The 71,522-nt window shown below is 41.4% G+C and overlaps 4 protein-coding genes across 10 annotated transcripts in view; all 4 read left to right on the forward strand.

The window, feature by feature from the left end:
* Positions 1-4,502, forward strand: part of LOC311055016 (cysteine protease atg4da-like) — an 8,264-nt gene extending 3,762 nt beyond the window's left edge. For all 4 annotated transcript variants that reach the window (XM_084071084.1, XM_084071082.1, XM_084071081.1 and 1 more), the window contains 6 exons: positions 351-415; positions 814-959; positions 1,718-1,796; positions 2,201-2,277; positions 3,013-3,132; positions 3,614-4,502. In XM_084071084.1, coding sequence (XP_083927210.1) covers positions 351-415; positions 814-959; positions 1,718-1,796; positions 2,201-2,277; positions 3,013-3,132; positions 3,614-3,790 — 664 coding nt within the window. In that variant the 3' untranslated portion in view covers positions 3,791-4,502. The remainder of the gene's footprint in view (positions 1-350; positions 416-813; positions 960-1,717; positions 1,797-2,200; positions 2,278-3,012; positions 3,133-3,613) is intronic.
* Positions 4,503-7,631: 3,129 nt separating this feature from the next.
* smarca4a (SWI/SNF related BAF chromatin remodeling complex subunit ATPase 4a) lies at positions 7,632-34,099 on the forward strand. 4 transcript variants are annotated; one of them, XM_084071268.1, is made up of 34 exons: positions 7,632-7,765; positions 9,702-9,967; positions 10,974-11,106; positions 14,666-15,139; positions 15,314-15,412; positions 16,153-16,408; positions 16,895-17,021; positions 17,435-17,608; positions 18,568-18,741; positions 18,948-19,125; positions 19,227-19,270; positions 19,535-19,665; positions 20,227-20,287; positions 20,379-20,524; positions 21,104-21,257; positions 21,534-21,697; positions 21,969-22,035; positions 22,357-22,467; positions 22,745-22,987; positions 23,802-23,915; positions 24,180-24,287; positions 24,599-24,685; positions 24,874-24,920; positions 25,259-25,425; positions 26,875-27,038; positions 27,417-27,677; positions 28,370-28,447; positions 28,550-28,768; positions 29,090-29,343; positions 30,663-30,771; positions 30,946-31,047; positions 32,100-32,232; positions 32,360-32,499; positions 33,369-34,099. In XM_084071268.1, exons 2-34 carry the CDS (start codon positions 9,746-9,748, stop codon positions 33,399-33,401), a joined length of 4,974 nt encoding a protein of 1,657 aa, XP_083927394.1. In that variant the 5' UTR covers positions 7,632-7,765; positions 9,702-9,745; the 3' UTR covers positions 33,402-34,099. The 4 variants fall into 4 exon arrangements, with proteins under 4 accessions (XP_083927394.1, XP_083927395.1, XP_083927396.1 ...); XM_084071269.1 differs by having other exon boundaries at positions 18,948-19,115; positions 19,220-19,270; XM_084071270.1 differs by having other exon boundaries at positions 18,948-19,115; positions 19,223-19,270.
* A 6,577-nt stretch (positions 34,100-40,676) lies between these two features.
* On the forward strand, positions 40,677-57,250 carry ldlra (low density lipoprotein receptor a). The gene is made up of 18 exons (XM_084072037.1): positions 40,677-40,954; positions 46,520-46,645; positions 47,418-47,540; positions 48,204-48,584; positions 48,716-48,838; positions 48,956-49,078; positions 49,236-49,355; positions 49,826-49,951; positions 50,167-50,338; positions 50,457-50,684; positions 51,005-51,123; positions 51,272-51,411; positions 52,068-52,209; positions 52,743-52,886; positions 53,120-53,407; positions 53,788-53,865; positions 54,009-54,172; positions 55,141-57,250. The coding sequence occupies exons 1-18, from the start codon at positions 40,891-40,893 to the stop codon at positions 55,192-55,194; spliced, it is 2,715 nt and encodes a 904-aa protein (XP_083928163.1). The 5' UTR covers positions 40,677-40,890; the 3' UTR covers positions 55,195-57,250.
* Positions 57,251-65,620: 8,370 nt separating this feature from the next.
* Positions 65,621-71,522, forward strand: part of kri1 (KRI1 homolog) — a 13,617-nt gene continuing 7,715 nt past the window's right edge. Inside the window, exons 1-10 of the mRNA XM_084072570.1 lie at positions 65,621-65,801; positions 65,914-65,990; positions 66,614-66,719; positions 67,067-67,163; positions 68,552-68,618; positions 68,718-68,767; positions 69,525-69,615; positions 70,081-70,158; positions 70,718-70,827; positions 71,032-71,260. Of these exons, the coding sequence (XP_083928696.1) occupies positions 65,717-65,801; positions 65,914-65,990; positions 66,614-66,719; positions 67,067-67,163; positions 68,552-68,618; positions 68,718-68,767; positions 69,525-69,615; positions 70,081-70,158; positions 70,718-70,827; positions 71,032-71,260 (990 nt within the window). The 5' untranslated portion in view covers positions 65,621-65,716. The remainder of the gene's footprint in view (positions 65,802-65,913; positions 65,991-66,613; positions 66,720-67,066; positions 67,164-68,551; positions 68,619-68,717; positions 68,768-69,524; positions 69,616-70,080; positions 70,159-70,717; positions 70,828-71,031; positions 71,261-71,522) is intronic.

Raw genomic sequence — 71,522 nt, forward strand, 5'->3', positions numbered from 1 at the left:
CTTATTCGCGCAGTGGCACAAAGGTGACGCACAGTGATGTATTAATTGGGTAGCAGATGAACTATGGGCAGAGTGTGAACTGTATGTATGCAGAACAAACATGAAGGAAGTAACGTGACCAACCGTGGGTAAGAAGAAGAGCGAAGCATTCTGGGTATTGTATTATTTATTGTATGATCCAGGGAAAGTTCCTGCAATGGTGGCGAGTAATTACATAGAAGAAATGGCTGCTTTTTGTGTGCACTTCGTACAATAAATAAATGTAGATAAGCTTGGAAAATGGTGGATTTATCTACTTTGTTGAGGTACAATATGGTCCTTTAGTGATGCAGGATAACTTTTTGTTTCAGTAAAGCTGTGGCTGCGTCTGCTGACGTTCCCACTCTGGCAGTTTACGTTGCACAGGACTGCACCGGTGAGTGCCTTTCTCACTTTTACTTGTTTACTAGTCTGCTGTACCATTTATCACCATCCCCCAAAACAACAAACAAAATATTTTCCCTGCCACACTACACAGTAAAATGTATTTACAAATGGATATGTTGACACAGGGACAAATACAGGGATTGAAAACACTATAATCAGAATTATACAGAAGCTATATAATAGACGATATGATGATCAAATAAATCAGTTCAAATCTATTCATGTAAGCATTTTTGTTTTGATTTTAACCATAATTTGAGTCCTCTAATTATTGATGGTTGATCCATAAATATTGTCTTAATCATATCTGCTAACTCGTACCTGAACCCCACCTAAACACCATACCTCCTTTTTTAAATTGTCCTGGTTGCCACTGTCCCCTTGCAGTTTACAAAGAGGATGTGAGAGAGTTGTGTGAGCAACATCACACAGGCTCAAGAGGAACCAGTAAGCCCTGGAGGTCCGTCATCATCCTGGTCCCTGTACGTCTAGGAGGACAAGACCTCAACCCCAACTACATTGCATGTGTCAAGGTAACACAATCTCATGTGTAGAACCCGACCGATATTTCGGTTTGGCCAATATATGGGCCATTATTTTACTTTTTTGACAACATCAGCATCCGCAATTTTCCACAGCCAATGTTTCCAGATTAAACAGAAAATGCATTTTCAGGTCGGGATACCAATTTTATCCAATCAGGAGAGAACTCACACAGTATAAAGTTAATTGTTGACAAGTTCAGTGATGACACAAAGAAATGAGCAGAGAAAATTGGAACTGAAAAACTATAAAATTGAAGCTGATAAATGTGTACTTTCTCCTGATTGGCTGAAGATTGGCCACCCACCTTTATTGAGCTGGAGAGACGGGGAGATCTACTGAACAAACACACTATAGCAATCAGATGTGGTTTAACCTTTTTAACAAAAAACGTTTTGTTTTAACCAGAAAATATCACTTACACTATGTACCTTTTAATTATTTAAAGAAGTTATTTAAGTTAAATGTTCTTGAATAGAAATCGTACTCAAATCTATCTATTTCAAATTGATAAGAACTGACTTTTCACTTTGTCAAAACATCAGTCAAACATCGGTGGTCAAGGGCGTCGGACCCAAACATCTAGCATCGGTCGAACTCTAGTGTAGCCTATACAGTACAAGATTTAAAGTGTATTTTATTGCACTTTTTGGGAGAAACTATGATGCTCTATAATAGAGAATAAGGGTATAGTGAATGGACTGTAGAGCACAAACAATATCTAACCATTCCATATTCCTTTCTATAGAATCTCTTGGCATTAGAATGCTGCATCGGCATCATCGGGGGCAAACCAAAGCACTCCTTGTTCTTTGTTGGTTTCCAAGGTACAGTATGTGTGTACGTTTGTCTGTCTGTCTACACACAATCCCACATAGCACCCGCACACACTCCTACCTCTATATGACATAATACTATGCATATCAAGACTGCACACTGTTTATATATGTGTGTATTTATTTACACAAACATAGATGTGTAAATAGATATTTATACACAGCTACTGCGCAGTGCATACATACTTATATTGATCATATTTAGAAGTAGGACACAGCACATTCAAGCACCTCCATTTTTGTTTTGTTACTTCTGCTACAATGTTGAGGAACCAAAACCAAAACAATTCTCATGTGCTCGTATATATGATTGGTAATGTTGGTGTAATTATTATTGTGTTCAGTTATGTACAGTCAGAGTTGTCACTCTAGTTTCCTCTGGTATCTTGTATCAGATGACCATCTGTTGTATTTGGACCCACACTACTGTCAACCTGCCGTGGACATCACACAGGATGACTTCCCGTTGGAGGTAGGAGAAAGTGCCATTGTCTAAATAGTTCTGCTTTCTGGCCTGTTATATGTAATCATTTGCCTGACAATTGATATCAGCTGTGGTAAATAAGCCGCTGAGGAACCTTTATAGATGTGCGTGTGCGTGCACACTCGCTCTGATTGAATACTTTATTAATCAGAAACAGCACGTGGTACAGTAAGACATTAAAGCTAAAAGGATAACACAAAGTCCTGGGGACGTGTTTCCATTGTGGTCCTATGTATTCAATTCATCAACATAGCATACAAAATGAACACGATAACTTGTCATCAACAAATTCAAACACTATACTCTGTACTAAAGAGATGGGGAAAATGTAATTTACTTCCCTTTTGGTCTCCTGATGTTTTTTTCAGGCCAATTCTGAAAGAAACCAGAGTTACACATCCTTTAATGGATGGTGTCAGGGCATTCCACATTTTGTGTGTGTGTGTGTGTGTGTGTGTGTGTGTGTGTGTGTGTGTGTGTGTGTGTGTGTGTGTGTGTGTGTGTGTGTGTGTGTGTGTGTGTGTGTGTGTGTGTGTGTGTGTGTGTGTGTGTGTGTGTGTGTGTGTGTGTGTGTGTGTGTGTGTGTGTGTGTGTGTGTGTGTGTGTGTGCGTGCGTGCGTGCGAAAGGGGAAACGGCCATGTTTGCACAGGTATGGAAATGATTATCCTCTGCACTTAATTAGACCTCATTTGCAGTTAACTTCTCTTCATCACCTCTTGCAGTCATTTCACTGCAAGTATCCCCGGAAAATGGGATTCACTCGCATGGACCCCAGCTGTACGTTTGGCTTCTATGCCAAGGGCCAGAAGGACTTTGACTCACTGTGCTCAGCTGTCATTGCAGTATGTAAAATTATATGTGTGAAGCTTTGGCTGGATATTTGTGGTTCGTTTGGTTTTTCATATAATTCTATATTGATTTACTTGCCAGGATGCAACTGATATGAATAAGATTCATGTTTTAAAATTGCGTGCTTCTTGTTAGTTTCATTGTCATGTCATTTATTTTATGAATGGTTTTTATTGAAATGAATTCACCATATTAAACCTGGTGTCAAAATGGTGGGCAAATGTTTTTTTTCCAATTGCTTAATATGTTTTTTAATGTTTTATACATTTTTCAAAAATAGTGAAAATAGCAGATCTACAAGCTCACAACACGCTGCGAGCTTGTAGATTGACTATTTTGTCTATTTGTCGTATGGCAAAGTATATACAGGTAGGGCTTATGTCTTTAAAAAAATAAATGTTGGTAAGTAAAAACTGGATGGATTCTCTTGGAGGATGAATGTATTTCTTATTTATCTTCTTTGCTTCCTCCAAGGCTCTGTCAACATCTCCAGAGCAGTACCCCATGTTCACATTCGCAGAAGGTCACAGCCCTCCTGGCTGGGAGTTGGGGGGAGATGCTACGCCCACAAACATCACCCGTATCGTGAGGAAAGAGCAGCGAAGACGAGCTAACACCAGCAACAGCATGGATGAGTTTGTTCTATTATGAGCTGTGACAGACAACATTCACTCGCTGGCATAAAGTGATCTTTGTCTTCAGCTGACGTGCGGAACAGCTTTTTGTGGCAACTACTGACAAGCACAAGAATGGATGGACATTGTTGTCGCTTTCCACAAGCAATACCCTAAAGGGGAGGTCTTGGTAAAACCAATATTGTGAGCCAAGAACATTATTTTAATTTATTTATTGCTATTTTGATAAAAAAAAAAGTATGTTTTTTATTTATTGTTTTAGGGTCTTAGGTGAATATGAATCGAATGATGAGGCTTTTAATCTGAAATCTGAATGATTTTTATTTTATTTCCATTTCTATCTATTACACAATCCTGTCCCAAGATTATGATTATTTAGTCAACATAAAGGTCCCATTTCTGGGAGATATTTTTGTGGTTGTTCACCTTATTCAAACAAATTAATTTCTTCTGTAGACAATGAAGAAAGTTGTACTCCGGGGTAGTCAGTGGACCATGGGTTGATGTCATGTGACAGGATGTGCTGTGTTAAAATGGATTAGGAAATTAGATGCCTTTGGCCGTATGACTTGCACTTGTGAAAATTCCATTTTCATTCCTGTGAAAATGGTTTCTAAATATAGTGAAATGGTATGAGAATACTGTTAGATGTAATAAGTCAAGTTTACTCAAACTTTTACTATGCGGTGCCATTTTTGTCAAAGGTTCACATGAATAAACATTTTATAAATGCTAAATAAATATCTCATGTAATAATTCTATAAATTGGGTATGAAAAGGCATATAAAGCAATGTGCATTTGTTATTTTTGTATTTGTTTATTGAAAAATAATGTATCTAGGAGGCCGTTGCAGAATTTAGGCCCTCTTGTCTGCCATATTGCTGGAAATACAGATGGGCATGGTACTGAAGTTCAGGCAGCACCAGTTGCACACAGAACCTGCTGTGTTTAGGGAGCCTTCCACAGTGGTAACATATCAGTCTATAGGGCCTCACCGGGTCCTCCTGGTCATTGGGGAGCGTTCCTTCCCTGGCCACACATCTCTGTCTAAAGTTCTTGTGGAGGCCCTTAGCAGAGCCACCTCCTGGCTCATGTTCAGCCTCTCCAGGTCAAACTGCTTTGCCTTTGCTCAGAGCAGCACTTGGAGAAAGAACTCAAGAGAGCAGGACATCTAGGCTGTTCCAGGCTTGCATCCTGTCCTTGATGATGTCATCCAGGGGCTAGTTCTAGCTTAAGCAAGGCCCAGGACCACCAGGGGGCTGAAAGGCTGGAATTTGTACTCTTATGGTAGCATAATAGTCCCCTATTGATCCAGAGTATGGGCACTACTAGGGGGCCTGCCCTACTAGGTGAATGTGCCATCTGCAGGGAGCTGCAGGGACCACATGCCCCCATTTAGATGAACTGCACTCCAGTTGAAAGTGAACAGCTACAGTACAAGTTCCTCAGCTTTGGCACAAGGTGATGTGACTCACTGCTTGCTATCGAAGATGATCTACTCATGCCTGTAAGCCAAGTCTCTACTGGGTGTTTAAAACACCACAGCGCATCACCAGGACTGAGCTGACAGCCATGCAGGACCACCACACCCAGATGGTAGCAGACAGCAGAGTTAAGATTGTGTCATTCTGGCTTTCTCAATCATCAACAGAAATCGGGGGCAAGAGAATTAACGAGTTGATCTACCTGCCTCATTCCAAGGTCTAGTACGCTGCCTTCTCCAAGGGAAAGAAAACCACCCGTGTGAACATTTTTATTGTGGGATATGAAGAGGGAATTACTGACAACATTGTTTATATTGAGCTGCTTTAATTGTCTAAGTGATTCATTCAAACTAAGAACATTCTGCATTCAGAACAAAATCTCAAACAACTTCTGCTTTTCAGAAATAAAACTATGCTGCTACAAGTCCAATATCTTAGATCTTTGAGGTTTCACTTGGCGCTGCCAGGCCAACCTCAAAGACGTTTTAAATCCTGGCAGTCCAAGATGGACTTATACATGATAATTGCTATGTTACCATTAAACAATAAACACCTATAGACCATCAAGTGTTGCTGTTTTTAAATCAGATTCAGATCATATAAAATCATGAAGTGGTACAGTAGACAATTGCAAAGTTTACTGTATTATTATGAGGTGCTTCCTTCTGGTCCTCTGCAGACAAACAGGCGCACAGGATGACAAGAACTGTTCCTTACCCTGAAGGCTGTAGTGAATAAGTACCCAAGAGTATGGGCAAGAGAAGTCACCCCCAATGTCCCTGGGCGGCCTTCGGTATCTCCATTGGGTGGCATCTCCAAACAGATGATCAAAGCAAAGTTTGTTGTTTACCCAGGGTGTCGGACTAAGCACGAAGCTTGTTTCCAGCCGGACCCTGCATGGAAGCCTTGCTCAAGGGCTATTCAGCGGTGATTCATGATTGATGTGATGAATTGGGGAATCGAACTAGGGACCTTCCGGTATCAAGGCCGCCCCTCTAACCACTAGGCCACCGCTGCCAAATCAGATGATCTACTCTGTGACATTATTCTGCCAGCAAGCTGAGCATGGGACTCTGCTGTTGAGACTTTCCTCTGGTACTTATAGCCAGTAAGCCACCACTGTCAGCGACCTGACCTTACCTGATAGTCATAATTGACTGCTTATTTCATATATTACACTCTGTGTGTGTGTGTGTGTGTGTGTGTGTGTGTGTGTGTGTGTGTGTGTGTGTGTGTGTGTGTGTGTGTGTGTGTGTGTGTGTGTGTGTGTGTGTGTGTGTGTGTGTGTGTGTGTGTGTAATATATATGAAATTAATATATATACACATATATACACACACACACACACACACACACACACACACACACACACACACACACACACACACACACACACACACACACACACACAGAGCCTACTGTGCAAAGCCTGCATACTTTGTATATATGCTGTGTATATTCTTATTAATTGGCCACTAGGCAACTACTGTTTACATGCGTTCACACACCTCAATTCTTACATTAACAGATTAACAGAGGTATGCTAAATAACATATTAATATAACCAAATGCATATCTAGCATATCTACATCTTCACAATGTAGCCTACTCTCAAATGTAGTGTAAATAGTCCTATGATATTGTGTTATGGGGAGTGCGATTATTTATTGTTTTAGTAATTAGGTTTATTATTATTTTGTCTATCCGGTGGGGAAACCTTCCATTTTCCCCCCAAAAAATAAAATTCCAATTAACGTACACAGCAATAATCATCCCCCCCCCCCCCATAATAATAATGTGTGCTTTTCAACTGGACTGGAACACCCATCCCCCACGTCGGTCGCTGCATTCCTCTCTGCAACGCAGCCATCAGCGTTGCCAGATTTTGTGAGAGAAAAAAGCAACCATGTCTTAGAAAACAATCCCAAAAGAAGCGACTAGGCTACGGCTATTGGAAAATAGCTGACCTACAAGGGATCTCGTAGATCGGCTGCTTGTAGATCTGCTTGTAGATCTGGAAAAAAATGTTATTTTGGAAACATTTTAACAACACAAATCTTGAGTAGGGGGTCCCTGGCACAAAATATATTCAGATGAGGAGGGGTCTGTAGTGTGGACAAATACATATTAATGTGGGGGTCCTTGACTTGAAAATGTTTGAGAGACACTGGTTTAAGCAACATTAGGAAACAAGCCAAAATAAGCAACTACACTTTAGAAACAAGCCCGAAAAACCGTAACCACCAATAAGCAACGTTACAGAAAAAGAAGCCCAAAGTCGCTTCTAATAAGCGGACATGGCAACGCTGGCAGCCATCATCGCTGGGCATGCGGAGACAGATACGGCCAGGGGGGCGCTAGAGACTGCAGCCGAGTAAGAGAGGGGGGAGGTGGACGCAAAACACCAGGGCAGGTCGCTCTTTGTTTCTGGGCAGAAAGGAGGAAAAACCAAGAGACATTGCACCCGGCGAGGCATCATTTATTCACCCAGAAACTTGGTGCTCGAGTAAGTCCAGCGATATTTTGTTTCGTAACGTATGAAACAGCCAGCGTTTCACAGCATTATTCTTATATAACTGTGGGTTTTATTTGGCTGGTTTTGATGGCGGAACAATGAGAGACAGTGGCGCGGCAGCAGAGCGAGCAATGAATGAGCCTGATGTGTTTGTTGGAAATGTTTTTATTGTAGAGCAGAGCGGAGGTACGGGAGGCGCGTGGGATCAATCAGCTCTACGGTGAATGAATGACTGATGCGCTTCACCTTTTGATTGAATCGCCGCATTTGGACTCAAACGGCCGCTGAACAGCGTATTAAATTGGTCGCGAGAGCATGGTCGGCTAGGCTAGCTCAACTAGACCCGCTAGCAGGTGGTGTTGCCATGTCCGCTTATTATAGGCGACGTTGGGCTTGTTTTTCTGTTAAAAGGCTTGTAAATATTGGTTAGTTGCGGGTTTTTGGGCTTGTTAATAAAGTTCATTTGCTTATTTGGGCTTGTTTCCGTATCCTAATTGTCTTTAAACCAGTGGTTCTCAAACATTTGCATGTCAAGGAAAGGACCCCTAAAATATGTATTTGTACCAGGGACACCCCCATACAAGCTTTGTGTTGTTAAAATGTTGCACAAATAATTACACATTTTTCACATTTTCTTGAAGATTTTTTGAAAATAGCAGATCGGCTTATTTCAATTAGCCCTAGTTGCTTCCTTTGGGCTTGTTTTCATAGACCTGGTTGCTTATTTCTATTGCAAAACCTGGCAACACTGCTAGCAGGCTACCAGCGTTAGCATTCTCATCATAGCCAGCAGTCAGTCTATGTTGTGTTGTGGCTAGCATTAGCAACCCGGCTTCCCCCGCCCCAGCGCCCAACATGTAAAAGCAAAGGTTTTATTTGTGTTATAATCGTGTTGTAGCGGTTCTTAAGGGCTCGGCCACGGTGTCCCATGAGTGGCTCTAAGTTGTAGGACCTTTAAAAGGGGTTTAAATGAAGCAGAACATGAAGGGAATACGTTGACATAACAACAAAAGCTTTCTAGGCCCTGGCTAGTGATAGCTTAGCCAGTTGTCTTGTTTAAAGTAAACAAAACATTGTTTTGTTGGTAAACATTCGGTGATCTGAGCAGCAAACGACGAGTCTAATAGAAAGTGTTTATTTTCACGTTGTTATTAAAAACGACCAGCTCTGACTGTGTGGTGTTTTGTTGTTCAGCGCTGTCTTAATCTATGGCGAGCCATTCTTTCATTTGTTTTCCAAAGGGGAGACACCGTAATAAAATTGCAACAAATTGTTATGAAATAATAATCGATTACAAACAATAAATACATATAAAAGTAACATAACATGATTATATAAATAAAAAAAAGAAAATACGTATGAAACTGGACAATAATGATACAAAATATATAAAAAACGTTTTTAAATTCCCTAAAAATGAAATAACCATTTGGGTTACTATTACCTTCGATGTCCCCAGTCAGTGTAGCCTCAACCTCTGTTACATTAACGTGTATAGGCGACTTGTTTTACTTTTTTATGTATTATAATTGTAAACACCGCAATCAGTAGAAGCATTTAATTTACACTTCTGAAAGTGTCATATAAATAACATTTTTAATTACATTAGATTTTTTGTTTATTATTGGTGATGATGGCTGATGGGAAGAAACGTTATCCTTTAGCTTCCTCTGTCAGTGTTTGAAGCTGCACTTAGATATAATGGATAAATGTTTTATATAGTTGTCATTCTTTGTGTGCTTAATATAAATCAAGAGCTGGAAGAGCCACACATATTGTTTAAATCTATTTGCCCTGAACTGGATGTTTGTGTAAACTGTGTCTGCCTATGATGTCTGACTGAAAATTAAGTCAATATCACCTGGTTTGGAAGAATCTTACATGCTGTCTAGTGGTTCTTGAGTGATGAACTCTTGCCTTTTTACAGAGGAGTACTTGCTGCTGTTACACATTCCCGATCTCTGCTGAGAGATGTCCACCCCAGACCCGCCGATGGGAGGGACGCCTCGGCCAGGGCCTTCCCCAGGTCCTGGGCCCTCTCCAGGAGGCATGATGGGCCCAAGCCCTGGTCCTTCTCCAGGCTCTACCCACAGCATGATGGGCCCCAGCCCAGGGCCTCCTGGGTCCGGACACCCTCACCCTCCACAGGGACCCGCGGGATATCCTCAGGACAACATGCACCAAATGCACAAAGTACGAAATCAGTTTACAACAGTGGTTCTCAATACATTTTCATGTCAAGTTCCCCCAATTGAAAGGATTTTGTGCCAGGGACCCCCACAAGAGATTTGTCAACAATGTTTGAAAATAGTAGATCTAAAAGCCCACAACATGTCACGATGCGAGTGCGACACGTTTTTAACTTATTAGGTCTGCTTTTTTCGAATAGCAGTGTTTAAACGGTTACTCATTTTAATGGGGACCCCCTTATAGTCCCCGGACCCCACTTTGAGAACCACTAGTTTGTGTTGGTCAACCTCCACTAATTAATTCCCCGATATGGTACAGTCAATATTGTAAATGTACATCAGGGGAAAATCTCCCCCCTAAGATAAAAATCTGTAGATTTATTATGGAATTTGGAGAGCAATTATGATTAACTTCAAGAACAAATATTTATTTGTGCTTTATAGCTTCTACCTACTTGAGTGCCAGACAGTGTTGGCACATTGAAAATTGTAGGTCTACAAGCTTGTAGATCGTCTGTTTTCAGTGCGCAACATGCGTATGCAGCTAAGTATAACAGGCTTAACCGCATTTGGATCTCCTTTCTACTGATTGACTCTGTACCACTTGCTTGCCGTAGCTCGCTTCTGCCACAAAACAAACAATAATGACAACCAATGATTGTTTGAGATTTCAACAAATGAGTCGTCTGGCAATCCCGGTTCAATTTCAGCTCCTCCTGGCATCGCGTTGAAGTGTCCTTGAGCAAGACACTGAACCCCTAACTGCTCACGACAAACAGGTTGGCGCCTTGCATGGCTGCCCGCCGTTGTCGGTGTGTGAATGTGTGGGGGAATGTGAGGCATACGTTGTAAAGCACTTTGTGGCTGGAAAGTTAAGAGAACTGCAGTATACTAATAATAATAATGGCAGCTTTGTCGAATATAAAATGTTCTGCTTTCACCTCAGTAATTGGTTTATGGACTGCTATTATTTTGGCTACATTGTCATGCTTTCTGTCTTTCCTCTGTAGCCCATGGAAGGCATGCACGAGAAGGGAATGCCTGATGATTCTCGGTATGCCCAGATGAAGGGGATTGGCATGAGACCAGGTGGTCTCAGTGGCATGGGACCCCCGCCTAGCCCCATGGACCAGCATTCCCAAGGTATCAGACAGACTCCTGTTTATAAAGTTATTTCTTTTTTCCATTAACTGTGCAATCAAATATAAAACACATTCATGTCTTCATCACATCCCTGATGTTGAATATTTGCAAAGAAGTTGCCAGGGAAGCTCTTACTTGAAGATCCTAAGTATGCCACAATGCTTCAGATTCAGTACCAATAATAGGCCTTTTTGTGTTATTTTTCATACACAGACCACATTAGACTATGATAAAGGGAGATATTATAGCCACGTTTCAGATTGGTGAAACCTCAAAAATAGAATGTTGAATTGTGATTGATAAGGGATCTTTAGTGTTGTGCTGATGCTTAAAGAAAAATATGGTGTTTTTTTTTTATAGTCATTTTTTATAATGAGCAGACACAAGAATCAATAGACTGTACGCCTTCACAACAAATTGGAATATAGACAAGATGTTTGAGTGATCCTCCTGGGCCTATGGTTGCCCTCTTGTGTCTTTAAAGGCGGTGTAAATGAGTGTTTTGGTAAAATTAAGTGTTAAATAGCTGTATATTCCCATAATAAGTATTGCTATACAGTGTTTGTTTAGTAACTTCTCTTCAGCTTTTAGTAAACAGAATGTCAGGATACCAATTTCATCCAATCAGGAGAGAGAACTCATGCAGGAAACAGGATAAACAAATGCAATTGGAAGTGATGAAACACAAAAATGAGCAGGAAAAAAATCAAATCGAAACAATAAAAAATTGGATATAACTGAAAAGGAACAGGTGCATGCAATCATCACGCATTATATTGACAGGTTTTCCTGAATATAATTTTCTGTTAAAATGCTTGTAGATGTTAGCCAGCATTATGTTTTTAATTACAACGGCGCCCCCATTATATCCTTATATAACGCTAACATAAGAGAGAAACAAGTACAATGTGTGCATGTGAACCCATCCAGCCAGTTTGTCCTCTTTAGTTTGCCATAGGTTTTCTCAGTTAACAGGTTCAGCAGACAGCCAGGGGGGGCGGGGCCAGAGGGGGCTTCCCCTTTCACACAACAAACAGTCTCATATGGAACCACAATATCCACTCTGTCACCTAGGGAAGGGATGGGTTGGGAAAAGAGAACAGAGGGAGAGAAATGGATCATTGAATTAAATTAGGAGGGAACCACCTCCTGTCACTATAGGCAGCTGGTGTTATTTGTATGCGTCTGCTTATATAGGATATGGAATGGTTTGTTGAGGCGTCCGAGGGCACTCTTGCTGGAGGTTTGACAAATCGTTTTTTATTATGTCCACACAACATATTCATGCCAGTATTTGAGGCATACTGTGGTTGTCCTTTCCTTCATCAGATCAAAATAACTTTATACAAAATGTGAGGTTCATGTGGATTTTTATGTCTGGTGCCTTTGAGAAGTTACTGAGTGTAACATTGAACACAATTGACAAGGTCTTTACAGGGTAGGACTTTCACATTGGAGCAACATTATATTGTGGAATGCATACATTTAGACAGGACTCTACTTCTTTTTTTAGGCAATAGTTTTGTTATATTGGATTGAAGAGTATGGAAGGATGTGGGGCTAGACAGGACGATATGGCATTACAGGTCTCCAGCAAGAATTGCACTATCCAATCATCTACTTTCGCTCCCTGTGTGCTGTGCATATATAGAAATAAAAAGTACAGTAAGTAGGTCGCTATCAGCCCAACAAGGGTATTTTCAATGCAGTAGACCCACGGGAGATGGATTGCCCAGGTGGAGCTCAACACGTACCATCAGCTCTTAGCACTTACTGCACATCTTAAGGTACATTTCCACTCGGGTTTTGAGTTCGGTTCGGCAAGGTAGAAAATGAGTTCTGCTGGTGTTTCCACCTCAGCCTGGTCCGGTTGTAATCGAGCTGAATTGCACTGACCAGCCTAGAAGTTTATACCAGGCTGGCCAGATTTGAGATGAGGAAACGGGCTGGATGGGAGGTTTCAAATAACATAGGTAATCACTGATTAGTTAAATTACACGCGGAAGGGTTTTGATGAATTGCATCGTATGCCCGATTTAACGCCAGCTTGTCCTCCACTGACCACTGGATTATTTCTGCCTTAACTTTAAATAGAAATGAGAAAAGCTGCGAAGATGGAAAGTAGCGTAGCTACTGTGAAGAAGTAGCGACTATGCTATTGAAAATAGCCGATCTACTATTTGAAAATAGCCGATCTACAGGCTCACAAAGGATATTTATTCAAAAACAAGAAAAATGTGGGCATAAGGCGTCTGCCAAACCGCTACGCTATAGGCTATACAAACTATATAACAAAAAAAGTTATTAAGTTATTAAATTATTTTTTAGCTTGTAGGTATGCTCTTTTCAAATCGTTTTGATATTTGGGCATTTCTACAATTCAGCAATGCATTGACAAGTACTACATCATTTGAAAACGATCAAGAAGCAAGAAGGGTTTTATTTTTCACTTGGGTTAGGCTCTTCTCTTAAAGGCCGGTACAATAACAATATCTTAAGCAGCAATGTCAAACTGCATCTGCACATTATTAATCCTGTGTCTCTCATGAGAGAGCCTTCGGTAGCCGACGTAGATCTACAAGCTTGTAGATCTGCTTTTAAAAAAGACAAATCTTGAAGAAAATTTGAAAAAATGTCCAATATTTTTTAAACATTACACAAATCTTGTATGGGGGGTCCTTGGCACAAAACAATTTCAGATGGGGGTCCGCAGACAAATGCATATTAATTTGGGGGTCCATGAAAATGTTTGAGAACCACTGGTTTAAACAACAATAGGAAACAAGCCCAAATGCAACTACACTTTAGAAACAAGCCCAATTAAACAACTACACTAGACTTTAGAAACAAGCCCAAATAAACAACTGCACTTTAAAAACAAGCCCAAATAAGCAACTACACCTAAGAAACAAGCCCAAAAAAACTCAACCCGCAGCTACCAATATTTACAAGCAACTTCACAGAAAAACAAGCCCAAAGTCGCTTATAATAAGCGGACATGGCAACACTGACTGCAGCGTGTCACGTTGATGTTCCAACAACTGCCACACGGCTTACGCTGCATAAACGTTGCGTATGCATGTCGTCGTCATTGTAGTTTTTCCAAACACTTCCGGACTCTTCACTAATCCTCCCTCGCTAGTGGGAACACGCGATCTGCGGAGCAGTATGGCTCGCTACCTATGTGGAAAAGTACCTTTAGTTATCTTAGCTATGCTACTCATACGCTGAGGTGGCGGTGGCCAGGATGAAACCCAGAACCTTGTGGTCTAAAGGAAAGTGCTCTACCAACTGAGCTGCACGGACACAAATAGTTTCTCTATAGATATTGGCTGAATTTCTCCTCACAATAGAATTCAGGTTGCTTGCTTATTTACTGCTTATTTACCCTTTAAATCTAGAGTACATACTGTGGCAGTTGACATGTTTTGCAACAGTATACAGTGAATGAAATGCTGGCAGGCCACTGTTAATCCCCCCTGGAAGAAAATAAACAAACACATAATTTAGCTTATCCCTGGTCGTTTGCTGACCATATTTCCACTCTTGTTCATCCTAGGTTACCCCTCTCCATTGGGGGGCTCAGAGCATGCCCCAAGCCCTGTCCCAGCCAATGGCCCACCTTCTGGCCCCATGATGCCCGTAGGCCCCCCTGGCCCTGGGAGTGGACCGATGGAGGGCAGCGGGGACCCTGGCCAGGGCATGGGTCAGCCGAACCGCAGTGGTCCCCAGGGCCCAGGTGGGCCTGGCGGTGCCGGAGGCGGACCAGGTGGTTCAGGAGGACCCACTCCTTTCAACCAGAACCAGCTGCACCAACTCAGGGCCCAGATTATGGCCTACAAGATGCTGGCACGCAGTCAGCCTCTACCAGAGCACCTGCAGATGGCTGTGCAAGGCAAGAGGCCCATGCCGGGCATGCAGCAGCAACCCATGCCCAACATGCCACCTTCCGCTGGGCCTGGAGCTGTACCAGGAGCTGGTCCAGGACCAGCTCAAGCCAACTTTGCTCAAGCTAACTATAGCAGACAACATGGTGAGTTCTCTTTTTTTCCGTAATATGTTTTTCTACTGAATTATCGACAAAAGAAAACGCAATAGTTTCAAACAAAGAAGTTAGAAAATATGAAGGCCGAACAGAGACCCCTGGTGGCAAGATGTGGTTATGTTGGTGTGCTGCCTCCCCATTTTGAAACCGTTCTGTTTGCAGGCATGGTAGGTCCAAATATGCCTCCTCCTGGACCTGCAGGTGTTCCACCAGGCATGCCAGGTCAGCCTACCAACGGGCCCCCCAAATCATGGCCCGAAGGTAAGACTAGTCTTGACCAATAGACAAACTTGAACAATCTTTTTACGGTGTCGCCCAAGCCATGGCCTTTGGCGACACCGTGAAAAGATTGTTTAAGTTTCATCCGTATGTCCCAACAAAAGTAAAACCAATCACAGTTCATGCCATTACGTACATGATATCAGTTAAGCCGTGTATGTCCACAGACAGCATTATTTGAGCTGCCCGCCGCCTTTCCATCATGCATTTGTATGGTAAAGGCCCACTGCAGCGCTCCTCTTCCGAGCAACGAGTATCACATTTTAGCGCTATTGGCATCCAGCTGTTTTTGGCGGAGCGCCCTGGGCGCTTCAAGTTGTCAACAGCAGAGAACAGGCATGCATACCACGAACAGCACTGGAGCTAAACATTCTTCCACAAAATGCATGCGTAGAAACGGCACTAAGGCTAACAAGTCATCCACAAACTCAACTGCTTTTGATAGATACGTTTTAGAGAGGCCATGCTTTTGTTCACTTGTCTCTTTTAACCCATTTACACCAGGAACCCCTATACGTAACTATACCTTTCAATCTGGAAACCCCTTTGGGGTTGTTATTGCTATGTACAGTATATAGCAAAATACATTTATTTAAATGTTTTGAATAAATAAAACTAATAAAATGTTTTGATTTTTAGAATCGGCCTCGGGTCTAAATGGGTTAAAAACATATTTACTCACACAGCAAAAGTAATGTCCCATTGTGAATCATGTGTTTCAGGGCCCATGGTGAATGCTGCTGCACCATCCAGTGCCCCCCAGAAGCTGATTCCCCCCCAGCCCACCGGGAGACCATCTCCGGCTCCCCCCTCTGTGCCCCCTGCTGCCTCCCCGGTCATGCCTCCACAGACGCAGTCTCCAGGGCAGCCTGCCCAGCCTCCGCCTATGATGCTTCACCAGAAACAGAACCGTATCACCCCCATTCAGAAGCCCCGCGGGCTGGACCCAGTAGAGATTCTCCAGGAGAGAGAGTACAGGTCAGCATGTAGCCGGGCTCAATTAACCACTTAAATCCTATACTAAGTTGACCGCAGTCCCCCAGGGATTTCACTCTGCCTAAATATCTACGCCGAAACTAGACGATCTACAAGATAGAACACTTAGTTATGAGTTTTGAGCTTGTAGATTTTGAAAGGACCATTACCGCTGGTCTGGCATCTCATGCCATTCTTGACATTACTGCGTCAACCATTTTCTAAAGCACACCGTTTGTTTTATTTAATTAGAGAAAACCCATGGGAGTCAGTTAATTTCTGTACTGTATGGAAACTTGCTTGAGATACTTAATGAACGTCCTGTTTGTAACGTTGTCGTCCGTTGTTCTGGGAAACGATAGCTGACATGATGTTGACATAGAAGACTGGCTGGCTGAATATACCCAGTTGACCAATCGTGTTTGATCGTCTTATGTGAATTTGAAGTGTTTTTTAATATTATGTTTGTACTGGTATTTTGTGCGTCAGGCTTCAGGCTCGTATTGCGCACCGCATTCAAGATCTGGAGCATCTTCCAGGCTCCCTGGCCGGAGACCTGCGCACCAAGGCCAACATCGAGCTCAAGGCCCTGAGGCTGCTTAACTTCCAGAGACAGGTAGGCAGGAATGCCCGTCAATTATGTTTTCACTTAAAATGTATTGAAATATTTTATGAATTATACTATGGACACAGGACCCCAACGCTAATGGGGGTGGCTCAATGGGTAGAGTGGTCGTCTGGGAACTGGAAGGTTCTTGGTTCGATACCGGCTCATCTTGGCATCACTTGAAACGGGTTGACACCTTCCATGGCTGCCTCGTCGGTGTGTGAATATGAGGCATACATTGTAAAGCAGTTTTGAGTGGTCAAAATACTTGGATAAACAACATTTACTATTCATATAGAATATATATGAACCCACAACTATAAAGAGTATCTATATTATAGATACTCTATAGTTTTTTTTGTTTTTTTGTTTTGTTTTCATTGAAGACTGAACTTCACAACTCTTTTATTCCGTACCCACAGCTGCGTCAGGAGGTGGTGGTATGCATGCGTCGTGACACAGCTCTGGAGACTGCTCTCAATGCTAAGGCCTACAAGCGCAGCAAGCGTCAGTCACTACGCGAAGCCCGCATCACAGAGAAACTGGAGAAGCAGCAGAAGATTGAACAGGAGCGCAAACGTCGCCAGAAACACCAGGTACACAGAGAGCTGGGACTGTTGCAGATACATTGGGCCTCATTCACTAAGCTCGGGTCTGCACATATTTTGTACTTATGAGCATTTCCGACGTTCAGAGTCTGATTCATCAATCTTTTTTGTCCGTGAATTTGGTCATATCTGCTCGGGAGCAGACTTGTATTATTAAAATGCATTATTCTTCATGCAAAATCTATTAAAATAGTGCTAAACCTCAAATAATATGTATAATGCATATATTGACAAAATAAAAATGAATACAAAATGTCAAACGATCTGTTGCTTGGAGGCATATTATAGATATGATGCAAATTCAAATGATTTTTTATTTTCATTTCCCATCTGATGTGATGAGGATACAGTATGAATGAAATCTAGCTGTGTCCATATCCATTCCCCAATCCGATGTAGGACAGGGTATGTTGTTAATCGGTATAATCAATAAAGCGAAATCTGGTACCTAATCTATCGGATAGCAGCGTTCCTAGATTCCAGCGTTATGTTACCTCAGTCAAATGTGAGCATTCTTTAATGGAAAAGGCTTCTATAATATCCTTTCCACGTTTTATTAGACTATTATTTGGTGGTGGGGTTAAACTTAATCTCATTACACATGAGAGCATTACTTTATTAACGTTTAGTTGATCCATCTCGTGATCAAGGGACACTCTTCCAGACTGAACACATGTACAAGTTGTCAATGCTGTGTGAAACGACACGTTGTAAGCTTGCAGATCTACTGTTTTTCCACGTTGGTTATTTCCAATTATTGTTAAATGGTACGTGGAACAATGCAAATGATCTACACAGGAGTGCGCTTGCTGACTTGCAAACAAAAATGAGATGCCCCTTGTGATCCGCATTAATCACGGCTCTGCACCCCCTATTATGAATTGCACTTCAGAATGGACGTATCCAATGTTTGTAACCGGTGGTCTTGTGTGTCCTTGTGTCAATAGGAATACCTCAATAGCATCTTGCAGCACGCCAAGGACTTCAAGGAGTTCCACCGCTCCATCACAGGAAAGATCCAGAAGGCCACCAAAGCCGTGGCCACATACCACGCCAACACTGAGCGCGAGCAGAAGAAAGAGAATGAGAGGATTGAGAAGGAGAGAATGCGGAGGCTCATGGTGAGGCTCATGCTGTCAAAATGGATTCATATAGCACAGTTAATGTGGAAAGGTTAAAAAAAAAGCAAACCTTTATCCGTCATTTAAGAACAGACATAGCAATGCTCTAAAACTTAACTCCCATTCACCAAACGGTCATAATGATCTGATGGCATCCAGCACACAACACACATAATAGAGATGTCTTGTTGTGTGTTGAAATCCAGGCAGAGGATGAAGAAGGCTACCGTAAACTCATTGACCAGAAGAAAGACAAGCGTCTGGCCTACCTACTACAACAGACAGACGAGTATGTGGCCAACCTCACCGACCTGGTGCGGGCGCACAAGGCTGAACAGGCTCTCAAAGAGAGGAAGAAGAAGAAAAAGAAGAAGGTGAAACTAAGTTTAAATTGAAGGGCAACGATTAAACGTCTCTTCTCTATACATATTGTGTTTTTTTATGCATGTCTTTTCGATCTTTCCGAACTTCTCCTCAGAAGCCAGAGAATGCAGAAGGCGGGTCTTCTGCAATGGGCCCCGATGGAGAGGTGAGTTTGGAGGAGAATTTGTTTAAAGTTACCTTCCTGTTTAACCACATTAAACCTGGTGTCCCCTTTTTTTAATTTTTTAACACCTAAAATAGCTGATCTATTCCGCACAAATTGGCTATTCTCGCAATTTGTTGTGTAATGAAATATGTAGGGCATAAGTGGTTAACATTGTTTAATATTTACTTTATATACTCAACCACTTTTTCTCTGTTTCTTCACACCGTTCACCCTCTCTGTCTCTCCCCCTCCCTTCCCTCCCAGCCTTTGGACGAGACCAGTCAGATGAGTGACCTGCCGGTAAAGGTCATCCACATTGACACCGGGAACATCCTGACCGGGGTGGAGGCACCCAGGGCAGGTCAGCTGGAAGCCTGGCTCGAAATGAACCCTGGGTATGTCAGCCGTCTGCGTCATCCAGAAGGAGACTCTTGGTCTTGTTTTATTTTTTGTAATGAATGTTTTTAGTCAGTTTTTGTTTTATTTGGACAGGACAGTGTAGCAAAACGGGCAGGGGGAAAAGACATGCAACTTTTGTATCCAGCGAGAATTCAACCGGGGACTTAAGGATTTTGTGACACACTATTCCGGCACACCCCTTCTCACTTGAATGTTTAGGCCCTGACACACCAAACTCTTAATAAAGTATTCAGTCAATCAAACCAAATTGACATTGCCTGAAGAGCCAATGGCCAAAGGCTGTGTGTCTCGGCGATATTCGTCCATTAGCGGTGGCCATTCACCCGACTGAGCATGTCGAATCGGTGGCGGAGGGAGTTGGTGAGGCGAAAGCTCTGTTTGGCTGTTTTAGCCTGAGAAGATCAGGGCATAAGAAGAGAAACGGAAGTTGGCACCAAGCCAACAAAGAAGCCACAGACGCAAAATTGACCCCAATGAAATGGTGCAAACGTTAGTCGGTTCCCTGTAAAATCCTAACCGCCTTTTCTGTCCTGCAGGTACGAAGTGGCTCCACGTTCGGACAGTGAAGAGAGTGGTTCAGAAGAGGAGGAAGAGGAGGTTTGTCACTACTGAAGATACAGAAATGGATTGTTAACACGTGACACACGTATACAAGTGTTTAACCCCGCTGATGTTTTGTCCCTGTCAGGAGGAGGATGAGGAGCAGGCCCAGCCGTCCACCGCAGCCGCAGCCGTAGCCGTAGCCGTAGCCGTAGAAGAGGACAAAAAGATCAAGATTCCTGACCCTGACAGCGTCGAGGAAGTTTCTGAAGTGGACGTTAAGCACATCATCGAGTAAGACCCCCATTTGATACAATTTTGTATCTCTGTGACCACAGTCTACACTGTAAAATCCTCAGTGTTTATAATGTGCACTGCAACAGTGCTGCTGGTCCTCAGTGTTTATATAACTCTTGAGAATGTACACTTTCAGAGTTACAGACCCATAAGGGTCCATTTGGACCCCTGGTGGTTGAGAAAGGGTGCTCAAGACCTCTGACATCTGACCACTAGTAGATGTATTCTCTGTTAGAGAGACGTGGCGCTAGTAAATATATTCTCTAAGACATCTGTTATCAGACCACTAGTGCTGTATTTATTTAGTTTGTACATTTTGATCATTTAAATAATTCATATGGCTCCACTTATTACTCTGTTAGCTTGACTGAATAGTGATATGGAGTTAAATACTTACTAGAATTGTGGAAATAACCCTATTACTTGCTTTTTAAATCCGACATGGTGTAGGTTCCTATGAGCAGCAGTGTGGTTCATACTTCGCAGTATAATTTGAGTCTAACTCCAGGCTGTTTGTTGACAATAAAATAAGCTCTAAGTTTCCTCACTCTCCCTGTGTTTTCTCTGTGCCACCAGACATGCCAAACAGGATGTGGATGACGAGTATGCAGTATGCGAAGCAGCCTTCGCCAGGGGCCTGCAGTCCTACTACGCTGTGGCTCATGCTGTCACTGAGACGGTGGACAAACAGTCATCACTGCTGATCAACGGGCAACTCAAACAGTACCAGGTACGCTGCCGATCACCTCGGAGATGGGTTATATAATCTATTACTTTTGACTTGATGTCTACATGTTTAAGCAAAGGGGTACAAAAAATGTTAACAAATATTTTGTATGTATGTATGTGTGAAGATAATTTTAAAGATATAAAATGATATAATACTATGCACCTCATGTATCACAAATACGGGACTGAAATGTATAGTTGGGAGTTCCTGTCTCCCATTTAATTCCTGGTGAAACACAGCGCAGCCTGGTTGCTAACTGTGGCCGCTTCTCTTCAGGTCAAAGGTCTGGAGTGGCTGGTCTCTCTGTACAACAACAACCTCAATGGCATCCTGGCCGACGAGATGGGCCTGGGGAAAACCATCCAAACCATCGCCCTCATCACATACCTCATGGAGATGAAACGCATCAACGGACCCTTCCTCATCATCGTGCCACTCTCGTGAGTCCAGGCATCTCGTCTCCCCAGTATGAGATTCAGATTCCAAAGGCCAGGCAGTTGTATTTCCTATATCTCAGTTCAAATACAATCTGAGGTACAGGAAATACAATAGACCATGATATTGGCAAAATAACATAAGTCTGATTGGTTCTTGACAAATTCATAAAGGTTCCAAGAGTTGTCTCATCGGCACAGCATGTAACCTTTTCTTATGGCCACTAGAGGGTAGCATGTAGTAAGCTAGTCTGAGGATTTTTTTGTGTGTTTTCAGAACTTTGTCCAACTGGGTGTACGAGTTTGATAAGTGGGCACCGTCTGTGGTGAAAGTCTCCTACAAGGTCAGTAGCTCTTTGGGACCCTTCAACCTTGATTACTTTGTTTAAGAATTAGGCACGTCCTGTTCGATCTATGATATTAAGAGTCTGAAGGTCATGGTCAGGTACTCTGGTCAGTAACCAGAAAATAATTTAATCCAGTCTATTTTTATGGCTGTCTTTTTATTTTTTGACCTCGATCATCAGACCTACAGCCAAAATGATGATCAAAAAATGAAGAGATATATAATTTGCGATTTCTGCTTTTTATTTAATTTAATATTCCGCTGCCAATACCTAAATATATGGTGTGCATTTTCTCCCGTCATTTAAAAATATTTCCAGGGCTCACCACAGGCTCGTCGAGCATTTCTCCCCATCCTCCGCAGTGGCAAGTTCAACGTGCTGCTCACCACATACGAGTACATCATCAAGGACAAGCAAGTGTTGGCCAAGGTAAGATGATCATTCTGACCTATCTGTCCAACACAATCACATTAGCATCTATCTATAACGACTTAAGCCTCAATAGCGTTGCATTGTGACACATTGTGAGCTTGTAGATCGCAATTAGTTTTTTAACATTTAGAATTTTTGGTAAATGTTTTGAATTTATTTCTTTGAGTGTCTTTAAAAGAAAATAGTGACATGCTCAGAACAAAGACACCAAGTTGAAACTTATTTTTGTTAATACAATTTTGTGAAGCTCACTGGACTGTACTTAATCCCACAGCTCCGTTGGAAGTACATGATCGTGGACGAGGGCCATCGAATGAAGAACCACCACTGTAAGCTGACCCAGGTCTTGAACACACACTACCTGGCCCCACGACGTGTACTCCTGACTGGTACGCCGCTGCAGAACAAGCTGCCCGAGCTGTGGGCGCTACTCAACTTCCTCTTGCCCACCATCTTCAAGAGCTGCAACACCTTTGAACAGTGGTTCAACGCACCCTTCGCCATGACCGGAGAGAAGGTGAGCTTGTGTGTGTATTTGTGCCAGCTCTTGTACTTCCATTCTTGTGTGAAAGAGATCTTAAGGATGAGGAAACCCCAAAGTTTGGACATCATGCTCATCTTTTTTGCCAGACCAAGGGGGTCGGGCCTACATGAGGCTTTGTACCTGTTTTCTCCATACATGAGCATGCCCCCTTAGGCCTCAGCCATAAAAGTCTGTCCCCCTTTCGTCCATACATGGGCATATTTGTACCTATTTTCTCCATACATGGGCATGCCCCCTTTGCCCTTAGGCCCCAGCCATAAAAGTCTGTCCCCCTTATGTCCATACATGGGCATACACAGGCTTACACGTCATGTGAAGCCGGCTTATAAAAAGTCTGTCCCCCTTTCGTCCATACATGGGCATAGACACAGGCTGACACGTCATGTGAAGTCCGGCTTAGCCGTGACGTAGTGCTCTGATCTTATAAAGTACTTATTCTGGGTCTGGCAGAACCATGTCTCCTGGTCTTGTTTATTTAAAGTCGGGGTAAGGTCAAAAGTTAGCTGTGTAATATTGAGGGTCAAAGGGGCTCGTTGCCTGTTTTTAGACATTGCAATCTGTTTGCGTGTGTAGTATGTTTTTCAAAGAGCGATAGGTGGAAAGTGTTACTCGGGTATTTTTTTAGACATTCGCCACTAAATAAGCCGATGCTATTGGTGTATAAAATCAGCAAAATGTGTTTTTATGGTTTAAGTCAGGAATTGAGTAATGCATGTAGTGAGTGAAAGGTCCAGAGGTTTTTTCATACCCAGACTGACAGTAGGGGTTTTGAACATTTCTCCTCCAGGTGGACCTGAATGAAGAAGAGACCATCCTGATCATCCGTCGTTTACACAAGGTGCTCCGCCCCTTCCTGCTGCGTCGACTCAAGAAGGAAGTTGAGGCCCAGTTGCCCGAGAAGGTCAGCTTCTTTTACATTTGACTGACAGTTCACACAGCTTCATCCGCGTTTTGTTTAGTTTGGTTCTTGACCTAAAACTCTGTGGAGTTCAACTTAGTTTTCTAGAAACCGGTTTCATGTTATTTGATAAGAAATATAGTTTGCTTCGGTGCAATAATCCACCATAAGCTGAGAGAGCAGAGAAGGTACTGGACGTATTTGGTAGTACTGAAATGCAACCTGTGTTTTGTTTTGTTAAACGTTTCTCTAACTGTTTGTTTCCAGGTGGAGTATGTGATCAAATGCGACATGTCAGCCTTACAGAGGGTGTTGTACAGACACATGCAGGCCAAGGGTGTGCTGCTCACCGACGGCTCAGAGAAAGACAAGAAGGTAAGAGTGTGAGGGGAATTGTCATAGGGTTCTTTCATATGTGGCTACTTTAAACAATTAAGCCCCATGTAACCACATGAACCATAGCAAACATTTTTGCGAAAATGACAGATCTACAAGCTCACAATGCGCCGCATTTCCAATGTGTTGTGAGTTTATAATTTGCAACACATTGTATAGATGCCAACATATTTGCCAACAAAGTGGTTACCGTAGTCAGCAAATCCTATGACTAGTAGTCGTCTAAGAATGTCTTTATTTGCGGACGACCCAAAATTATGTTTTTTGAAATGTTTTTTTTTGTCTTACAGGGTAAAGGCGGTACGAAGACACTGATGAACACTATAATGCAACTGAGGAAGATCTGCAACCACCCGTACATGTTCCAACATATTGAGGTATGACAACAACCTGCTACACCTTCAACCTTTTGGCACAACATTGGTGTCCAACATGCTCCTTAAAGCATAATGGGACAATTCATAATTATTAAACCAGGCTCCTCATTTTAATTCAGATATGTTTGATGTTATTGATTTGGCTCCTCATTTTAATTTGGATATGTTTGATGTAATTTATTTTATAGGAGTCCTTCTCGGAGCACCTTGGTTACTCTGGTGGAATAGTGTCAGGGTAAGTGTCCAATAAGCACGTGGAAGTCCTATTATTTGACATTATTCACCTATAATGACATGAATGGTTAGTGAGCCTGCCTCTGGAGGTCCCAGGTACGATTCCAGCTCTCAGCAATGTGTCGAACTGTCCCTGAGCGAGACACTTAAACCTTAACTGCTCCCCCCTCCACGCTCCTCTGTGGGCAGCACTCATCTGGGTGAAGCTGAAAACTGAAATTTCACCGTGGTATATGATGTGTATCAACAAAAAAAGAAAGTACAAAAGCCAGGTTGAAAGTGTTTACTGGTTTCATGTGGTGTTAAACTGAACTAACCCAGCTGTCGTCCTGTCTGCAGCCCTGAGCTGTACCGCGCCTCTGGGAAGTTTGAGGTGCTGGATCGTATTCTGCCCAAACTGAGAGCCACCAACCACAAGGTGCTTCTCTTCTGTCAGATGACATCGCTCATGACCATCATGGAGGACTACTTTGCCTACCGCAACTTCAAGTACCTGCGTCTGGACGGTAGGGCATTCACAAATACAGATTTTTAGAATCTGACTTCAAATACCTGAAAGTATTCGAATAGCTTATTATTCGCGGGTGAAAAATCTTTTTTTTTTTCATCCAATACAAACGAGATTTTCTCAAGCCGTGTTGCAAGCCTTGAAAACATCCAGCGAGTAAAGGGTTAACTATTATTGGCGGGGTTGGTGAAATAACAGTCATCGATTGGCTTTGAGAGGCTGTTAACAAGGCAGCTGTGTGTTCTGATTGGATGCTCTGGGTTTAGTCCATGAAGACCCAGAGGCATAAATCGTATCAGACCTACAAATTCACAATGCCTCACGGATGGACGCATTGTGAGCTTGTGGACCTGCTATAATGCGCAACACCCTCCTACGGCGGAGCATAGGCACAAGCAGGACTGCTGCCGTTGGCCGTTCGGTCGTTACAAGGCTAAGATGTGTTATGATTACATGCTCTAACAGCAGGCTATGAAATACAAGATCAACTTCACTCCATCGCGACCCGTTTGTTATTACTAATGCTGCCCGCTTGCACCTTTTTTTTTGGATAAGCATAAGATAAAGTTGGATAATAAACATGACATCACCGCTAGAGCTACTGTAAAGAGTGTCCTACCCTGGACGTCACGTCTCTCTCCAGTCTAACTTGTTATTCAAACTACAGTAATAAACTCACCAATAGTAAGTAAAGTATTAACACACTGTTGTCATTGTTGAGCGTAGAGCCATGTTTTGTTATTCTTTTTTTTTTTTGCTTCCTGACATGAGTGCTGCTGTATTAGTGCCCAACCTATGTTGAGTGACTGCACAACATTATGTACAGTATGAAATGACAACAATCAACCATGAATGGATTACGAGAACTACAAACACCAGAGCTCACAGCTGCATGCCCGCTGTAGATATATTGCCCTATATATATTATTGCTTAATAAAACAATATAAAAAATCTGCGAATAATCGACTTTGATGTACAGCGTCTAATAGTGGTTTTCCTTTTTTACTATTGGACTGAAACCCCTACTGGACGGTGAGAGAGACAGATCAGGCACATGGTGTAATCTGTTCACCTGATAGTATTTAGAATATTTATCAATTCCACAAATCTGAGTGTACGCAACATCTCTCGAGAACCGCTGGGCAAAATTGCCTTTTATATTTGGTGTGTGTATTGGTGAGACCCCAAGTAAGTGCAGTGTAAAAACAGAAATTAAATGGACGTGATATGAAATTACGTGAATGCGCTACTTGTTACAAATGATAACAGACATGACAGAATTAACCAGAAGACTTATGCTGTAATTTCAAATAAGAAAAAGGTAAACACAATTTGGGCTCGATTGCAAAACCAGAGAAAGGGGACACAATCATGCCGTTAGTGCTTGTATTTGAACAAGGATTGATTTAATTGGTTTGTAATAGTTTTTGCTGCGTTTGACCATAGGAACCACCAAGGCAGAGGATCGTGGCATGCTGTTGAAGACCTTCAACGACCCGGCGTCTGATTTCTTTGTATTCCTGCTCAGCACCAGGGCTGGAGGCCTGGGCCTCAACCTGCAGTCTGCCGACACCGTTGTCATCTTCGACAGCGACTGGAACCCTCACCAGGTACAGCACACAAAGCAGTGTCCGTTAATCTATAGAACATTCTCATTCAATGTTCTTATCTGTCTGTGCACCTAACAAGAAGGGTCTGATGTGTCCTTTTTTATTTAACCACTTAAGCCCTATTTAAATTGGTTTCTAAAATTGTGAAAATAGCCGATCTACAAGCTTACAACTCACAAATAATTTACACAAATTTTCATATACTGTATAAACCTCCCTTTTCTTGTTCTTAATATTAATTTGGCTGCTTGCACCTTTACCCCAGGCATGCGGCTTCAGATTTCACTTCACTCATCCGTGAGGGCAACAAACAAACATCTCACCCAGAGTAAACAAACCACTCACCCATCTCTTTGCGTCCCTTCTCCTCCACCACAGGACCTACAGGCCCAGGACCGAGCCCATCGTATCGGTCAGCAGAACGAGGTGCGCGTCCTGCGTCTCTGCACTGTTAACAGCGTGGAAGAGAAGATCCTGGCTGCAGCCAAATATAAGTTAAATGTAGACCAAAAGGTCATCCAGGCTGGCATGTTTGACCAGAAGTCCTCAGGCTGTGAGCGCCGGGCATTCCTTCAGGCCATCCTGGAACACGAGGATCAGGAGGAGGTCGTTGCCGGATCGGAAGGAATTGTACCACCGGTATGTTTACTTTGGATTTTTATTTTGCCAGTTTTATACTTTTTTGTTCAATCAGATAATCGTTGTTAACAGTGGTTTATGTTTATTTAAATAGTTTTTAGAGTTTTGATTCTGCAAATTATTTTGGAGGTCAAAAGGGGGTGGAGCCTAAACCAGCTAACTCCACCCACTATGGTGAACTTAGCTGGTTTAGCAGAAAGTTTGAGGTTCCAATGGATTTAGCTGGTTTTGTCAGAAGCACTTTTTAATACTTTTCATTGGTTCAATAATTTTTTAATCAAGACACAGACGTAAAGGGTGTTCAATGGCCATGATTTATGGAAAAAAATGCATAAGTGGAAAAATTTAGTTAGCTGGTTCCTGCCGGACAGCAACGATATAATATAAACATTGCCTTGTGATTGCACGGTGTGTAGATCGAGGGTGGGTGTCACAAACTTAACATGCTCATATATAGAGACTACTTTAAATTAGATGTTCAAGCCGCCTGAAAATCTAGTAGATGATTAAAAGAGCACTAGTTGTTAGACCTGCAATGGAGCTTAAAGATGAATAGAAGTTCAGTTGACATAGCACTGCTGTAAGGATGAAACAAACATACATACAGGTAAGGGTAGAAAACGAGTACAGAATAAGAGGTAGGATAACACAAAGTTAAATAAATATTTTCTCTCCATCTGGTTTGTGTATAGGAGGAAGATGAGGTGCCTGACGATGAGACAGTAAACCAGATGATTGCCAGGAGCGAAGAAGAGTTTGAGCAGTTCATGGTGAGTCCTGCTTCTCTGTGCTTTATTATACAATCAGTATAAGTTAAGATGTTAACTGATGCTCAACCTTCCCTTTCACCGGGCCCCTCTCTTCTCTACCAGCGCATGGATCTGGACAGACGCCGCGAGGAAGCCCGCAATCCCAAGAGGAAGCCTCGTCTGATGGAGGAGGACGACATGCCCGCCTGGATCCTGAAGGATGACGCTGAGGTGGAGAGGCTGACATGCGAGGAGGAGGAGGAGAAGCTGTTTGGCCGAGGCTCCCGGGCGCGTAAGGAGGTGGACTACAGCGACTCGCTCACAGAGAAGCAGTGGCTCAAGGTCAGACGCCCCAAGGATTCACCACAGACTGTTTGCCATGTTGCATGTCTCTCAGTTTTGTCCAAATTTGGTTATTAATATCTACTTGACTGTTGGATGTTTAGCTACAACTATGCAGGTCCTTTTCTTTTGGGGTCCAAAAATGCTATCTATCACCAAATGGAGTATCAAGTTAAAACTTTGATGCCTGTCATCTCTGAATTACACTGAAAGAGATGGAAACCTATTTCTATGGTGGAGTTAATTTAGTTAACAATTCAGTTCAATTTAAGTTTTGCTTTAGTCAACCTATGGCTCACTAGAACCTCTCCACCCCAACAGGCCATAGAGGACGGCAACCTGGAGGACATCGAGGAGGAAGTGCGTCACAAAAAGACGACCAGGAAGCGCAAGAGAGACCGTGACCACGATGGCCCCTCCACCCCCAGCTCGAGCCGCGGCCGAGAGAAGGACGAGGAGGTGAAGAAGGCGAAGAAGCGCGGGCGTCCACCAGCTGAGAAACTCTCGCCCAACCCCCCCTCCCTCACCAAGAAGATGAAGAAGATTGTCGACGCCGTCATAAAGTACAAGGACGGGTAAGAAGTGAACACCTCGTTTTCTCGGACGTAAGGCTAATTTTAGGAATCCAGAATTCACCATTCTGTACTGTTTCAAAAGTGGGTTCAATTCCCTTGCCCTACATCCTCCATAGATAGCCTCGTTCCCAGCCTTACTCATCTGTGAAGAGAAAAGTCTGGTCACGACCTAAAGCACAGAGTGTCTATTAAGGATGTTCCCAGAGGTTAATTACACTGACGTGTACACAACAATTCTATTCGAATAGTCAAAAAGTAATTAATTAATTTATTGAAATTGACACCCAGAAAATAGCCAACACTGAGCACTTTTCGATCTGAAAAAAAGAGTATATGAAAGCCATTTTAAATGTTTATACTATTGGAATCTTACACACCTGCTCCCAAATATTGACAATTGATTACATCATTCCAGTGTGCAGCGCAAAAGTAGGTCATATCAATTAGGCTCTCACTCTCAGAGACTGAGAGCGACAAAGAGAAACATTGAATGTAGGCTATATTACAAGTTGTACAATTGGATTATTGGTGGATTATGGGTGAATAATAACAACTGGTGCAAGGAATTAATAATCAGACTTTGAAAATTACAGAGATTTTGAATGACAGAATTACGTGCGATCATGCATCCTGCGCAGCGCACACGTTACAAACAGAGCCATAAAGAGTTATGACACTAGTGTTGACTCCCATTGTAAGAATGGAATGCGGAAGTGCTCGGTCTATCTGAGATGGTTCAAATGTTTGGAACTATAGCCCATAGCAGCCTGCTTATTCTGCTTGTTAAAAGCATAATTGTATTAAGACATGACAGTAATATGGAAAAAACGTAAATATCTCAATTGAAAATATATTTCATAGAATAACCAACTATTATTCAATTAAACCATTGGTAGGGTCAGCCACGTTTAACCGAATATCTGCGCACACCCCTAGTGTCTGTAGGGGACTGCCGTCATACGTATTTCCCCCGGAAACTATTTTTTTACCAATCACACCACTCGTTTCATTCACGGAGAATGTTAACCGATTTGTAAAGCGTCAACGTCATTTCCTTGGGCGGTACTTCCGCCAAATTCCGATACTTCCGTTTAGACACTCAACCCGCTAGGTCTTGCCCAGCGTGCTCTGTAGACCAGCATTAGGGGGTGTCGGCAGCAACAGGGTCCACAGTACTCATGGGGAATTGGCAATGACTGGGAATGGGGAAAAATACAAAAAGAAAATGCATTTTGTTGAGCGAGGAAGTATAAATTACCGCTTGGATGATATCTTATGTTGTATTAACACTCCATCTTCCCTTTCGCCCTGGTTTACAGCAGTAACGGGCGACAGCTGAGCGAGGTCTTCATCCAGCTGCCGTCACGCAAGGAGCTGCCAGAATACTACGAACTCATCCGTAAACCCGTGGACTTCAGGAAGATCAAGGTCTGAACTGGAAACCCATCATCCTTGTTTTAGTCTTCCATTTAAACAAGTGATTTTAACAACTACATATAATTTCAGGAAGCGAATACATTGTGATTAGGAATGTTTTACTTTATTTTGGAGAATCCATAAGTTGAGATGGTAGATCAGATGTTTTGTAATTCCTCCATGCAGGAGAGGATCCGCAGCCATAAGTACCGCAGTCTGAATGACCTGGAGAAAGACGTCATGCTGCTCTGTCAGAACGCCCAAACGTTCAACCTGGAGGGGTCTCTGGTGAGTGTCTGTGTCAGGCATCATGTCATAGTCTCATAGACATTAGATCACATGGATTAAAGTTCCCAGTCGCCTTTTACTTTTAGAACTTATTTGAATTCTAGCCTTTCTCTAGTCTACTGAGTCTTGGTTTAAATTCTGTTATGTTCCTAAAGAAGCCCTGGAGATTTCTTGACCTCAATCTGAGAAGCTTGTTGTTTTGATTGAAGCCCTGCATTGACTTAAGGTATTAAGTCTAGCTCATGAAGTAGAGTGGTCTATGACTCCTGGTTCTCCAACATCTCAATGTCACTAAAGACTAAGCTTCAAACCTCCCAAAACAAACTAATTTGACTACCGTAAATTTCGGACTATAAGCCGCGACTTTTTTCCCATTTTTCGACCCTGCGGCTTATATAACGGTGCGGCTTATCTATGGATTTTTATAGCTAACGGCCACTAGGGGACCTCCTAAATCTAGGGATTTTACACCCGCGGCTTATAGTCCAGTGCGGCTTATATATGTACAAATCATTCAATTTAGCTGCTGCGGCTTATATTCAGGTGCGGCTTATAGTGCGAAAATTACGGTACTTCTCGGCCTGGGGCCCATGACCCACCTTTTTCCAACTCATTTTGCTAGCCTAGGGTGGCAAAATGAAATAGTCAATGCGACATAGGGGAAGGTAATTATCAATTCTCCCTTAGACAGATGATACTCTCCCCCCCCTTATTTTCTACTCTAGTCTTTAAATATAGTTTTATATTTGTGAATTTTGGTTATTTTTTATGTTATGTTGATGAATTGAATACATAGGACCCCAATGGAAACAAGACCGCAAGGACTTTTTTGGTGTTATCCTTTTAGACCAAGTGTTTGACTGTACTTGTGCTGTTTACATTTCTGTCTAATAAAATATTCAATCAATCAATCATCAGGGAATCGGCACATTTCCCATTTGATCCCGGTGTCGGAGTGTCCTTGAGCAAGAGTCTGATCACCTAACTGCTCCCTAAGATTAGAAAAGTGATTTAGTCCATTTACAGTATCTCCCTGTGACTCCTCCCCTTAGATCTACGAGGACTCCATCGTACTTCAATCGGTCTTCACCAGCGTGAGGCAGAAAATCGAGAAGGAGGATGACAGCGAGGGAGAGGAAAGTGAGGAAGAGGAGGAGGAGGTTGACGAAGGCTCAGAGTCTGAATGTGAGTCCTGGAAACGCATACCAGTCCCAATGTCCATCATCTCTATATCGACATCCTGTCCAAGAGGGACGTGAATGACATGAATGTGCTCCTCATGCCGTCCCTTCTGCCTCTCTCTCTCTCTCAGCTCGTTCAGTGAAGGTGAAGATCAAGTTGAGCCGGAAAGAGAAGGGTGAGCGTGGGGGGAAAGGCCAGCGTCGGCGGGGCCGTGGTGCCCGGGCCAAACCAGTGGTGAGCGACGACGATAGCGAAGAGGAACAGGAAGAGGTGAGAGAACGAATACAACACAACTAGGGATGGGCAATAGGCAAAAATCACATATCACGGTTTTCTGAAGCCAGAATCACGATCCACGATCTTATCACGATTCATTTTTAATGTTGATTTTTAAGATTATCATTATTTTATTACGATTATTTATAAGATATGAGGATTCATCTTATTTATATATAATTATTAATAATGATTATTATACAACCATATATTATAATACATCTCTGCTGTCGGGCAGAAACCAGCCAACTCCAAAATGTTTTCAGGAAATGAAAAAACAAAACAAAAAGTGGAGTTAGGAGGTCATTAACATTGATAACAGCTGAATGGACCTCCAAGTTCAGAATGAGGTTGGAGGTCAAAAGGGTGTTGAGTCTGGAGTCAGTAAAACCAGCTAACTCGACCCCCCTTTGGTGCAGTTAGTTGGTTTAGCAGAAAGTTTGAGGATCCTATGGAGTTTATAAGTGACCATATCTGCTCTTTACATGGATCCTGAACAAAATGCTACATTAAAAACATGATGAAGAGCTCTAAACCATTCTTCTCAGCCTTACTGTTTAGCCACATGGATGCTCAAGGACCCACAATTTCTGTTGGCCAGTCAGTAGCCAGTGCATTGGCTAATGTTCCTATAATAAATATGTGTCCATCATGGGGAAAAGCCCTTTTTTTTAAAACAAACCGTAATCTTGACAGGAGTGTTACACTGAATGGTATAATACTAATGCTCATTGCATGACTGTATGCACCGTCTGTGTGTGATTTTGCGCTATACATTGTAAAGCACTTTGAATGGTTGGACTAGAAAAGTGCTTAGGAGTTTGAAGTTACACTGGTTAACCATTTTATGTTCTGTACTCCAGGAACGCTCAGCCAGCGGCAGCGAGGAGGACTAAAGACAAACCTCTAGACGCGACCAACGGCCCACTGAAGACCCTCGACTGGACCCCATATATTTTACTTTAGATAACACAGCGGGCAGACAGCCAGAGGAGGAGCACTAGTTTGACCTAGATGAGCTGATTTCTAGTGGGACAAAGGTATTCTCATTAAAGTTAAAACGATGAACTAAAAAACAACAAAAAACAGTTCAACAACGAAGGCTTTACAAACCTTCCACTTCAATATTTAAGCAGGCTGATATGAATAGTAGAACTGTGTATGTCTTTTTGCCTTCTTTTGTTTTCTCCTATACTATGATAATTATTGGCAGGGCTATTAGACTGATCGTGGACCACAAGGAGAGCTAAACTGACTTTTTTTTAAGTGGTATTATTTGTTTGTCTTATTCTGTTTCTTCTGAGACAAGAACGTGAACCAGAGTCACTGTTGTTTCCTGAACTGAGTCATTTTGATTTTGTTTTGTTTCCTTTTTTTTGAATGCATGTCGTGCGTGTCAATGGAAATGCACCTGGATGTGTTGTTCTTTATTATCTGTGTTTAATTTAAGACTACAAGCAGGATCGCGGTTAATGTCCCATCCTGGGGCCGCTCCCTCTCTGTGTGTGTTGAGGGAGGGATGGATGGATGGGACTATTTCTCGTGTAGGTGTCACTGGATTCCAAAAAGTACAATAAAGGCATCTCATAATTAACTTATTGTGATTGAACTGCATTCATTTCCTTCTATAGCAGTGATTCTAAACCTTTTTCATTTCAAGGACCCCCAGTTTTAATATGCATTAGGCAAAACCCCCACTTTTTTGTTTTTTACAACTTCATGTATAGATTTGACATAATGCATAAGCATATTGCACCAGCAGTTATTTTCTCAGACCCCCACTTGATATTCTGTATCCTTGGGAGCCCAAACCACACTGTAAAATTCTCAGTTTGTAAATTGAACTAAATGGACCCTTTAGGGTGTACACTGAGTTACAGATCTATTAAGACTGCCACCAAATGTCCTGCACAACATTACATTCATTGTTCTTCTCAACTCTAATCTTTGGGCCACGGGATTGACTGATATCGACTGAGATAAATGCAGTGGACTATCTGGTGAAATAGAAAGCCAGGAGCACCCTGGGTGCTGCCTGGAAACTGAGTTCAGTCATTGTAGTAAACGATAACTGTGGTTATCAATTGCACTATGCACACTAGATGGCGCCACTCACCAAGACCAACTACATGTTAGAGCTGCAACGTGGGCTAGTGTTATGGGTTGTTTTTGTCTCTGTAGTGACTTTGACCTTAACCTCTTGAACCCTAGTGTCCCTATTCTGGGGCTAACATTGGGCGAAGATATATCTAGAAGCTCACAACGTGTTACGTTATGAGGTTTTAGATCCGCTATTAAGATATTTAGTGTAGAGCGAAAACAGGAGAGGGCCTAGTATAGAGCGAATAAGTATAGGGTTTACGTGGCTAAACTGAAGTCTGCATACACAACACCATACACACACACAGACCTGTGGAAATGGATCCCCAGTAATTACTCAACTTAGGTTGTTTATGTTTTGTCTTCATTTGGGTTTTTTAACATCGACTGTAGCTGAATTCCCTCCCAGGATGTGATATTGTCATTGGATCTCCATGCCTGTGATCTCTGTGCTCTTCCTCTGAGGGCAGCCGTTGACCCCGACACCCCATATCCTCCTATCCCCTTCACAGGGATTTTGCGGCAGCTAGGGGCCACATACCATGACACCTGTCCAAACACTGCAGTTTCTGAACTGATCTGTGTATGTATGCCATTCACTCCGACCTAATGTGAGTTCAGAACTCCCTTGAACGTTTGGAGGAGACACTATCCAAGAATGAATACGCTATTCTCTGAGCATGCCATTTCCTGTCAGGTTGTCCTTGCGGAAGGTTTTATTTGGAGTTGTATATGTTTATATAACGTGCAGTATGTTGTTCGTATGGTTTTACTATTTGGAGGTTCTTGGCAAGTTTGTTTCCCACAAATATTTAGTTGGATTTAACACTGGCCAGGAAGACAAGTTATACATTCTTTTGACCTGTTTTTGTGAGTCTTATCCTCAGTTCCGAGGCCAGGGTGATGAGGTCAAACGTGAGTTCTCGGAAGTCATTTCAAAGTTGAAACAATTGCTAACAGTATCAGCCACTACTACAGACAGGAGATGCAGAAATGTTTCCTTCTGCTGCCAAGTACTATTTTCAGTGGATGATGGATGTGTGCACACGCATCAACTGATGTCCAAGGTGAATGCCCCTGCATGAGAAAAATCAAGCACGGGCGTGGAGCCAGGATTTATTCTCTGTCCTTAAATTCACTCTGCACTGCAATGGGTTCGCTGCAAAAAAGCAGTCCATACCATGATGGAATATGTTTCCAATCTCTTGCCAAGTTTGTCAGGGTTATTAGAGTAGTGGCCAAATAAAGACTTTAGTACAACTGGGAGAACCTTCTGAGGAAGAGAGATTAGATAAGATGGTGTGTGCTGGCCGGTGTTTGCATTGGCTCATGGTGAAGTGCATCAGTGAATGCATAAAGAAATGCAAAGCTGAGGGAAGGGAAGTCTGTCACGTTAGGGGAGGATCGTGGAGTTGGGGGTGCGGTTGGGATTTCGGCCAGAATTCCTTCTCTGTCCTTATGTACCCTCTGCACTGCAATACGTCTTCTGAGAAACAGCAGCCCATACCATGGAATATTATTCCTTAGCCAAGTTTTGGAGTAGCTGTTGCCAAATAAAGACTGAGAGAACCTGATTTGACCTTCTGAGGAAGAGGGGTGGGTGGGGGGTATGAAGCTCCTCCAGCACACAGTTTGTTTTGAGTGCGCGTCAGGCTGTCAGCAGCAGAAAAGAAGGCTTTGCTTCCAGCATACTGGAAGAACCAGAAGGTGTGTGCTGGGCGTTGTTTACGCTGGCCCATGGTGAAGCATGACTGATTGTGCGTCATGAATAATGTAATGCTGAGTGAAGGGAGGTCTCTCAGGTTAGGGGTGGGTTGTGGGGTTGGGGGTGCGGTTGATACTTTGCGGTTCCTCCTCACATGAATAGGGCACAAAGAGAAAGCCACTCGCCTTTCCTGTACGCCCCAAAACCTGCTATTTGGCTTGTGCCTCTGGCTATAGTTTATACATAGTAAAATCATCAGTGTTTGTACACTCTGACAGTGTAAAAAATTGGCCCTTAAGGGTCAATTTCTTCACTCAGAGGTAACTTAACTCTTGACGTCCACTACCTACTACTAGATTTGTAAGGGAATTCCTCTCTCTCTTTCTCTCTATGAATATGACCTATCTGTTCATGGAATTTGATGTCATGGGGCCCACGAGAAGGAAGAGTAATTAGGGTTCATCTCATTAGGCGATCTGAGGTCCATTCTGGGCTCTGGCACAGTTTCAGAAAAAACTTTCCATGCCTTGCAGGCTTCTCTGGGGTGGGTCATCAAGAGGACCCCGTTTTTCCAGAGGCCCACAAATGTAAGCCTGTCAACTTATATTAAATGCACACCGGTGTTGGGTTGTTCCTCTCAGAGTGGGGCCTGCATTAAGAACACAATATTTCCTTCACATCAGTCCAGGGTACAGTACAAGCTGTCACAGATTTTTATCGAAATAGAATTTAGATATAATTTAAATGAGAGGTTTATTTTGTGGTTCACTTGTTTCATTGTAATCTTTTGTGTCTATAATATAAACCTCTGTCTATGGATCATGTCAGTTTAATGTATGTCTTGTGTTCACTGTTTCCCCACATACTGCACAGCGGAACAATGGGTTGATAACATTCATGTTCCTGAGGGTAACAGACACACTGAATGGGTTGACAAGTGTTTTGTTGTGACCTACCATTCATCTGCTTAATCTTTTTCATATACAGTATATACACTATTCATTGTCGATAGACTATTGATAGACAATGTGCATGTACAATAATGTTTGTACACATACTGTTGATAGGCTGTACAGTATATTACCCAGATACTGTTAAAGGCTGTTAGTCGTGAGCCAGTAGGGTTGTTCGGTACCATCAGAGGGTATAATTCCCTATGCCATGGCAAACTACATTTCTAGAGTTAGAAAATATGTGATAGCATTGCTCCAGTGGTAGCTTTATGTGTGCTGTCAAACATAATCAAAAATATAAAACAAGGCATTACATCTTAAGGTTATTTACTGAGGAAACCTTTGTGTAACATCTTTCATGAAAACAGAAGTGCATCTTGTGAAATGTATAGTCACTGTGTTGTCACTGCCAGTAATAGATGACATTTCTAGAGATGCTAATTTTAACAACTTTTCTGAAAGACATAGTCTGAGCTATATGCCCATCATTTCTCAAACAGACCCTCTATAGGCTTTGTGTCATCCTTTTAGCAGAGTTGTCTTGACTGTACTGCTGTACTGTCCTGTAACAAACATGTTCAAGTACAAGTATTCAGTCAATCAGTCAATGGTCAATAATAAGGGAGAACAATAAATAAACAAACAAATAAATAAAGTCATACAAGTACTATAATGTGTTGCCCCTTCGGGCAACCACACTAACTATCAGTTTGATGTAGAATGCTTCATTCAGTTCTATGTATAATTTTGAAAAGTGTGTGTTTGGCATGGGTTTACAAATGGAGTGATAACATACAGAAAGCTACCACCACTGCAATGCTATCACATACTGTATTTGCTAGCACTAGGGGTGTATAAGTCTACTTGTATACTAGGTTGATAGCCTGTATAATACTGTATCCAATCTGAATCATATATTAATTGGTCATGTATTTTTACTCCTATATTAACTGGTGCATACATGACTGTTTACATTTTGACTTATGTTTATGGACTACACATTTTAACCCATTCATTTAGAGACTGTAGATATCCTTTGTCAGAACCTCACCATTTATCTGCTGAATCTTTTTCATGTATACAGTATATGCACTATTCATATTTGATAGACTATTGATAGACTGTACAATAATGTTCGTACACATAATCACTGTTGATAGGCAGTATATTACCCAGATATTGTTAAAGGCTGTTGCATGAGCTAGTAGGATGCTCATGCATGAGCTAGTAGGGTTGGGGTACCACCTGGGGGTTTAATGCTAAAATATGTGATAGCATTACACCAGTGGTAGCTGTGTGCTGTCACGCAATATATATGTACCATGTAAACATGGGTATTACATATTTAGGTTATTTACAGAGGAAACCTTTGTGTAACATCTTCCATGAAAACAGAAGTAACGTCACTTTGTTGTCACTGCCAGTAATAGATGACATTTCTAGAGATGCTAATTATTTGAACAACTTTTCTGAAAGACATAGTCTTTGCCAAAACCTCAGAACCTATATTATTATTATTTCTATTTTGTTATTGGCTCGACTAATCTTACCTGTTCCATGTCTTTTACTGTTATGCGGTTGTTGTTGTTATCACCTAAAGTTTGATCTTATCTTATATACCTTTATTACCTCTATCTCCTCTGTTATAATGGCCAGACCTGCGCTTTTGTGTAATTTACTGTTGGCAGCAATATCAAAAAGTCTACCTCTTTCCTTTCATATGGATTTGGAGCTACTGTGATGCAGACCCGCTCTGATATGAAGCTATAGGCTCCCAGTGGGACGGTGTCTGTAGCCGGTTAGCCTACCATAGTTGACAGAGGAACACACACCCACAGACCATGAGAACTGGAGCAGCTCTTGCGTATTGTTTTTGCTGTTGAGGTTTTCCTCACGTGGTCAGCTTGACTATGAGGGTGTTTTCTTTTAGGTCTGTTACTGTATGTGTTTCAAATAGTTGTTTGAATTCTTAGCTATTTGAACTCTTACCTATTGAAATTATACTGAAAAACAGACCTGGCAAAAAAATGCATCAAATACCGTAACAATCCAAAACTGTACCAAACGACTATTGCTTGATTACTGTGTGAAACATTTTCCTAAATCATCAAGCACAAGATTGTAGGAAATGTATTTAGCTTAGGGTTAAGCTAAATAAAATGGTGATCCTCCTTTTTGTTATATGAACATTTTCATGTATAATGACATGCCCAAAGGGACACCAGGTTAAAAGTGTTTGAAATAAAAAAAAAAAAACCTTGTTTCTGGAGCATTCATACTCATAGTCATATTATCAAATGGTCATGAGGATTGTGAAATAGTTTTGTGCCATGAAGCATCTTTGGCTGAGTGGGTGTGTGTGTTTGTATGACGCTCATTCTGCCTGGTTCAAGGCTGTTTGTCACTTTTATCTCTTTAGGTGCACTTTATCTCTGTTTTGAGTGTAATGGTATCGTATATTATAGTGAACTGTGTTATGGCTCTGCCAGTAAGTTTGAGACTTTGAACTTGAGATCATGTGCATGTCATAAATCTTACAGTAGAGGTGTCAAACTTTTTCAGGTGAGGGCATTCATCTGGTGTCAATGTCAGGTTAATGGCCTTATGAATGATTTTACTGCCTGTTTGTTGGTGTTTCTTATGACTTCTCAGCCAGTAGCCTATAGTAGGCTAATTGTTAGTAAAATAAAATTCCACCAAGAGTGACGCAACAATAACAAATGTTTTGGCATTTGGAGCCAAAAGTTGGAAATGTGAAATGAATAACTGACAAACATCTGCCATAGGCTATGCATTCTGTGCATTCTGTGTGTGTGTGTGTGTGTGTGTGTGTGTGTGTGTGTGTGTGTGTGTGTGTGTGTGTGTGTGTGTGTGTGTGTGTGTGTGTGTGTGTGTGTGTGTGTGTGTGTGTGTGTGTGTGTGTGTGTGTGTGTGTTTATGTTTTTTACATTGGACAACATGGTGTAGCATGGCAGTTTCTTTTATGTTTTTTACATTGCGCAACATAGTGTAGCATGGCATTTAAAAACATGTTTGTGTTTCAGAAGGAGTACACGTGTGCAGAACTCTCGCTTACTCTCCTCCCTCCCTCCCTCTAGGAATACTGTAGGCTATACCTCGCTCTACCCTTCCACACTGCTGCAAGGGTTAAACCAATACTGGACCATGGGTGTCAAAGGGTTAAACTCGTAGTAAAAATTGCGTCCCCGGAAGCCCCTCCCCTCATCGTAAAGCCATGTATCTCAGGAATCACACCACTCTCCAAATCCCGCCTTGCCCTGACGGGGCCCCTCCTCCTGGCCCCTCGCGGCCCCTCCCACTCTGGGGCCCCTCCCACCCTGGACCACATTGAAATGGGTCTGATGGATGTTGTTGCCAAACATTACAGTGTGGCTGCATGAGCCCAGCATCCTTCCATCCTTCCATCCATCCTCAGCCAAGCCAGGGAGCACTCATCCAACAGGCGGACCCCTCAGATCACCTCCTGAACACCCAAAACAACACAGTTTGTAGAGACAGCAAACAGAACAGGCACATCATCATCATCATTATATTTTTACACCCTTATTTATTTGGCCATAGAGGGGAAGGGAAGGGGCTCAGGGACTGAGAGTGGGGTTGAAAGCTATGGACATGGACCGACTGCTCTACGTGTCACTGGCTTTTCTCATCTGTCACCTTGTCCAAACAAGTAAGTTTGGGGGAAAGCTACATTTTATGTATTGCGTTTTATTTGCAGATTATTTTTATCAGATCAGTTTGAATTGCGCATATTTGTTAAACTGCGTTGGTGTTGAATTATTTCTTTATTACTAATAATATTTTGTCTATTTTTTTTTATCTTATTGTTTTTAATCTTGTTTAATATTGTGTTATTTTTCTTTTGTTGATCTCTTTTTGAAGCACTTTGGGCTGCATTTGATGTCATGAAAGGTGCTATACAAATAACGTTTATTATTATTATTATTATTATTATTATTATTAATAATAATAATACATCCATATATTTACTTTATAGCCTAAATTTAGTTAACAGCCAATTATTGTGTGTTTATGGGTTTAAATCGCCCACTCCTCTGACGGCATGATGGGGGAGGGGTCATATTTTTCAAAATGTAGGTCATTTTTTTCCCCTGCCGTGTCCTGAAAAGACTCGAGGGGGGCTGGATTGTAAATCCTATTCATCAGAATTTAACGCGAAGAAAAAACATCAAAATAGTATCTTAACTAATTAATTTCTCAATACATTAAACATTTCAGAAATATGTTTATTTATTATATATTTTTTAGCTTTTTGATCTATTTTACCCGCATTTGTAAAGCACCAAAGCACGCTTTACGCTTCTCATTGGCTGGTGCCAGTTGTGTGTAAAGTATAAGAAGTACTGTAGTACTGTACTCGTATTTTTACTTTCTTCAGTATTTGCATTTTTCAATACCTTTACTTCTACTTCTAAAATATTATACTTTTGCTCCACTTTGAAAACTTTAGTTACTTTGTAGATTTTGATTATTATTTACAAAACATACATTACCCTCTTCAGCTCACAATGCGTGGCGATGAGAGAGGCATTGTGAGCTTGTAGATCGGCTATTTTCAAACGATTTGTATACATTTGAAAACTTGTGAAACGGGATATTATGCATAATTAGTACTTTCTACTTTTGGTACTTTAAGTACATTTTGATACCAATGCCTTTGTGCTTTTACTTAAGTACATTTTGAATTCCGGACTTTCACTTGTAACAGAGTATTTCTACATTGCAGTATTGATACTTTTACTTGTAAAAGTATCAAGTAAAAATGTGAAAAAAATGTGAGTACTTTTTCCACCACTTTCATTGGCTGGTACTCAAATTACTAGAGGTTCAGTTTGAGGAATGTGACCACAGCAAGATTAATTTATATTCCATGGGGTGTAGCAGTTTATTGCCTACAATGTAAACAGGGATCTACAAGCTTCTTTTGGGGGGTGGGGGAGTATTGGCTTAATATTAGACATCAAGTTGTCAAAGGGGGGGTTTCGGTCAATCCAGTTGTTGAATGCAGGGTGGGGGCGATGTTTCCATTGTTATTATTTATGACGTGAGAAAGGATGCTATTTATTTACAAATACACTGTTGTATAAAATAACATAACAATTTAAACATTTTGAATAATTAGATAACTTAACCAATTGTTACATTAGCTCTTGCAGGTGCACACAAATAGCCTATTCTTACACCCTCCATCAGGATTATAATTGTCATGGTGTAGACCTCACATGATGCAATATTCAGCCTGTTTGCAGAAGCAAGTGCTGCCCGGCTGAACGGTTATTCTCAACCATTTTAATTTCAAGGATCCCCAGTTTGATTGTGCATTAGGGCCACGGACCCCCCATTTGATTCAATTCATGGGACCCCAATCTACACTGCTCATTTAACTCTGAGAGTGTACACAATGTAATTTATGGTCCAATTAGTTCCTATCAGTCATTTAGCTGGTGACACCCCTGGATAGAACCCCCTCAAGTACCCCGGTTTCTGTTATTGTGGGGAAAGCTTTCGCAGGAAAGTAGATGATCAACTAGCTCACAACGTGTCGCAGCAAATACGGATGCTGGGATTTAAGTGGTTAAAGGACAACTTTAGTTTTTTACAACCAAGGTTTATATTTTAGCTTGTAATTAAAGTAAATAAAAGATGAGTGTTATTTTTTTTTCATTTACTGCTTTCTACAGTTTTGGCAATTTTTGCGATATTTTTTACAGTGGGCCTTACACAATAAAAAAGGTCCTGTGGTCTTTGATGGCCAGATGTGAGTTATTGGGGGCTAGAAGAGCTACTGTAAATAATAATAAAGAAAACACCGGGTTATTGTGTCAAAAAAGACATATTTAGCCACCGGACAGAATGCCCCCGCCCACTGTAAAAAAGATTGCGAAAATTGCTAAAACTATAGAAAGCAGTACATTTAAACATTTTAACACTCATATTTTATTTACTTTAATTACAATCTAAAACATAAACCTTGGTTGTAAAAAACTAAAGTTGTCCTTTAACATACAATAGAGACGTTCTGTTACCATTTATCTCTTCCCAATCTGATTCCAATACCTGTAATTTGCATATCAGTCGATACCGGGTTCCGATCCGATATAAAATAATATATATAATAATAAAATCTAGGAATAAATAACAATTCCATTAATAATGTCAAAGTGCAGCTACAAGTTACTCAAATAATAATGTAAACAGTACAGTAAGAGTATAAACAAGTAGTGCAACATCAACTGAAGCATTCAAAATACAAAATAATAGTTTACTGTAAATTAAATCATCATGTGATCAATTACATGGTATCAGAATGGTATATAGACTGACTCGCCGAAAACCAATACAAGAATCGGCAGCTTTTCCGATACTGGTATCGGTATTGGAACAACATTCAATGGCCTTGCCTCACATTTTTGTGACGCCCCAAAAACACGCCGACCCCCAAATCACAGAAATGGACTGAATCCCTCACACCACCTCGACATAGCCTAGTTTCCAGGTATTTGTCTTGAGGCAACATTCCAGAGTATTGGTTCAAGCACTTTTCCTAGAACCAAGTTTGGGGCTCGACCAGTGTGTTTGGAAGAGAGAGTGGAACGTGGAACGCGTTGGAACTGGTTCTCACTCAGTTTCACAACAGAACCCTGTGTTGTTGTGGTTTGGAGGACAGCAGCACCAGTCAGTGTTGGCTCAGTTCTGCCGTCCATTCTCTATCCCCCCACATTGTCTATTGTTTTATCAGGACACCCGCACATATTGAGCCTTTCTCCAGACTGAAGGCTTTTCATTATTTATGGCGTGTACGGGCCGAGGAGTGGAAAAAGATGAGTCTGTTCAAATGAAACCATTAACCGCTTAAACCCACTATACTTTTAGTAAACTTGTCTGGGTCTGCACTTTACTTGGTCTGCTCTTTTTTTCCCTCTAGTTTACACCAAATCACTTTGCCTAAAATAGCAGGTCTACAAGTGTTGGGAGCTTGTAGATTTGCTATTTTTGACAAATGTTCCCCCCAGAATAGGGATCCTAGGGTTCAAGTGTCTGCAATGTCACACTTTATAATCATGCAGAAAGTGACTCTTAAGCGGCCTCTTAATCTGTGCTAATCTCCATCTGGTTAAACATGTGATGCCCAGTTTAAGTCCTATATGTCTGTGCAGTTCAAGCAAGGAGACCTAATTAAAGTTGTGAAGCCAAATGGCTTATCAGAGTGTACAAGATTATAGTTTCTTCTCAGGGTATTTACCTGATGGAAGGATGATAGCAGATCGATTAGGTACACCAGACATCAGAGACAGCATGCACTACAAGCATGTCACAGTTCTGTGTTGTTCCCCCCCAAAAACGGATCAATCAATAACCCTGTCATCTTGTGGGTCAAGCCTGTTTTGAACCGCCGGACTTTAAGCCCAAAAAATAAATAAATAATTGAATTTACTTTTGGAATGATTAGTCATTACTTTCTTCGAAGAAGGACCCATGTATTGTAGAAGAGCTGGATACTCAAATATTCTTTTAAGTTTTAAAGCTGTATACCAAGGGAGGAATATTCAGTTTGGGTTTTGCCTATCTGTCGCAAGGTGGTGTTTTTAACCCTATGTTGTATTTTGTTGTTCCACAAGGGAAATCCTACTCCAGATTCAAAGTGAAGTTTGTGGTGGCTATCTTTATGAATTACAGTCAGAATGATTTTAATAGCCAGGTATGTTTGCACATGCAGTATCCATACAATATTCATGCAGTCAAGACAGGCCCATGCTATGAGGGTGATAAGGGACAGAAACCACATGGAGCCATAAAGCCATGGAGTTTACAACCTGATTTGTAGAAATAAAGATTGTTAGTAATTACAGTCATATCAGTCTGTATCAGGCCAAGAACCATTTTCCCAAATATGAACTGGACGACATCCATTGAAACGGTACAGCCCCCCTTGCATGTCAGTAAAATGTTGATGCTGTGATACTATTCACACAGGAGTTGCCGTGATTTTAACCTCATGCTTCAATGTGAATGCACTGGGATTTCATTTGTCATTGACTTCTGAAATATTTTGCCTGGTGAGGATTGCAGCTTGACATGAATTATTAATTACAACCCAGACGTAAAAAAAGAAAAGCAAAAGCACCCACGCTACTGTGGTCACCAGGTAGGGGAGGCATTAACATGCAGAAAGATTTACTTGAACCAATCACCCTGCTGGTGGTGTGATTCTTTTACTCCTCCCCGCTGACCTCTGAACAGGAACAGGTGTCCATCCAGGGTTTCAGGCCTGAGGGGGAAGGAGAAGAAATCCCAAGGGCCCGGCTAGGCTACCTCTTGTTAGAGTGCTCTCTCTGGCCAGGGGCTCTGATGTACAGTATCTTAATTGGTTCTTTCTTGCAGTTCAGTGGGTTCAGGGGATCCATTAGAGCCGGCTGGGCAGGGGGCTGGAGAGATGAACAAACCTCTGAGAGGCGTAGAATGTCTTTGTTCACTGAATCTGAATGAACTCAATTCAGACTCAGTAGGTGTTTGCTGCTGACATGGAACCACAAACAGTGTCAAACGAGATATGCATTGTTGTGCTTGTAAACCTGTCGAGTCTTGAAGACGGTCGGCAGTCGTTACTAATCTCTCTTTACAAAGCTGTAGCGTACCAATTCATCTGCCCTGGATAAACCGCCATGAACTTGCCAGTAGGATATATATGTCTGTATGGTGTGTGTACAGAAGGGGCTTGTCAGAAGGTCATACAGCAACAGCACTTACAGTACCTCAACCCATCCCCCTGCTCCCCTGGTAGCATGTTATCATAATGTATAGCACGGCCCACTGCACAGTGGGCCTCCCCCCACTCACTGCCGCTGTGAAATATGGTTCAAAACACAACCGTGGCTAATTGTAACCTCTTACTTGAAGCAGTACCTTTCTTTCTTTTTTTTTTACATGGGACATTCCAGGTCACAGAGGAAAGATATTTGAGAACGACCGCCAGCTCGGCAGTTGTTCTCAAATACAACAAACCGCCAGATGTTGTATGATAGAACAAGCGCCAGCATATTCTATTTCAGAACCCCGCTTCTATAAACAATTTATTCCTCGAGGGTCGCTCTCGCTTTCCAAGCGCATTTCTCTTCACGTGCAGTCGTCACTTTGCTTATGTGGACTAAACCCTTGATAGATGGTGGCTGAAACAGCTGCACGTTTGGCTCAACCTGTACGTTTTTTGTCACAGACGGACTGACAACGTGTGGGAGCAGCCAGTTCCAGTGCGGCAACGGGAAATGCATCACAGGCCGATGGGTGTGTGATGGAGCAGACGACTGCGGAGACGGCACTGACGAGGTTCCCCAGACCTGCTGTGAGTGTCACATTGCACAGTGCATCGTGGGTGTCACATGGGCAGATCCTACAGTGCTTCCTTCACCTGCTTAATCCATTAAGACCGGGAACGCATCTGTGTCATTTTAAGATGTCTTTGGCTATTGAAAAATTGCAGATATACAAGCTCACAGCGCGGCACCGAGTGCCACTCTATGAGCTTGTAGATCTGCAATTTTTTTGAAAAATCTTCGAAAATGTGTGCAAATCTTTGAATATATATTTTAAAGCGAATATTTTTTAACTCTGATCTGTGCTTCTGGGGATCCCTGGAACAACATATGTTGAGATGGGGGTCTGCGGCCAAATACAAATCATTTTGGGGGTCCATGACATTTGTTCCAGGGACCCCCAGAAGCAAAGATTTGAGTTTTTTATTTAAAAGAAATACCAGATCTAAAAAGGTCACACATCTATGAGCTTGTCTATATGCTATTTTTGAATAGCCAAAGAAATGTTAAAATGACACAGATGCGTTCCCGGATTGAATGGGTTAATAAGCAGTAAGATGACAGAGATTCTCAACCTTTTGAATTTGAAGGACTCCCAGTTTGATATGAATAAGGCAGAGGACCCCATTTGACCCCATTCGATACGCTTTCTGATCTCTAGGGACCCCAAATCCTCAGTATTAATTTAACTCTGAAAGTGTACAAACGGAACCAAATACATTTGGATCCATTTGTACGCTGATAGTTACAGAACTCTCTGTTATGGTTTTGATGTTCTTTTTTTGTTTGCTTTGTCTCCAGTGGACAAAACATGCAGACCAACAGAGTTCAGCTGTGGCGGGAGTCTAAACCAGTGTGTACCGAACACCTGGCACTGTGATGGAAAGGCAGACTGTGAGAATGGATCTGATGAGGAGGGCTGTGGTGAGTTGGACTGGTGTTGAAGTCTCACTGTGGCCATCTGTCTTCATTTGTTCCTTCATTATTTACTCCTCAAACATCTCCTTTTTATTATGGTTTTACATCATTCCTCAGAACACTCTCAGTCCTAACCTACCCTAACGTAACCTAATCTACCCTACCCTACCATAATCTAACCTAACCTAACATACCCTACTGTATGCTAACATACCCTAAACTAAAATAATATAATCTACCTTAACCTAACCTACCCTAATTTAATCTAACCTACCTTAATCTAACCTAACCTATACCACACCCGACCATAATATAATGTAATATATGACCTGCCCTAATCTACTGTAATCTGATTTGACCTAATATTTATAGATACATAATCTAATCTAACTATTGTTAGATTAGATTATGTATTATTTAAATTGTCTATTATATTGCCGACCACTTTACAGAAGCTAACGAGGTTCAGAATAAAGAATAAAGAATAAAGAATAAAGAATAAAGAATAAAGAATAAAGAATAAAGAATAAAGAATAAAGAATAAAGAATAAAGAATAAAGAATAACCATTTTCCTCCTCCATTCCCCTACTTTTCTCCATGCTGTTGTGTCATGATCGCTCCACCTTGCTCTGACAATCCGGTCCTTGTGTTTCTTTCCGCTGTTACAGTCCCTAAACAGTGCACAAGCACAGAGTTCCGCTGCGCGAGCGGTCAGTGTGTGTCCACAACGTTTGTGTGTGACGACGAGGCGGATTGCGACGATGGCAGCGATGAGGCCAACTGCCCGCCCAGCACCTGCAGCGCCTCCGCCTTCCAGTGCAACAACACCGTATGTGTTCCCCGCCTCTGGGCCTGTGACGGAGATGCTGACTGCTCTGACGGCTCAGATGAATGGCCACAGAACTGCGGTGCCAAGAAACCCACCAGTGCCGCCACTCATCACTGCTCTCCCCTGGAGTTCCACTGCCGCAGCGGGGAGTGTATTCATAGCAGCTGGAAGTGTGACGGAGGGGCCGACTGCCTGGATCGATCGGACGAGGCTGACTGTAGTAAGTGGCCACCCCGTTGCAAGCTTATTATTACCTTATCATTAATATTATTTTTCATGTTTGATCTTGATGCTGTGTTTTCTACAAAAAAAGGTATTGGCAAGAAATATTTTCTCTCTCTCTGTCTCTAGTTCGCCCCACCTGTCGTCCAGATGAGTTTGAGTGTGATGATGGCACCTGCATTCCCGGCAACCGGCAGTGCAACCATCAGTATGACTGTAGGGACATGAGTGATGAGACAGGCTGTGTTAACGGTATGAGGCTAGCCATCTTCTACCTACCCTCTACCGCTGTGTATTTGTATTTGGAATACATCAAATCTGTATTTCGGATTTAGTGTCAAATTAATTGTTGCCCTGTTTTCTCCACAGCGACACATTGCGAGGGTCCAACCAGGTTCAAGTGTCGCAGTGGGGAGTGTATCACCATGGAGAGAGTCTGTGACAGAAAGCGTGACTGCAGGGATTGGTCAGATGAGCCCCTCAGAGAATGCGGTGAGAGGCGAGACTTTCATGACTGCTGCTCAGCTAATTGCTAGCTTCACGTGTTTAATGAGGGTGCTTGCAAAGTGTAGAATGCTAGTTGCGCCTTAGGGAAAGGGACTGAGAAAAATTTGACCTGAGATCCTTTTTGTTCTTTATTATGCTGCAGGTTCCAACGAGTGCCTGTACAACAATGGTGGCTGCTCCCACGTCTGCAACGACCTGAAGATCGGCTTTGAGTGCCGGTGTCCTGACGGTTACCGCCTGGTTGATAACAAGCGCTGTGAAGGTACAACTCCACAAACAAGAATTAGCCCTTTCAACCTGGTGTCCCTATTTTGGTTCATTAAAGGCAGAAATCTTCCAAACCTTTCCAGAATGTTCTATAATAAATAAATAAATAAAATAAAATAAAATAAATACATTTTCAAAAGTATATATACAGTAGTTGTAATCATGTGACACCATCATACGACGACGCAGTACACAATATGGCTTCATTGGTTTATTGATTTGTGTCAGCCCATTAGCCCAAGGTACATGAAGTACTTGTTAAGTAAGCAATACTTCATGTCCCTGCCAGCGTAACGATCATGCCAATGTGAACTTCAGACATTTACTGCAATCAATTTATTCAGTGGCGCAAACCCCTGTGCTGGCAACAGCACTAGTATAGGGTGGGTGAAAGGGAGTATGTCTGCTTCTGATGAAATGTCAATGTTGATGACTCAACACTGTTCTACTGTCCATCCTTTGCAGATATTGATGAGTGTGAAAACCCGGACATCTGCACCCAGATCTGTGTCAACCAGATAGGTGGCTACAAATGCGAGTGTCAGGAGGGTTACCAAGTTGACCCAGCAACCAAAGCCTGCAAAGCCATTGGTAAATTAAATCTTTTGGAGTTTGCTCTAGTAGTTTATTTGCTAGATCAAGTCAAAATAAATAAATATTATAAAGTGTGCCGATATATTTGTTTGTTTAACATTATTTCAGTTTATAAATAATTATATTTCCATAATTTCCCCACTATTAGATCACTATGAATAAGTATTTGCCAACTTAAAGACAAACACTTGTGCTCTTGTTTGATTCGATAGGAACCATAGCCTACCTGTTCTTCACCAATCGTCATGAGGTTAGAAAGATGACTTTGGACAGAAGCGAGTACACACGTGTCATTCCCCGTCTGAAAAACGTGGTGGCTCTGGACATGAACATGGCGGGCAAGGAGATTTACTGGTCGGATATCTCCCAAAAGAAGATCTACAAGTGAGCAGGAACCCCTTGTTTTTACTTCCAGTGCTGAATGGGCCGATTTAATTTCATCAGTTCTCATTCCTCACCTTTCTCAATGCATGCTTTTTTCCATCCCTCCTGGTGAATCCAGAGCTCCCATGGACACGGCTGCAGACGCCACCCAGCACAACGTGGTCATTGACAGTGACATTGACGCTCCCGAGGGCATCGCCTTCGACTGGATCCATGGGAACCTGTATTGGACGGACAGCATCCGCAGCACCATCTCAGTGGCCACTGCTGACGGAAGCCGCCGCAAAACCCTCTTCCACCAAGGCTTAGCTAAGCCCCGCGCAATAGTGGTCGACCCCCACAGCAAGTAATACCAATAGCCTACTGTTTCTACTCTTAACTGATTCAGTGACGAAATCATACATTATACTATACAAATTACACTCCTAGTTATACTACTAATTCTGTGCAATGTTCATAAATTATACTCATACTAGTTCAGCTGTATTTCTTATTGTCTGTCTTTGTTACAGCACATATTTTCATATAATACTATAAGATTATTATATAATGATATAATATCATATCATATCATATCATATCATATCATATCATATCATATCATATCATATCATATCATATCATATCATATCATATCATATCATATATTTTCCTCTGTGTTCATAGCTTCATGTACTGGACAGACTGGGGAACTCCAGCCAAGATTGAGAAGTCAGGGCTCAATGGAGGAGACCGTTATGCATTGGTCACCGACAACATTGTGTGGCCTAATGGAATTACACTTGGTAAGCTCCAACAGTTGACTTCTCATTGTCTGTGAGCATTTCAAGTTTCAGTGTTCTCACTGCCCATTTTGTTTTTTGCTTGTCAGCATGTTTGATTATCAGAGGTGACTCTAGTCTAACCTGTTGTTATCCCCCCCCCTCCCCCCAGACCTGCTTAACCACCGGCTGTACTGGGTGGACTCCAAGCTCCACACCCTCTCCAGTATCGATGTGCATAACGGAGGGCGTCGTACACTCATCATAGATGAGAACAAGCTGGCCCATCCTTTGGGCATCACTGTTTTTGAGGTAAGATCCTTCAGCCCACTCGCAATTGGCTCAGTGCTTGTTTGCCACCGCAGTAGATTTAAACCGTCATGCAAGTTCCCAGTTGAAATCTACTGCCGTGCCAGTCAAGCCAGTCAATCTAAACCGGAGATGGGTTATGCCACCTTCAGAAAACCGGGACTACAGTTATACACAGAGGAGTGTATGCTCCCTCTAAACAGACATTAACCTCAACCCTGACACTATCCCTTGTGAAAGAGAGAGAGAGAGAGAGAGAGAGAGAGAGAGAGAGAGAGAGAGAGAGAGAGAGAGAGAGAGAGAGAAAGTAGAGGAGTAAATGTCTATGTGAAAGGAAGAAGGGGCAGAAGGTGACAAAGAGAACATGGTCAGAGGGGGTAGAGGAGCAGACCGTGACAAATACAGCAGTACCATAAACCGTTTACTGCAGCTGTAAACTGTAATAGCGATGCAAAACTTAACAAGTTTCAACGTTGCATCCCTACAAGCTCACATATTTTGATGCGATGTGTTGTGAGCTTGTAGATCTGCTCATTTCTCTATTTTCAAAAAATGTGCTTCAGGCTTAAGTGGTAAAAACAATTCTATTCCACTTCATGCATTGAGACCACCTTTTATGAATTCTTAACGACGTGCCTTGCTGTGCTTCATGCGTCTAGGAAAGAGTGTTCTGGACAGACGTCAGCAACAATGCCATCCTGAGTGCCAACAGGATAACAGGGGGTGACATCAGAGCCTTGGTCGAGCACCTGTCATCTCCAGAGGACATTGTTCTGTACCACAACCTCAAGCAGCCTGCTGGTAAGCATACTTTTCTCATAATTTCCACCAGGCGTTTTCATCTGGTCATCAAGAGTTGAAAAATATTCCATTTGGGTAGCATGCTGCGTTCATACTGTCACTTTTTATTCAGCCATCCAATCACATTGCAGGAGGGGCAGGACAAACACCACAAACGACCAGCTGTCAATGAAATGTAACTGGAAATGCTACTATTTCACTATTTTATTGTATTTATAGTTATACTGTATATTGGCAATAATAAGCAAGTTGTGGTACAGTGGCTTGTAGGCCTACGGCTCAAGCCAGCAGCTGTGGTTGGCAGGACAGCTGACAGGCAAATACAGACACTTGGTGCCTGTCTCTGGCAGCTTTTTTTGTCTGTAAATGATGCGTAGCCTACCTCTGCGTATTGCAATGGTCATTATATTGTTGTCCATTACAGGTCCATTTGTAACTGTGCTGTATAGTATAAATCCTGTTCTCTATCCATCCAGCCTCTCCGCAAAAGCATGGAAGTGTGTGTATATAAAACATTCTCCTGTCCATTGCAGGAAGGGATGTGTGCAGTGCGGCCAATGGTGGCTGTGAGTTCCTGTGTCTACCTGCTCCTCAAGTAGGCAGACATTCCCCAAGATACACTTGTGCATGTCCTGATAACATGATGCTTGCCAGAGATATGAGACGATGTGTACCAGGTATGTCAACTGACTTCATTAAAGAATGAACTAGATAAAGTAATTAAGGCTAATTCATACTTCGTCATTCAACAAAAACACGTCATCTTTTACGAACGACACTTGTCGAAAGGGTCATATGACAAAGTATATATTACCTTTACCCTCTATAAACATTTTTCTCCTTCACTGAATGCATTATTAGCTCCCAACACACACATTGGTTTTGACTCTCACTCTTCTTCATGTTCCAGCTGTGCCAACACCAGTTCAGCCCCAGGTTCCTGTGACCACCCCCGTGCAGCCACCACCAGTGCCAGATACGACTACACCCATGCCCCTGGTCCCCACCACCACCAGGGCACCTGTTGTAATCCCCAGCACCACCGCCAAGCCAGCGCCACTCACCACCCCCAAGACCGTGAAGACCACAGCTGCATCACCTGTAGCCAGGACAACCACCCAGCAACCAGTGAAGCCCAGGGTCCCTCAGACCACTAATGCAGCCCAGACAACGACACAGGCTCACGTCACCTCTCATGGTAAAACATTTTGTTATGTTCGTACTTTCTGTGTCATGGAATGTGTTATATTACTTTTGCGTTACTTTTGTGTTATCTTCGCAAACACCTTCAAAGCACAGTAGGATGAGGCATAATATTAAATGGAAGAGGGTAGGCTAAATGCAATATAGACAATAATGCTATTGGTATTAAAATGATAATTCATCATTCATTGGTGCACATGAATTAGTTATTTGCTTTAAAATGTTTCGGAAGCAACTGTATATTACCCAAAAATATGTATGAAAAAGCATGAAATGGGTTCTTGAGTAGTTTGTTGAAATGTTCATAATTCATATTTTGTGTGCATGTATTGGAACGTATTCTGCAAGTGTAATGTATTTGTCTCTCCTCACCAGGTGTACCTCATGGGGTCGATGCCATACTCGAGACTGCTCCTACCACCCCAATAGCCCTGTATATTGTCTTACCTTTAGGTTAGTAGCTTTAGCATCTCATACGCTTCTCATCTCTGCACACATTAAATACTGATAAAATAATACAAGAGAAATGCACAATAAAAAAATATAATTTTGACTTAAGTATGACGTCTCTATTTTCCTCTCCCGCTGGCGTTCAGTGATCCTATGCATGGTGGCATTCAGTGCTGTGCTGATATGGAGGAACTACAGGCTGAAGAACACCAACACGATCCACTTTGACAATCCTGTGTACCAGAAGACCACCGAGGATCAGGTGCACATCTGCAGGAGCCACAGCCCAGACGGTTACTCCTACCCAGCGGTACGTAAACTGACCCAGGGCATTATTAAGATTAACCACTTTCACTTTCAAATGATAAAGAAAATAGGCAAGGCAAGTTTATTTGTAGAGGCAAGGCAAATGTATTCATATAGCACATTTCAACAACAAGGCAATTCAGTGTGCTTTACATTAAACATTAAGCAAAGGACACCTATCTCCATAGGAAACATCTATTCAGGACACAATTTAAAAGGACATTGGTTAATGGTTGCCTTTCACTTCTGCTACAGTACTGTACTAGATCACAGTTAACGATGAAAGCGTCATTCATTTTTCTTTTAGTACACATTCTATGATCCAAGCACAACCACGGTTAAGGGATTCACTAAGGCATAGTAGTTACCTTATTTGGTTTTATTAGTGAGTGGGATCACTCACATCCATGCACATATTCCTGTGTATAGCACTTAAAGGACGGTAATGCTCATTATAATATGGTACCATTTAGTAGAAGAAAATGGTACCATTTTATCATCAGCATTAGTGAGGAACAATTATATGAAGATAGGTTGAAAATGGGTGAAGTCGTCCTTTAACCTTGAAACTCATGGAGAGATTTGCTCAGCATGATGAGATTTTCTCCTCTTTCTCTCTTTTTCTGAATTCTTCTCAGATATCAGACGATCAGCAAAAACCTCTCCGCTGATGAACATTTCCTCTCCTCTAGTGTGTCCCTTATTTTTGTCTCTGACTCATCTCTAATCTGCTCTCTCTAATCTAACACCTTCCCATTATAACCTAATCTAATCTCCCTGCTATAAACGTTCATACTATTTAACCACACAAGCCACGCATGACTCAAAAATAACTTGCAGGTAACTTTCTTGAATAGGATGGCCTTTCACCCACAGCCATGTTACTTTCACCCATGTTGTGTATTAACACATTTGTGTATTGTATTAGTGTATAACTGATCTAATTGACACCTTTTTTTTGTGTTCTATCAGAAACAAATTGTGAGCCTGGATGAGGAGGCCGACAACCCAGCCTATGAGAACTGAAGAGCACAGGAGTAACAGGAGCCTTGATAATAAGCTCTGTTGGAAGTTATTTTATTTAAATATTTGAAGGTTAAATATTTTTAACCTCACAGCCACAACAAAATTGAAGAAACCAGTTCTGGTTATATAATGCAAGCTCGAACCACGATATCCTCACAGACAAACAGGTGCTCTAACAAGCCAAACACCACGGTGAAGGGAAGAAGGTTTTGCATATCCGTCGAACACGGTGTTCATCCACATCCACAGCGGACCAACGTGAAATTTTGTGTGTTATCATTTCCAGCCAAACGCCACAGTAACACCCGCGAGACTCTTTATCCAAACAATGATGCCTTATAACAGAAGACTGTCCTTGTGTCAAAGCCACAACATGAAAGAACAGCATTGACTTGGAACAGAAGTGACCTCTGTTCTCAACTTCCACCGTCATCTAATGCTACTAATGGAAGTTCTCTGTCAGCTCTGGGCACGTGGAGTTCAACAATGATGTGTTGTAAATCACTAGCATAGATGTTTATTTTGATATAAAGTGAGTTATACATTGCTCAAGGAACGTGATCATGCCTTGCACTATTTCCAAATAGATACTATTTTTGTTCTTCACAAAACTGAACTAAAACTTTAACCTGAGGGTCTGTCCCACAGCAAACACTACCGCTGAATATAGATGAATGGGATTGGTAATTATTGATTAGAATTCATCATGTGTCGTTATAACCAGTCTGACTCAGTGAAATGACAGAATTAAGACTAATTTAGCTTTTAACACCAGCTATTACCTCAGTCATGGAGCAGGGATATTATCCAGAGGGACCTATAATGCCAGTATAGGTCCCACACAAACACACACACACACACACACACACACACACTGTAACACACCTATCCATTGTTTATGTGCCTTGGTTATGGTTAAATCAATGACCTGTAAACTTGACCTATCACCAAATGTCCTATGAGTTCAGTCACTGGGGCTGTAGCTAACTGGGCGAGCAACCATTTCATAAATCTGGGGGCTCTTGTGGTCCATTTCTGTCTGGAGGTCTAGACACTAGAGATTAGTCTTTCTTTCTCCCCTTTTCCCACATTGCCCAATAGTTTCCTCACTTTATGGATCACTTGGGAGAAATGTGAAACATTCCTCGATGGCAGACTAAAGCATAATTTATCACACGTTCGTGTCGCTCAACAAACGTGATTTTCACCTGAAAATTGCTTATTTCCTCTGAGCAACAAAAAAGAACCTGTTGAGGTGAAGCCGTATTATCCTATGATCAATGGAGCCACGCTGTGCAGTGACTAATGTGTAACAGCACAGCACACAGGCTCGTGTGCATTTATGTCCTCCCATAGGACCTGCTTTTGTTCTCACTTGCATTCCTGAATGCCTGAAAGGCTTTTCCTATAGTTCTCACAAACTATCCAGGATTATTTTGTATCTGTGACAAATTTGTGCCTTTTTAACCACTTAATGTTTATCACCTTAATGTTGGTGCTATTGAATTCCAAGGATTTGTATGAAATCAACATGCCTGTTTGTTTACAATTGTATACATACATGTGTGCGTATATGTGTGTATATATGTGTGTGTATATGTGTGTGTGTGTGTGTGTGTGTGTGTGTGTGTGTGTGTGTGTGTGTGTGTGTGTGTGTGTGTGTGTGTGTGTGTGTGTGTGTGTGTGTGTGTGTGTGTGTGTGTGTGTGTGTGTGTGTGTGTGTGTGTAAAGGGAAGTGACAGTGTTACAAGCATTATTGTAAGTCAGGTTAAACCTGACTTTTGTAATACTGAGTGTTGCACACTGTAGCGTTTTTCATGTCAGGGCTGAAAAGAAATGCCCGATTCAATGCTAGTGAAGCTAGTGAAGCCATGTAGAGAGATTCACAAATAATCGTCCTTTTACATTTGTCAACTAACAGTGCAGATAGAGAATGTGTAAATACATTGTTCATAAATGTAAATATTTGCTCTGTCTTTTGGGTCATGATGTTTTTGTGTAGTTTGTTGTATTTGAAATATTTGCTGTACATAAATAAATGCTTCTATTTATTCTAGACTCCCTCAGCTTTCAGTTTTGTCTCCACCCTCCATGGAAGCCAGCAAAAGTTGGCTTCCATGCCAACTTTGGAGTGATCAAGTTCATAGCTGAATGGGTAGAGTGGCTACCTGGGAAAAAAAAGGTCCGAGGTTCAAGCCCTGGCAATGTGTCAAGGTGTCCTTGAGCGAGACTGCATTCAGTCTGACCACTGGAGCAGCAATCAGCTGAGTGAGGCTGCAAACAAAATTTTCCCTGTGGGATCAATAATTTGAACAGCCTTGTAGTAAAGTCAATTTGCAGTTTAAAGATTAATCCAAAAATGTTTCTGTACAAGTGTGAAGTAAGTAAAGCTTTGTAAAATACATTCCCTATAGTTTTGTATTTCCAGACTGATTTTATTTGAAAATAAAATGTTCTAAGATACCTGTTTGAGTTGTCCTTCCCACATTCTCCAATAATGGGTTTTATTTTCAACTAAAATAACGTAGCATTTCATGTTGTACATTCCATATATAAAAAACACATACACCATTATATATTACATTAAATGTTATCTTGATTTATTTTTCAGCTATATGTTTGTAAAGTCAAGTCAAGTCACTAGTATCCTGTTTAATGTAATGTATTTCAACTTCTGTATTTGGTATATGTAACGGTTACGTACATACATACATGTGAGATCACAATAACAATGTCTGATGTGGTACAAACTGGTCCACTGTGACGTCTTGGTTGACATATCATGAACAAACAAGGCCGTGTTTTTACAGAGGTTATTGAACTTATTTCTATCTTTACAAGCAGAAGTAAAAACAGAAGCTGTTCCATGATGACAGGCATGATCATGTCCTGTACAATTAAATGTGAACCTATATGATTAAACATACACATGTATGATTAAACATACACCTGCATGATTAAACATACACCTGTATTATTAAACATACACCTGTATAATTAAGCATACACCTGTATGATTAAACATACACCTGTATGATTTGATTAAACATACACATGTATGATTAAACATACACCTGTATGATTAAACATACACCTGTATGATTAAGCATACACCTGTATGATTAAACATACACCTGTATGATTTGATTAAACATACAAAATCTGAGATGGGAAAATGGATAAATATGACACACAATTACGTGTTATCTTCAGACACTCAGTGACGAAATTATGAAGCAATAATACAGTAGTATGATGGTCGAACGCAGTGTTTATGAGCAGCCACATCAGCTGCCATGCCCTGGTCAGCACTGACTCAAGTACATACATGTACAGGTGAATGTTATTGTCCTCCTGGGACGCCCCGCCTCCCTCAATCTTCTGTCAAATGGTTGACCCCATACCTGCCCACCACAAAACAAACTGATATGACTACTCTGCCTAAAGCCCATGACTCAGCGAATTCCAACACACGTTGCTAGTTTGGGATGGCTCAGCGTAGAAAACAGGGTTAAGCAAATATCTACGGGATTGTTTTTAAGACCCTCAAGGGGACAGTGCCCTCATACCTGTCTGACTACTTCTCCAAAGTGAGTGACACCCACAGCCACAACACCAGAGGGAGCACCCATGATCGGCTACCCCCCAAATTGAGAACAAACATGGGGAAATTATACTTCTCTGCCACCCTAATGTGGAATGCCCTGACATCATCCATTAAATGATGTGAATCACTGGTTTCTTTCAAAACTGTCCCGAAAAAGCATCTGTCAGGAAACTACAAGTGGAGTTAGATATGAATTCCCATTTAAATGAGGGGTCATACATTGCTGCCTTTTTATCATCTGTAATTATAGCTATTTGAATTTGTTGATGACATGTATTAATGTGTTAATATTCTATGCTCCGTTGATGAATTGAATACATAAGACCACAATGGAAACAAGTCCCCAGGACTGCTTTACATTTACATTTTTTGACTAATAAAGTATTCAATCAATCAATGAATCAAATTGATGTGCCCTTAATGCTGCACATTTCTTTCAAAGTGTTACATTTTTTCCCATTTTTCTTTTTAAAAAAATAGCGGAAATAGCAGATCTACAAGCTCAGTTGTGAGCTTGTGTGAGAGCTATTTAAAAATGTTCAAAAATAGGGAATATAGCTAAAAGCAATGCGTTGTGAGCTTGCAGACTATTTTCGGCACAAAATAATTATGCAGATGCCACAACCAACTTTGTGGAACAGAGACTATTGTCTGTTTCTGTGGTTAAGTGGTTAAATGGGATAAAATACTATTTAACAAAAGTACAGTGGATACATTTTAGTGATTTAGATGGTCGGAAAAAACATCTTATGATGAGTCATGTTTCCGAGAATTCCAGATTCACACACACACACACACACACACACACACACACACACACACACACACACACACACACACACACACACACACACACACACACACACACACACACACACACACACACACACACACACACACACACACACACACAGCTCCCCACCTGGGGGCCATGCCATAACTCAAGGTGTTTTGCATACAACGTGAGGCTCAAACAGATGTGACCAGACCCTCACGTTGCTTGGAAGCAATAAAATGTGAGTGGTGACCTGGAACCGAAGAAGAAGAAAAAAACAAGAAGGGCTATCAGTGAGGGGAACGTCTGCCCTCTGACCCCCACAGGGTCAGACGACAAATAACGCTCAACCTTAAAGGGGCTACACCATGAATTTCATTTTTTTTTAGGTTTTTATTATTTTTTGGGCTCCCCAGTGTCTCTTGTACCCAAAAAAATATTTTTCTTAACATTCAGTCATTCATGCTCATTTCATGGATTTCCTGAATGGGCGTGTCTGAACAGGCCATTTCATTTTGCATTGATGATGGCCAGACAGAATTGCTCAGTATAGCTCCCCCCTGCCCAATAGGACGTTTTGGTATTGCAGCTGAAAAAGCTTGGAATGACAGACAGTCAGATTGTGAGAAAAAATATCTGGATGTTTTTTAGGCTTACAACCTGTTTAAAACGTATTAGGGGGCAATATTTATATATAATATATATTTTTTTAATTCATGGTGTAGCCCCTTTAAAGTTTAGACCTACGTCACCCACCAGTACTCTATGGAGGCTCCCAGCCCAAGTTCAAGGCTTCAGACAGCCAGAAGTGATACCACAGAGTAGTAGTGCAACATAGACACGTAAGTGTAACATATACACGCAAGAACACTACTACGTACTGTATATACAATTTATTTTGGGTGGATTCTCTCTATCTTTATAAATGAAGTATCATAAGCAGTGTGGTCCGTGTAATTGTCAGCTATTTTAGGCTTGTGACACTGTCGTACAATGAAGTATAAATCAGTTGTATTGGGACACAGTATCAGTGGGACATAATCAACCCCCTGAACATTTTCTGGTTTAAAGAAAATTCATTCATTCTAAACAGATTTTTCAATCACTACCACAGGGTTTTTGTTTTAGTTGTCATGAGGCAGCAGAAAGACAGAGATTTTCTAAGAATGTTTCTAACATCATTAATCATTAACATATCAACAAAAGGTCGAATGCAGTGCAGTTCAGTTTTTCCTGTACCAGCAGTGAACTGAAAAAAATACAATGTTTTTTCTGGTTTCTGCATTTGTTATTATACTAATGGAATGGCTGATCATTACATGTCTCTAAATATGCATACGTTGATCTTTAATATAAATGGAATATAAATTATGTCTTCCATTAGTTTATTTCAGGTGTACTCTATATGGGGTTTAGAAATGAATTTATTATGTATATTTGTTGGTAATTTTTTTGTGATCAACTTCTTTGTTCCGATTGTTGCATGATAGATCATTATTGACAACCTGACAGAAGTAACACACACATGACATAGCATCCATTTAGGTGCCATATCTCTGAAAGGATTATAAGGTCTGCTACATTTCACCTGTTTCTAAACTGAACCTGCTCTACATTCTTCCAAGGTCCCAGACTATACTTATAGTGAAAATATATAAATCTGATTTAGACAGCTAGCGAGAGAATCCAGCTCTGCATTCTTGTGGGCCAAAGCACATCCTCTTTCAAACACACAGTGGCAGCCAAACCTGTGGGCTGCTCAGATGTACGCAGGAATGCATTCATAGACCATTGCTGACCCTTGGCTCGAAGGATGTTTTGTTGGAAACGTGTATTGCCCCACACACAGATCATACCTATAGTACTGTAGCCCACTGGACAAGCACATATCACACACACTAGCTCATAGTCTGACCCCTGTGTTACCCTGTGATACCACTGGTAGAGTTCTTATCTATAATCTATCTATCTACCTATTAAGTAAACAGTAGTCCTTGAAAACAGGAAGAACTCAATGTGTCTTATCCCATGAACATAAATGTAAATGTGTAAACTTTGCATATTGATATAATTCAGTTTTTCATTAGGTTGAATATATTTAACACAAATTCATCAGAATTTACTACATTTAACAAATATTTAAATAATAAAAATATACTTAAAATTCTAAGAAGCAGCACAGGTCAAAAGGTTTAGCTAACTGAGCTATTATTTGTAATACAATGCCCTGAAAGATTCACAACTTGGAAGAGGATCTGATCTGTCAGTTGTAAAATGTGTATAATTTAGATAAGCGGTACGGTATCTAAATAGACTAGACTAGATTGGCAAATATAATACTATACTTTCAGTGTATATTGTGTATATTTATACACGCTAACACCACTGAGTCACTTCTGTGGTTATCTCATGTTGTTTACTGCTGCTACAACAAAAACTACCATCCTAGGTGAAGGCTATCCTCATTTGCCATAAACATCAAAGCACAAGAAGAGGAGTTGGAGTGTACTTTGACCACTATAGACTGAACCTACAAATGTGTACTGACAGTTTGTCGAGTGAGTGTGGTGTAGGTGGGAATTATTTAGGTTTCCCACAGCAGTTCAGCACAGAGGGGGCAGACAGGGACATAAACTGGATATGGACAGACTGCATTCAGTCTCATACTAATGTTTTGCACATGAATTGTGCCTCAGCATATACCCAGAACAATATGTGTGGTTGATGATCAGTATTTAGTGAAGTCACCTAACCTGGCCTGGCATTGGCCGGACTGATGGTGTGGATTCACTCACATACTACCACGTGTGGGTGGATCCGTGTTGTCGGTCTGGCTAATGCCAGGCTAACCCTAAACCCTAATTAGCACTGTTTCTAACCCCAAGAGACAGTGGGGGCAGTAGCATGCCACTTGGACACAGGCCAGGGTTTGATCAGCCTCGGTCAGGTCACCTGGAGGAGGATGTCTGTTGCAAGACCCGAAACACCCAGTGACTCCAGGTAACAACACTGATGATGTGTCCAAGTTTGTGCACCAGTTGATGTTTTATTAACTAGTAACAGATTTTTTATTTTTATGAATGGGTTTTACAGCATTGAATTTACAGTTTGACAGATTCTTTGAGTTGCCAGTGAATTAATTTATTGTACTCTGTTAACAGGCGAACCCTTGAACTCTTGGTTTTATATTAATAATAATGTCATCATCAGTCATATATCTAAATGTGTATGTCAAGTCAGGTCACATCTCAATTCACAGATTACCTTGCAGGATAACAAAGGACAATACCGCGAGAACAAACACATCATGAAAGATATGGGCCTACAGCTTGTTTGAATGAATGAGCATGATACATGAGAGATGAGAGTGTGCATTGAGTGAGTGAGTGAGTGAGTGAGTGAGTGAGTGAGTGAGTGAGTGAGTGAGTGAGTGAGTGAGTGAGTGAGTGATTGTGTGCGTGCGCTACTTGCAACTACTTGCAACTACTTGCAACCATTAACCCCAATGGCAGTTGCAAGGAGTTGCATCGGTGTGGTTGACCTTAAAACAGTTTTGTTGCAAGGAGTTGCGACTAGTTGCATTGGTGCGGATTGGCCTTTAGGTTGGCTGTTTTTTTTCTTCCCTAAAATGCAATTGGCCTAACTTCTGCTCTCACACTAGCCGTGTTTCTGGCTTCCCCCTCCGCTCGCCTCTTTGTTACATCTTGTATGGGTGTATAGGAGTAAAAGTATTTAGTTCTGGTTCCTCAGTCATTTCTATATTCTTATAGGTGTTTCTGAAGGCTTTGTATAACGTCGCAAGCAAGCACATCAGTGCATGCTGTGCAGGTGGTTTCAGAGAGTTACAGTACTTCTCTGAAACAAGAGTTACAAGGTCCTATAAATTCATTGTGAAAACATTACAGCAATTCATTGATTTCAAAATTAAGAAATGTACTTCTACTTTTACTTTTACTTGTACTTTAAGTATTTTTCAAAGCATGTACTTTGGAATACTTAAGTATATTTAAAAGCAATTACTTTTTTACTCTTACTTGAGTAACATTTTGACTGAGCTACTTTTACTTATAGTGGAGTAAATTTGATCAGGGAGTATCTGTACTCTTACTCAAGTACTGGGGTCGAGTATTGTCCACCTCTGCTAAGCCAATAATTTGATGACCGGCAGCGGCTCCGGTAGGAGACTCAAAGTGTCAACTTTGAGTCTCCTCCCGGAGACATTAGCATCTTCCCGCTGGTCATCAAATTATTGGCTCAGGAATGCGACAAAAACAAAAACATCACACCCTGTGTGAAGGTAGCGGCGCCTTTGATACATATTGTCATCTATATGTGTTTATAATGTATTTATAGCCACGTATCACGTGAAGCTTGACCAATCACTTTGTTGACGTGTCTGACCAATCAGAGTGTTGACGTGTCTGACCAATCAGAGCGTTGACGTGTCTGACCAATCAGAGCGCTGACGTGTCTGACCAATCAGAGCGTTGACGTGTCTGACCAATCAGAGCGTTGACGTGTCTGACCAATCAGAGCGTTGACGGTGAACACGGACAAAGTCAGGTATAGAGCAGGATCCGCTCTAGCGCCGCTAAAAAAATCCATGAATTCAAGGCTTCATGGGGTGTGTAATTTTGTAAGAAAATAAGTCATCTTTTGGGTGAACTATCCCTTTAAGAACAACTTATGTGAACATATATTTGACCATTATGTCTCTCAGTTGACTGAGGAAAAATGGCAATTTAATGAGCTGATTTAAAAGAATGGGTGTTTATGTTCTCAAATTATCCATAATCTGAAGCACCCTAGAAAACCAGGAACCTGAAACTGAGAATGAGAATATGTTGCAATAACATAATGGAGTAATTACTGTTTATTATCTGCTATCCAAAATTCCTAGAAAGTATGAGATTAAGCCAGATCCTTGACATTTCAATGTGTGATATATGTTTTCTTATGCAAGCTCTCGTGTAAGACTTCAAAGACTCTTTATTATTCAGACAGCCTCTCCCCCTCAGCTCCACCAATGCCATGCCAAGCTCACATCCGTCCTACAGATTAACATTCACTCTGCAAACAGCATGTTTCCCATCAGCTATATTGTTTGTTTTTGGTGGCATATTTACACATTTCCTATGGGCGACTGACTGATAACCATTGATAAAGAACTCCATCATCATGCTGTGTCAACATGTGTACAGATATCGTGGTATATATGGAAGTAAACGACTATGTGGGTTCTATGAGTGGTTTTAGCTTAGAGAATATGATAGCTTATATTTATTTATATTTCAGCAGTCTTGTTGATGCCATTTTCTTCAGGTTTTAGACAATATTGCTCAAGTTCATTTCCTTAAATAGCAACATGATGCCTTTGACAGTTGAAGAGGACACTTCACTGCAATAATCCTCAAACTTTCACAGGAAAAAAAACAACTGAAGAATTAAGAACTAAAACAATTATGAGTTGAATATTTCACTTTAAACCCAATATGCAATGCATCGTAGCCTAATAATAATTTAAAAGGTCAAGTAAAGTGCAACAAAAATAAAAACAATACAAATGTTGTGTTAGTGCGTCCCCGTGTGGACATATTTATGTACTGTAACTACTCATCTCAACTGTTCACCGGAAACCACTGTTGCCATGTCCGCTTATTATAAGCGACTTTGGGCTTGTTTTTCTGTAAATATTGGTAGTTACTAGTCAAGGGTTGCGGGTTTTTGAGCTTGTTTCTTAAGTGTAGTACTACTGTTTGTTTAAGCCAGTGTTTCCAGGAAACAATTAATATGCAGACCCCATCTGAAAATATCTTATGCCAGGGACCCCCATACAAGATTTGTGTAGATAAAATGTTTCAAAGATATTCCAAATTTTTCACATTTTCGTCCAAGATGTTTTTGAAAATAGCAGATGTTTTAAAGGTGTCATCATGCAGCCTAGTTGCTTCTTTTGGGCTTGTTTTCCTAGACCTGGTTGCTTGTTTCTCTCGCAACACCTGGCGAATAGCAACACTGCCGGAAACCACGTGGTAGACTGGTAGTAGCTCTTTACACACATGCTTAGCAACAAGAACTACTTTTCCTGCGTAAGGTACAATACTTTATCCAAATAAAGAGTAAACGTTTTACATCAAACCATGCCGGGTCCATCGGGATTGAAGATCAACTCCAAGTTCGCGGAGAAATATGAAAAATACCGACAAAAAGAAGAGTTACAAAGACGTAAGTGTGTTATTGTAAGCTAGCATGCTAACATCCATAGCATGGGGTCTCCTCGTTGCATGAACGACAGTGAATAATATACAGCCTTCTGTAATGTTTTGTCTTTCTGCAGTGAAGGACCGGTATGGACATGAAGCTGATCAAAGCGAGTCAGGCTCATCAGACTCTAGTTCTGATGACAGTGAGGTGGTAAGTAATATAACACACACACACACACACACACACACACACACACACACACACACACACACACACACACACACACACACACACTCTCATGAAGCAGGTTGCCATTTGGCAAACTCGTGCTTTTATAGAACATTGGACTGTTATTAGACTGTAAAGACTGTCACTCCTTGTATCGGTATTTGCACTCATTCACCTCCTAGTGCATAGCTCAATGTCTATGTACAATGTATATGTGCTATACCGGGTTCATAACCTGTGCTGTGTCATAATCAGTCAATAAATGTGTAATAAATTATGATCATCAACATAATACAATACCAATACCATTCACTAACATTCAGGCCAGGGACTGATGTCGAATACCAGGTGAATGCAATTAACCACTTAAACCCTATACTTGGTTGACCGGAGTCCCTCTGGGCTCTATAGGGACTTTTTTGTTTTTGCCCTTAATCAAATATCATCTGAACATAGCAGATGTAGATCTGCTATATTCAGTGAAAGTCTTCCCCAGAATACTGGGGTTTAAGGGGTTTAAGTGGTTAACTGTATCAGATTTCAACACTAGCCCGTTGCAGAGAACTGTTCAGTGATGTATGATTCTTGACTTGATTTGCCTTCAGGAACTTGACCCTAAACTTGAAAGGGACTTCTACAGAACATTGTCACTGCTGAAAAAGAAAGACCCTAAGATATATCAGGAAGATGCCAAATTCTACACTGAAGAAGGTAATGTCATGCACAACTATTGTTGTTTGTTTGTTTGGGTGGTGGCTATTTTATCCCTCAGTCCTTATAGAGTAAATAGAGTAAATTTATTTTTGAGGTTGGGAAAGAGTTTAAATTTGAGACGTATTATACATTTCTCTATGGAACAATAATGGTTTGCATCTTGCTCTTGGGAAATGTTTGACCTCACTTAATCTGAAAAATATAGTGGAGTGCTACAGCATAACATCTCTAAGCAGGTGTTGGTTTGGAATTTTACTTTTTGAAACCTATACAAAACCAGGTATGTACAGGTTTTGTTATGTTTTCTTATTTGTCAGTAAATCACATCAATCTCTGACATACAGATGGATCCACAAGCAAAAGCCAACCTTCAACCTCAAAAGCTATTAAGCCAATGTATCTGAAGGACTATGAACGTAAAGTCATCTTAGAGAAGGGAGGGTAAGTGATCTACTCCGTACAAGGTTTTACAATAGGAACGTGAGCCATCGGACAGCACCTGTAAAGGAAATGTCATTCAGGTGCCGTTCATTCACATCCACACAGTTCTTTAAAAATCACACCTTGTGTGAAGGTAGCGGCGCCTTTGAATACATTATGTCATCGATATGTGTTTATAATGTGTTTATAGCCATGTGTCATGTGAAGCTTGACCAATCACTTTGTTGACGGGTCTGACCAATCAGAGCGTCGACGACAGATAAAGTTAAATTGAGGATCTAACTTTAAATAACTTACCTAGAAGGAGACTTTAGCCAAATAAAAATATATACAAAAAAAAACATGAGGAAATAAAAAATAAACCTTGACATCATAGTGATGTCATGAATAGTCCCCTTGCCTGACAAATCACAACCTTGACGGGCCTGACCAATCAGAACCTTGACGGGCCTGACCAATCAGAACCTTAACGGACTCTTGGATTCTCGATCGTCTCTATCAAACCATTCTGTCATAACGGATGACTGGGTCCCGAACTCAGACTTTCTATACATTCACCCTTCATCTGTTCTTGTATCTTTCTCTTTCTATTCGTCATATTAACTTTAAATAACTTACCTAGACGGAGACTTTAGCCAAATGAATAATAAGATGAAGTCATTGTCATCGTTTATATAGACATCGAATTCTATATTCATGACATCATAGTGATGTCATGAATAGTGACCAATCACAACTTTGGCGCACCTGACCAATCAGAACGTTGACGCACCTGACCAATCAGAACGTTGACGCACCTGACCAATCAGAACGTTGGCGCACCTGACCAATCAGAACGTTGACGCAAAAGCCAGGCATAGAGGGCTAATATCCGCTCTATACCTAAAGGTATAGAGCGGCTAGCGCCGCTAAAAATGGTACTGGACCAAAAATACTCATAAGAAGGGAATGTCTGCGCACGATAGACTGCTCTCCCATATTTTATTTAACCAACATCTCGCCCATGCAAGGGCTTCATCAGGCTCTAGGAATAGTTAAGCACCATGGATAATGTTGTATAGGGGTCTGGTGGTGTAATGTCAGTGGTTCAGAGTGCCAATGATCTTAAGTTAGTTTTCTTAGCTTTTTTAATATGCAAAATGCCTGGTAATGTTTAGGTATTAAATTACAGATGGTAAAGTTTGTGTGCCAGAGAGCAAAGACCCCACAAGGGAAAATGTGTGTTGTTAAAATATTTCAATAGTATTCCAAATTTGTCTGAATACATGCATACAAGCATTGCATCTCAATGCGTTGAGCTTGTAGATTTTTGAATAGTCGGAAGTATAAAATAGGCTGATAGTCCACTGCCTTTAAAAATATGTGATTGATTACATTTTTATTCACAGTAAATATGAAGATGATGATGATGATGAAGAAGACTACGATGATGAAGAGGCTGTCAAAAGAAGAGAGGTAGGAATCGTAGGATGCATTGTTATTATATTCATTCAGAATTGTTGATGTATGTATATGGTGGCAGCGATTTATTGTATTTCTTTTTTCTTTTTAAAGCGAGCTGCCTCTCCCAGTTACATTCAGGAGCAGAAGGAGCTGAAAGAGAGGTTTGATTGACGTTTGTATTAATGAACATGCATATAGATGAACATATATTTGTACATACGTATGTGTCAAAAGGATATAACACAAAGAAGCTTGAGGGTTTCTGTCCTTTGAGACTAAATGTGTGTGTAACTGTAAACTGAAAGCCACATGTTGGGAGGTATGGTTCAACCCGTCTACATAGGATGGAGCAGTGGTTTCAGCCCTGTCTACATCCTGTAGGGTTGTTCATTGGTTAGCATTGTTGCCTACAGAAGGTATGTCCTGTGTTAAAACCTGACTGGTGCCTTTCTGTGTGGAGGACATATTTACCTCATGTGCATGTGTGTTTTCTGTGGACCAACAGACATGCATGTTGTATAGCCACACACGCGTAGCTGCCGATGCCAATAGTTTATTGTGGACACAGAGACTGGAAACACGCCTATGTTTCAGACAGACAAGGCTACCTTCTTCAGGGGGAGTCTGTCTGTCTGAAACATAAACGTGTTTCCAGTCTCTGTGTCCACAATAAACTATTGGCATCGGCAGCTACGTGTGTGTGGCTATACTCCTTTATTCTTTGGAGACAGACTCCTGCCAGTGCATTTCAGCAAGGCATTGGCCCTAGAGCTAGATCTGGTCCCCAGGCGCTGCTCGGTGGCTGCCTACTGCTAGTAATTAGAGTGGGTCACATGCAGAAGACAAACTCTTGTTGAAATGTAGTTGGCGAAATAAATTAACGTAATATCACTAATGATGTGCCCATCACTTCTCTAGCCTCCGTAAGTTTGTCCAGGATAGCGATGAAGAGGACACTGAGGGAGAATCCAAGTTTCTAACCAGGAGAATTAAAACCCAGGAAGAGAAGGTCAGTCAGCGGAGGACGGGAATGTGTCCACATGGCTTATAATGTATAACGTCTGTCGGGCAGAAACCTTGTATCTCCATCTTGTTTTTTTCATAATTGAATTTTATACGTCACTACTTTCGGACAATAGTAGCTAAAATAGCGAATCTACAAGCACACTTGTAGATCTGAAAATGTATTTTTGAGAATATTTTTTTAACATTTTCACATTTTAATGACATAATAAAACAGGGGCACCAGGTTGAAAATGGTGAAGTCTGGGTTGTATAAATATTTAACTATAGAAAGGTATTAACAAGAGCTCAGCTTATGACTAAATTACAACTACATTGGATCCATTTCCTGAAAAGAAACAATTTTGGACATGGAAGGGTTCCGCCCGACAGCGACATTAATAAAGATACGCATAACAGGTAAGCAGCTGATTCACTGTTGGCATTGGTGTGACAACCCTCTTGTGTCTAGGCTCATGAAGAGGAGGATTATGTGGAGTGGCTGAAAGGCCAGAAGGAGTGGGAGGGACCAGAAGAGGTGCAGGACATGGTGAGTGTGCATCACTGAAGGAGACACAGATAGAGAGAGAGAGAAACGATTGAGAATCAATGTACTAAAGATGAACTGGAATGGAACACTGAAGTTATATTGGTGTTGACTGAAATTATGGTATTTTTTCATTCTCAAAGCAAGTCTTCATTTACTTTTTTGCAAGTGTTCATTGACCCAAAAAACATTTAGCTTGGAGTCATGGTTTAAGGAAATTGAGTGCGATGGTCAATAATATTAAAAGGCGATTCTGGCAATATTTTATATGAATCATATAGTTCTGTTGTACGGAGAACATCTGGAAATGTGTCTTGAGAGCTCTCTCTTGTCAGCTTAAGCATTGGCAAGAAGTGTTATGTCATATTTACACACATCCTCCTCACAAGTTAAATGTCTACAAAGTCGCCCTTTAAGTGCATATTCAGTTGGATTCAAGCATGTGCAACAAAGCTTCACATTTCATCACATTGTAAATGTGATTGATTGAAATAATAAATGACTGAACAGTATTGAATGTGGTGATGGCAAACTGATCAGGGATGTGTTTGCATTGAGACAGAAGTACCTGAGGGACTACTGGAATGACCCAGAGTTGGACAAAAAGGAGCGCTTCCTCAGAGACTTTGTCCTCAACAAAACCTACCTGGACGATGAACATGATGATGACAGGTCAGTTGACCGCCCATCACAAGTCATAGAATAGCTGTACCACCATATACTGTAGAAGTATACTGTTTCCGGCATATGGTCAAGTGAGCAATGACTTTGATCTGCCAACTTTAGCTTTGTTCTAATTAGTTTTACGTTTCGCCATCACATTTTTCCATTCTTCCTTTTGACTGTACTGTAACTATTCCTGGCTGCGGTTTGAAGGATCCCTACCTATGATGAAGTGGTCCAAGATGACGTGGACGACTCGGAGGAGGAAGGGGAGTCGTTCCTTCGGCGGCAGGAGGACTTTGAGAGAAGCTACAACTTCCGCTTTGAAGAGCCAGACGCCCTCCAGATCAAAACCTATCCTCGCAGCATTGCCACCTCTGTCCGCTCCAAAGACGACAGGAGGAAAACGAAACGGGAGGAGGTGAAAGAGAGGAAGATAAAGGTGGGTCTGAGTATCTGACAACGCCCCTTTCATCCACTGACTCCGTATTGGACCATTGTTCTGATCATTGGGCCGTCTGAATACAGAGATACACTGGACACAAAATAAAATGTATGTTGTTTTCATTGTTACATTGTGGTAAATGTTCATAATCATGACAGTCAGCATGGATCCTGGCAAACCAAAAAAACAACAAAAAAACTATAGGTCAACTACAATCTGTGGTATCGGGCAGTGATTTTTATATCTGCATCTCTAATAA

The sequence above is a fragment of the Gymnoscopelus microlampas genome (genome assembly GCF_963454915.1).
Source record: "Gymnoscopelus microlampas genome assembly, chromosome: 11".
Taxonomy (NCBI): Eukaryota; Metazoa; Chordata; class Actinopteri; order Myctophiformes; family Myctophidae; genus Gymnoscopelus; species Gymnoscopelus microlampas.

Coding starts and splice junctions, on each gene's coding strand:
- smarca4a (XM_084071268.1), top strand. CDS start 9,746: ATGTCCACCCCAGACCCGCCGATGGGAGGGACGCCTCGGCCAGGGCCT. Junction 17,022..17,434: donor TGCTTAACTTCCAGAGACAG/GTAGGCAGGAAT, acceptor CCGTACCCACAG/CTGCGTCAGGAGGTGGTGGT. Junction 32,233..32,359: donor CGAAGGCTCAGAGTCTGAAT/GTGAGTCCTGGA, acceptor TCTCTCTCTCAG/CTCGTTCAGTGAAGGTGAAG.
- ldlra (XM_084072037.1), top strand. CDS start 40,891: ATGGACATGGACCGACTGCTCTACGTGTCACTGGCTTTTCTCATCTGT. Junction 40,955..46,519: donor CTGTCACCTTGTCCAAACAA/GTAAGTTTGGGG, acceptor TTTTTGTCACAG/ACGGACTGACAACGTGTGGG. Junction 49,356..49,825: donor TGATAACAAGCGCTGTGAAG/GTACAACTCCAC, acceptor CATCCTTTGCAG/ATATTGATGAGTGTGAAAAC.